The following is a 72,089-nucleotide window of genomic DNA, read 5'->3' on the forward strand; positions in this document are numbered from 1 at the left end:
TGGAGTTCCCAATTTTTACAAGCTGCAATTGCAAGGAATGTCTGAACTGTGGTCATTTTCGCAACTGGAGAAAACATTTCACCATAATCAATACCTTCCTGTTGATGATTCCCAAAAACAACTAAAAGAGACTTGAGGCGTTCTATATCACCATTAGACAAAAACTTCGTCTTGTACACCCATTGACTCCCAAGAGCCTTTTTACCTGGTGGAAGATGCGCAAGAGTCCAAGTTCCATTGTCTTCTAGAGCTTGTATTTCCTCCTTCATAGAACGACGCCATCCCTCAGATTTCATGGCTTCCCGGAACAACTTTGGATCATTACCACTTACAATTGCTGCAAGCAACTTACAATAATTCACAGAAAAATTGTCACAATTTATATAATATGCTAGAGGATAAGGAGTACCCGAAGGAAGAGTGGAAGACGGAGGAGAAGGCGACGGATTTTTAGCAAACACGAAATGAGTCACATAATCTCGAAATATAACTGACGGAAACTTCTCACGATGAACACGGCCTAACAATGTCGTGGTTTGCTGCTGGGCAGCCTCGGTGATGCCGCTGTCTTGCGGCAAACGAAGCTGCTGCTCGCTCGCCGAGCTTATTGCCGCATCAGCGTGAGTGGCTTCCCCAGCGTTCGCTGGATTTCCAGCGGGTTGAAAGTAGCTGGGGGCTGCTGATGCGTGGCCTCCCCAGCGCCCGCTGGATTTCCAGCAGGGTTAACAGTGGTTGTGGGCTACTGATCTTCTTGGTGAGCGCTGCTGGGAGAATTGGCAGCCTCGTTCCCTTACCTGTTGCCCCCCATTACCACCCAAATAATCTGCATACTCATCCCACGGTTCATACTCAATGAAAGCATCATGAACCTCCCACTGTGACTCATAATCTTGGGAAACAAGATTAACATCTTCCGGGGAACTAAACGGAAAGATATCCTCAACAAACTTAACATCATGAGAAGCAACTAACACCTTTGACTCAAGATCATATAATCTCCAACCCTTCTTCCCAAAAGGATACCCAACAAAAATACATTTTCGACTCCTACTTGCAAATTTATCACCATTAATTTTCTGATTATGAGCAAAGCACAAATACCCAAACATCCTAATTGCATCAAATATAGGAGGTTTATTGAAAAGAATCTCGAATGGAGTTTTGTTTTGGAGTAAAGGAGTAGGAGTTCGATTGATTAAGTAAACCGCGACAAGAATGCACTCACCCCAAAAATAAATGGGCAATTTGGCTTGAAATCTCAAAGCTCTACTCACACTCAAAATGTGTTTATGTTTTCTCTCAACCCTCCCGTTTTGTTGAGGAGTGCCCACACACAAGGTTTTAAAAATAATACCGGTTGTAGAGAAAAAATCATTTAAGCAATTAAACTAGTACCATTGTCACTTTGCACAATCTTAATATTTTGGGAAAATTGTCTTTCTACCATAGCAACAAACGATAAAAACATACGAAACACCTCAGTTCTATCAATCAACAAATAAACCCAAACAACTCTAGAATAATCATCAACAATTGTCAAAAATTAACGAGCCCCACACGACGAAACATGATGATATGGACCCCATAAATCACAATGAACTTTCTCAAATATTCTAGATGCTTTATTATCACTCAAAGGAAAGCTATCTCTAGTATGTTTAGCACGCATACATACTTCATACCCCTTATCAAGACTCTCTTTACTACTAACAGTAGGAAGCAACTTAGCTACTTTATTGGAAGGATAACCCATATGACGATGCCAAAGCTCCAAATTAGACCTTGCATCAATAGCACCCACGTGATGCACGAAATCCGATTTGCTAAAATAGTACAATCCGTCCTTCCTAGCTCCCGTTCCAATCAACTCCTTCGTTTGATCCTGTATAGCACACATATAAGAGTTAAATTGGACAATACAATTAAGCTCATCATTTGCTAAAATAGTACAATCCGTCCCTCCTAGCTCCCGTTCCAATCAACTCCTTCGTTTGATCCTGTATAGCACATATATAAGAGTTAAATTGGAAAATACAATTAAGCTCATCATTAAGCTGTGAAACAGAAAGTAAATTACAACTCAAATTAGGAACATAGAGCACCCCATTTAAAGTAATTTTGTCCGACAAACGAACAAAACCAATGAGAGAAGTCAACACTGTTTCACCGTTTGGTAACCCTACGGGATATTCAAAACTCTTTGTGTCAAAAAGCCAAGATTTTTCTCCTGTAACATGATGTGTGGCTCCTATATCAATAATCCAAGAGGTATCGTCAAACTTATTATTCAAACGATTTTCAAATATTTTGGTATTACCCATCAAACTTGTGATTGTCTGCCATTGTGAACTTGGAAACAAGTGCTCGTTGTCTTGTGATGGTGGATTACTGTCGTCCACCATGGTTGACCGAAACAAATTTTTTTTTTTAATTTTTTTTTTGAAAAGATTAATTAATTAACCTAGGCTTCGATACCATGCTAAACTTTGTAAATACTCAGCTCAATTCTCATTAATTATGGAACCTCAATATATTTTGTACAAGCAAACCTAGAATTAGCTTATCTTTGGTAACCTAGAAACTAGGAAACAATAACAAAGATAAACATAATTACTATAAATAAACTCTATCAAATATACTCTAATATCTCGGAAAATATATCCGCAATAATATTACAAAGTATACAAGAAGACAACTTGTTTTCAATGGGTGCTCGATCTCACTTTTGATTTCATGGGGTATAGTACTTGATTCACGCCTTTACGGTGTGTTTGGATTGAAGGAAATGGTGGGAAAGGAAGGGAAGGGATATGGAGAGATGAGGTATCTTTTGTTGGATAATAAATGAGGAAGGAAGGGAATTAAAGGGGAGAGAAATGGAGGAATTAAATTGTAAGAAAATAACTCCCTTCAACAAGAGATTTGAAAGGAAAACTCACCATTCTTCCCTCCCCCTCCTCTTCTTTTCCTTCCCCTTTCTATATCCTAATATACTATTAGAGTTATTCCAGCCAACTAGTACTTGATCAATTTCAGAATTGATTTTACTACTCCACAAGTGCGAAATGGGTCCAAATACGTAGGAATTAGGATTGAAATTAAAGTTTGAAACTAATATTGGGTCCAAATGCGAAATGAGTGCATCTCAGCGCATAGCTCTTATATGTTTACAAAATATATAGGAGGGCAAAATTGTAAATTTGATAAGATTTTGGAAAAAGTTGACTCTACAGTAGTACATTATAATGTACTATTATGTACCATTATGCATATATAATGTATTATTAAAATATAAGTTGTCTGAATAATACTTTTTGTGTACTATATGCATGTAGTGGTACTTTTTACCATTCTATACGTTGAATATTTTCTCCCAAAACATTTACCACCTATTACCTATTATACATGTAATGGTACATTTTTCGTCCTATATATTTGCTAAACTAATAGGAGCTATGCGCTAAGGGTTAATCAATATGAGCCAAGTTCAAATTTTGGGATAATGATAATCCAACAAAACTGATTTAGGTTAATTTAGGATTAAATCAAATGTGACAACTTTTTTGCATATTTTATACGAGTAGCTCATCTGTATATGACTTGTCATTTATCCCCGTTATTTTTAAATACTTGCTTCAATTCTACTTTTTGCACTATTTAATTATGGGCAAATACAAGTTTATCTGCCAAATAAACGAATTTTTGTTAATCTGGTGACATTTCTGTAAATATATTGAAAAATGTGGTAATTTATTTAGTACTTTTGGTGAGCTGTCCAATTACTGTTTGCAACTTGCATTTACTGTTTGATGAGGATATTACACATGTAGTACCCTCAACTAGTACATGAAAAGACGCATGTATCCTTCCACTGATACTTAATTGAAAAGACAATTATATCCCCAGATAAACAAATTTGGTTTATATGGGGAATTAACTGGGCACATCACTTTAGTTATCATACTTTGACTAATGTTTATGATTTAAACATAAGTAAAAAAAAATAGTCTTATTGAAATCTTCTCAATAAATAGATTATTAATTTTCAATTGTTATACTTATTACAGCAATAATTAAAGATATTATTGATAAAAGATTAGCATTAATATATATATCCAAGAGAAATAAAACAAGTATTTAGAAACGGATAGAGTACGAGTAAATTGTAATTCCGGAGACAATAATAGAGTTGTTGGGGAAGATTTCTTGATTAGTCAGAAATACGCGGCGTCTAGAGCTAGTATTTGTAACTAGTACCAACTCAACTTATTTTTGTTGTCTATTGTGGGGCCAAGATGTTTCCTATTTGATTATTTTTTTTTGAATAATTCCCTATTTGATTCTCCATGCTCAAACAATAAATTACGCCAATCTCTAATCTCCATCCTCCACGTGTTAAGAGGGCATTTTAGTAATTAACTAAACTCAATTATTGTGAAAGTTTGTCCAAATTACTTCTGATATTTCCACATGGCTATGAAAGCTATTGAACCATTAGTCTAGTGATGGGCAGATTTTCGTGAATTTAAGTTCACATGATTGAGAGGAGAAAAATAAAGAAAACTAGAAATAATTTTTCCAAAATGCTCGTATATTACAAATAATTTATCATGCTTAAACAATTCTTAAAGTGCACATGTTAAAAAAATTAACTATTTCAAAAAACACAAATATTTAAAAACATCCGGTTTACACTAATTAGTGTAAATCAGGCTGAAACACTCACCGTCAAACCACCACTCCCTTAGCTTCTCCCAAGAATCCGGCGTCCCCCTCCGATTTCGACCTTGCTGACCACCCCAATTCCAGCGCTTCTGACCTCCTCCCATCCCCCGATTTGTCGAGTTTGAAGTCCGGGATTACAACAACTCCGAATGCCTCGACCCCAATTGCATATACAGTATACCTTATTGTGGGTATCTATCATTTCACCTCATCTACTTTGATGGTGGCAAACATGGCAGCGGCGGAGGTGGTGATGACTATGGCGGCAGAGGTGACGATGACGACAACTATGAAGGGAAAAATATGAGGACTTGCAGTTAGTAACGGAGAGGGAGAAGGGGGTTGAGGTTTTGATGGAGGAGAGAGAATTTGAAGGTTTGTTAATGGTGGAAATGTTTAGTTTTGAGGAGAGATAAAGATACGGGATGAAAGTAGAGCCATTGGGTTAACTTTTGCATTTTGTGTTTATTTTTTTTATTTTAATACTCTGTTTTTGTAAAAAAAAAAGGGTCACTTTTGTGTAAAAAAAGGGGTCACTTTTGTGTAAAAAAAGGGTCACTTTTGTGTAAAAAAAGGGTAACTTTTGTAAAAAAAAAGGTCACTTTTGTAAAAAAAAATGTCACTTTTGTGAAAATAGGGGTCACTTTTGTAAAGAAAAAGGGTCACTTTTATAAAGAAAAAGGGTCACTTTTATAAAGAAAAAGGGTCACTTTTCGCAAAAATGTTCGATGTACAATAAAATTATTGTAAACCGGGGGCATGCAAAAGGAGTTGTTCAAAAAATAAATAGTTGCAAATCTTATCACATTTTTTTAAGATAACTTGCATATGTTTAGATTTAAATGTGTCCAATCGTCCATGTTTAATGTGGAATTGTGTCATATAGATTTAATAAAAGGTTGTCTTAGTTACAAATACTAGTATAATTAATACGGAGTACTTAAGGATTTAAGATTCTTGATTCCCTATACAAGATTGTTACTTAAGTAACATTGTGTATTTTCATAATACTAATTGACTTTTATTATATATATGATTTTTATCAATGCATAATTGTAGATATTAATAGTAAAATGTAACTTCAGTGTTAAATGTATAACGATTATAGCTTTAGTCTTACTAAACTCATAATGTAGAAGTAGTAGAAGAAGAAGAAGTAGATTAATAAGTTAAACTACACTTGATGATTGCCAAACATAATTTTAGACAATTGCTCCCCTTAGCTCCTAAGTCCTCCCACCTCATTTCTGTTCGGTTACAACCTACCCCAATATCATTGCAAATACCATCACAACATCTGCATTTTGTAGGATATTTGTAATGACCTAATGATATGACACTTTATGTCATAATCTTAATTTTAGAAATGTGACATTCACGTATCAGCAACATTAATTTGGATATTGTCCCTATTTGATAATGAGACGATAAAGTTTCTCTAAAACAAGTAAATTACATTGTTATCAAATTAATTTTTAAAATTAGGCCTGTTCATTTCAGTTAATAGTTCAAACTAGGAGATCAGGGATCGAAGTTTAATCTTCTTTATTACTTCGACTGGCAAGAAAAAGATAACACTTGCAATAAAGTCATCAAAGACTCATGTGAGTAGTCTTGCATTATTGAGTTTGAATAATCAAAACCCATGTCAAGACTTTGCATGGAGAACAAATGCAGCAATATTTGATTCGAGTCCATTCAAAACTTGCCACCTCACTAACCAAAGTGATGGCAATTCAATCCCAATGGCTTGTTTGCATGTAATTGGATTGATAATATTTATGATAATTTTTTACAAAATAATAAAAGATATTTTACAGAAAAATAAATTTATTTTGAAAACGACAAGTGAGTTTAGAGTGAGTCTTGGGATAATGTGTGAATTTGGAGAAAGTCTTGTTTGAATTTGTATCATAAAAAAATATTTAAAAGTTAGTGAAAAGCTGATGTGACAGAGTCTGAAAAACAATTCTGGGTCTGAGGATAAACTCACCAATTTCTTTTTTTCTTGCCCCCCTTAGCACTTGAGTTTTGAGATGCAGTTAGGTTACTACGAGTATTTAGTAATTACATTGAGGTTTATTAATAGCTTAGATTTTTGTTTAAGTATTCATAATAAAAATAAATTGGTGGGCGTTATTGTTTCTGTATATAAAAATAAAAAATCTCTATCTCCTATATTTTCTTTTCCAAAATTGGTCCATTATTTTTGTATGCCATTCATATTTGCAGAAAACAACACCAAAAAAAAAAATAAAAATAAAAATAAAAACAGTTCATGAAAAAATAGGAATATGTTTTGACATACTTCACATACACAAAAGTGGATGTATGTGAATAAATGTGATGCACGGTTTAGCCAACTTATGGTGAAGATTGAAGAATCAATGTATGTCGACATCCATAACGTAGCTTTCATGAACATAGAAGTGGCATACAATGCATGAAAATATCGCTATTTTGCGAATATGAAGTTATGAGCAACGAAATATTGAAATGAGAAGAGTATGAACCCAATATGAAGACATCTAAAGAATTAACAAGGTGACCACCTTTCAAAATTCTTATAAATTTTAATGTTGTACTCCTTATAAGTTGTTGGCATAATAATTACAGTCAATTTTTTGATTTGGTTTTGAGTTTTCATTTCATAAGTATTATTTATTTTTTGGTGTTAAGAAAGGCATAGAAGATTGCATCGGACAGTGATATATAGAAGGGATTTGATCTCAAGTTTTAGGTATCACCCTAAGATTATTACCAACTAAACTAATTGACATATATTAGAAATTGTTCAATTAGCTTAACATTAGTCATAGCTCATAATTAGTACTCATAGTTAAAGCCCAAAATTCTTTTAGTCATTGGTATTAATTTGAAGGTAGCCATAAGTCATGGTAGATATATTCCCTTCAAAAAAAAAAGTTATGGTAGATAAATATTTAAAAAAAAAAAATTGATTAAGTTATACTTCCTCCGTTTTCATTTAGTTGACATGTTCATATCAAGGAGAGGAGAGAGAATGATAAAACAAGTGGGGTAAACTAATACATGTGAAGTATAAATCTTTATCCAATAAAGAATTGTGTTAACTAAAAATAAACTTTCTAAAATGGAATATGTGTCAACTAAAAATAAACAAAGGTAAGTATCTGTCATGACTACCATATTTAGCAATACTATAACTATGATAAATCGTTAGGAATAACTATTAAATTTTGGTTATGGGGTTTAGGGATCTAATTCCATAGCCCACGCCTTGTTGCCTCATTAGGTTATGCTGGATCATGCCAAATTTATTGTGTATTGAGTTCGCCTACCTGCTAGTATGGTACATTTCATCGTCATCCCTAATAAATCATGTTGGCTCGAAAACTTTGAAAAATAATATTGGGTAGAAATCTGGAAGGCCAAAAGTGAGGCATTTCTTATGGAGGTGCTGCACAAACACTCTTCCTACTCGTAGCTTATTTCATTACAGGCACCCAATTGAAGATCCCAGATGCCCTTGTTGTGGTTTCAGCTGCAAAACCACTGCCCATGTCCTTATTTCTTGCCCTTCCATTCGTTCCTTGTGGGAAAGGTTTGGCTGTAATGCTTCTCTAGATATTGGGGGTGCTACTTCCTTTGGTGAGATTATTCTGCTGTATGAGCACACTTTCCAGAAGGCATTATTTTTAGTCTGGCAGCTTTGGAGCAGGCGCAACAAGTGGGTCTTTGAGTACATTTGGGAAGCTGAGGAAATATTTCTTCATCATCACAGCAGGTGGGTGGTTGATTTCAACCTTTATAATGAGAAGATATATGGTGTCTCAAAGCTAGCTCAACCTTCCAACAGGTGGATGTGATTAAAATTAATGTGGATGCTTCGACCAAGGATGAGGGGTCGATTGGTTTGAGTGTGGTGGCTCGTAACAGCTTGGGGCATGTCCTTTTTGCTGCTGTAAGACGAGTCAAGGCCAGGTGGGATCCTTTTGTGGCCGAATGTAAAGCAGCAGCCTTTGGATTAAGGAAGGCAAGAAAGCATGGCTTCACAGACTTGATCATGGAATCAGATTCACAACTTATGGTTTCGAAGCTCGAGAAGAACTCCTTCAACATGTCCTCGGTGGACAGCATTCTAGAAGACATAATTGTTTCTAGCTCTAGTTTGGTCTCATGTTAAGAGGCATGGTATGGTAATTATGTAGCTCACCATCTTGCGAGATTAGTTCCGGTTGGTTTTGAGCAATGTTGGGTAAATCATGTCCCTACGGAGATTTCCCCGTACGTTCTTGTTGACACTCTTTCAATTAATTAATAATATGCTCTAACCGGTTTTCAAAAAATAGTCATGGTTGTGCATTACCCTACGCATGCTATATTCATAATTTATATTTCGGTCTCCCTTATATTAGTTGGTTTAAAGAGGGTGAGCCACGAATGACTTCGCTTGTTGTAAACGAAATTTGATTTTGTTTCTACAAAAGAATTCCGGGACCTGAGTTGTGGGGTAGTCTGATGGTCAACTCAGTCAACTGTGTTTAGAGAGAAAGTTTGTAGAGAGAGAGTGGAGAAAATTAATTACCAGTCGGCTAATCTGTGTAGATTAGTATTTATAAGAGAAGATTAACTAACTTGATTAGGGTTAGGAATAGGGTTTCTGGCCATGGTGGGCCGAATTAGGCGCTGCTGGCCAGATTAGGGTTTCTCGGGATGCGTATTGTGCACAATTATGGAATATTCATGTTCTAGGGTTTTAATAAGGGCATCTTGGTAATTTCTGTATTTAACGAATGTGGGCCCACAGGGGGTGCAAACAGATTCTAAATCTTCAACATAATACAATCAATCAACTTACATGGTGAATTAGTATAAACGCTTTTATTTGCTAGTTGCTCAAAAACTACAATTACTATGTGTTGAATTAGACATCAAACTTCAAAAAGTTAATTCAATTCAAAGTAAGATTATATACAGAAACTTTAATTAATTTTTTATTTAAGAGCAAAGGCAATTTATTAAACTAATCTATGTATATCTTGATCTTGATCCGACGTTGATTGAGTCATTCAATCATATATACCTACTAGTACAAATCTTTAGTAAGACGATAAGGTGGAAAATCATTGCATAACATAAATGGATCCACAAAGTTAGTGTTATGATAATCGGACAGACTATAATTCTCATATTTTCCTTGGACATATACGATATACTTCATACTAGTAAATCGAAAAAATAATTTAATGTTGACGTCAAAATAAGGTATGCTCTTATCTTGCCACGCCAGACTCAAGTAACCAGTGAATTTGATTAGCTTTATCTTCATTGTCATTATCTGACTTATTAATAATGAATGTTATGCTACACTTACATATGGCTACATGCATCCAACAATTGTCACCGGTGGATTAAGAAACACTATATATACTAGCCATATAAAATGATCATTTTCACTACTAAATTTTTTTATCTAATGCAACCCTTAAATCCACTGCCTTAGATATCGAAAACCGTGTTGTGTTAGGCCTTATATTGTCGCGAATAGCATTCGCTGGCGTTGTATTAGGCCTAATGCAACGGTGAAATAAGCTTATAGCCGTTGTATTAGCCATATTTAGCTTATGTGATGGCCATATCTAACTGACACCACGATCAAATTGTTAATAATGTTAAAGGACCAACTCAACCAAAAGTTTAACTTAATGGGTAAAACTCAGAATTGGTTCATAACTTTATATATTGTATCACGCCGCCTCACAGGAGAGCCCTTTAGGCTTGAATGAAATGTAGATGTAACATGGACCCTCTGCATACCATGCGTGAAATATTCCACTTAGAAAGAGGGGTGAATGAGATTTGTTTCCATGATTATTGTTAAAGGACCAACTGAACTAAAGCTTAAACTAATGGTTGAAATCTAGAATTGATTTAAATACTCTATCAAATACTTCACTTGTCCTTTTATTGCCGTAATATTTGTGTTTTGACTTTATTTGCATAATATCCTTATGGTAGCTTTAGCTTATATACGGTTGAATTCCATGTATGGTTTATACAATCTATCAGTCGATTTTACGTAAAAAATAATAGTCACTTGAATCTCATCGAATATGTTTAGATGTATACTTTCAGATGCCAATTTTTTATAATCTTTACCCATAAATAATTGAACACATTAATGATTAAAGTAGTGTGTTGGTTACTACAATTATTACTATGATAAAGTATGATGGACAAAAAATAAATGATGCCAAAATAGTCACAATGAATTCTAAAAGGATAAAGATGAAGAAAAACCAGGATTATTCTTCGAAAACAGGAGGAAGTAATGTCATTTTCATGTAGTTGCCAAGCTTGGAGGAAATGAAAATTCAGTGGGCAAGGTTTGGTTTCTCGTCGTATAATATTTAGGTATTGCCTAAACAAACGACAAAAAGGTAGGGTATTACATCTCTAGTACTCCGTATTAGGAACATAATTAAGATGTTGATTGTACTAGAGAAACTATTATCCAAAGTTGATGATAATTTTAGGATTAATTAACATAAAGTATATAAAATACATAATTAATTATTTAATTATGATTATATGCTATATGCCTATGTCACTACGGGTTATATGTTTAATTTATGCTAATGAGGACAAATTAAAGGAAAAACAAAGTAGTAACAAATTAGTGGCTAACTCACTCCTACTACGTTCTAATTCATGATTTGATTCTATTATTTTTAATTCTAGTATATATTGTATAAAGCCACATCATAAAGAAGGTCAAGTGAAATGTATGACACGACTAATACTTTTGAGAGAAATAGTTTTCTAAGCTCCCTTAGTAATGATTGCACGAAAGATTAAGCGTGCATGTTTATAAACAAAGCAAAACATAAGTTAAGTTTCATTGTTGAGAGAAGATAGATTATTGTCCGAATTTAAAGTATTTTTAATTTTCAAAACAGTAGATGTATTTAAGGAAGATATTTGGCCGTTATGAAATTAATTTATCCTTATTCCTTTCACTTTATAAACTCATTTCGATGAAAGAGATGTCTAAGTTAAAAAGAAAGATGATGAAACATTAAAAAAAACATTAATCATAAATATCTTCTTGCATATATGTTGGTCAAGCTCCAGCACTAAATCAGATCACTCACAAGGTAAAACACCTACTAAAGACAAAAAACATGTAATACGAAGTTTTATACGCTGATAAACAAACTTCAAATACAATGATAGTATTTTTAAAAAAATTCATAGATCATTTGATGAAATTGCCTTCAAAGTAATATTGTAAAAAGAAGTGTTAATAAAATACAAGCACACTCATTGAAATGTTGACAAAACTCAGATGACATAAAAAAAAAAATATGCACCAGCCGGGAATCGAACCCGGGTCTGTACCGTGGCAGGGTACTATTCTACCACTAGACCACTGGTGCCGTATGGTGACTACTTGGCACTGAATAGCATTTTCTAGAAGTTGTTAAATGGTACAACATCATCATTCTTGGACTTTAATTATTCATCCACTTTATTAAATGCCATGAAAACAATAAAATGTACTCGAACTCCTTATGGAAGTTACGATCGCTTTCATTTTTGTAGTAGACTTTTTTTTTTATATACATATCTATATTCAGTATCATCCACCACGTACTTGACTACTCCATAATCAATTTTGTCAATGTCATAATTTTCACAAATCATTATCAATCTATCTATCTATTAACCTATACTAAAAGCAAATCCTTTCAGGACACTTGTCATTATATTGAGAAAAAATTTCCCGCTTTTTCGGTTTTCCTTTTCTTTTAAAATCTGATCTTTAAGTAAACTATTTATACCTTAAACATTTTCTTTTCAGTTTGACAATCATATTCCATATATATCCAGGCCAAATGAAATATTTCTAAGTATCTTTTATATAATTTGTATTTTGTAATATTATTGTCAAAAATATTTAACAACCGTGCATTGCACGGGATTTTAACCTATTTACATTATTACATTATACTAAAGGTGAAACTTAGTGAACACTTGGCAAAATATTATAAAAAGTTTTCCCTTCAAAATCACTTACTAAAAAAAACTTATTGTAATTAAATTATGACTTTTAGCTTGTATAAAATCTAAAATAAATGTCCTTAAATATCAAATTGCCCATTATAACTATATATTAATCAATTTCTTTCACAATATTTCATACTTTTCACTACTAAGTCTATTTATAATATTTATATCCATTATTTTTGGTAAAATTTATTGTCATTAAAATTATTTAACAATCGTGCATTGCACGGGGTTTAATCTAGTTAAATACTAGAGGCTATATACATACTACGCAGTATTTCAAATTAATTGACTACTATCTGGGTAAGCAAACATTATTACAAATAATGAACAAATATTAGGAGCATACAACATTCGCATTACTTTTAAATTTTCATAAGTTGATTAATGTACGTAGATACATTTGTTCCATCTTTATTACTTATACTATATAATCTTACAAAATCATTTCTATAAATTAAGGAAAAAAAATATAAACTAATAATCAATTTTTTCTTACCAAAATGAAAAAATGAAAATATCACCTTACATCATTACCTTTGAGATTCTTTAAATTAGCTCTAAATTGTCGATTTTTGAACTTTTGAATTTTGATCTGCAGTCTCTCTTAAAAATACAAGTACGTAGTATAAAAAGCAGAAACTCTTTGTGAAGCAAAACACCTACACAAATATTGTACTACCTCCATTAATGGTTTATCTGCAATTTTGGGGCATTAATTGCAGAGTTTATTTTTTTCAACTTTTACCCACACAACACTCTAAATTGCAAACTACCAATACCCAAAATCTATGCAATTATTTTTACTAGTGTGTTAACGCACGGTATATACGTAATATGTGCATTTAGCAAGAAAAACAATAGGAGATGTGGAAGTTATTATATTGGAGGTTATAGTAGCAGCAACAAAAACAACAACAAAAAAAAAAATACAAAATAAAAAAATAAAAATAAAAATAAAAATAAAAAAATAAAAAAATCAATGCATGAGATTTGAGAATTTGGCTTTTGGAAGATTGTAATTAACTTACTCTACAATTATATTATTTTTATTTTATTTTTTAAAAATCCATAACTTCCTAGGGTACATTCTTTTTTAAAAAAATTCCAAGGGTACATTCTAGTAAAAGGAATATTGCTCCAAAATATCAATACTTCAATAGCAAAATGAATATTGCAATCTGGTTTCAAAAAAAAAAAATGAATATTGCAATCTTGATTGGGTACGGCCCACAGTTAGGACACCATTACAACAAAAAAGCATCCTCAAAGAAGCATCCTTTGGGCCTGACCGTGGTAGAAAATCAAAGACCATAATAAATTTAATATGGACCATTCTATTAGGCCGGCTCAATATTGAGTTCATCTTGAAGTTGAACAACAACAAATTTGTTGGAAAACTATAGTTTTATTATTTTTATTTATTTATTTATTTATTTTTTGGAAACCTATAGTTTTTTCAAATTAGTAAAATAACCACAAAATACTTGTATGTTGCAAACTACAGAATATCGTTACCTACAGGATAATATCTCATGTGGACAAACTAATCAAATTAACTATAATGGCATGACTAATTTTTTATAGCAAAGAGGCCATATACTCAACGTAAACTACCTCCTTTGTATAAGCCGTGATTTATGATCTATCATCTATCAACTACCTTTCCTTTTAAAGCAAACGACCTTTAGTAACTTATTTTCTATGGCTTTTTGAGTACCAAGCTTTTGTTAATCTAATAATATACTTATGTAGATCGAGATAAGTAGGTGACACCGTGACATATGTGAATTTCTAAATAGTTGTTGTACATGCATGTCATAAAATTGATGAAGTCTTGGCCATATGTACTGTCTTTAGGGTTCTTTCAATTCGCGTTAAAACTAATAATCAAACATGTTATATGTATGGAATTAGGACGATAAGATTGAAGGTGATAAAACTTGGAGTAATAAGATTGTGAATTAGAAGGCAACGAGATTAATTTAAGTCACAAATAATTTGTTTTGAAAATCTTAAAGGTTATAATCAACACACAAACTACTTGATTCGCATCACAAAAATATAGTAATACACGGAGTATTATACAATGGATATAATTCATTATGTTTATTGTGGAATGTAGAGAGTGTTTGTGTAGATATCAATTAGATTAGTTGATTAACTAGTATAGCACCCGTGTGATGCACGGCTTACAAATCTTGATACTCATATTTATTTCACAAAATTTTAAAATAAAATGATTTAATGAGTAATAATGAATTTACTTATAAATATGTCTTAATCATATATTTTTAACCCTCAAAATAATGATATAAAAAGTACAACTTGAAAACAACCTCTCTTTTTTTTATTCTTAAATTGTATGGATAGATTTGAAAAATAATTCAAGTCAATGAACTAACAATCAATACCACCCACATTAAGTCATATTTTTTTCCCTCATTTCTACTTGCGCCATTGGCCACCTCATTTTTAAATGGGGGGATTTTTCTGTGTGACTGGTCACATCATGTGGTCGGGTTACTCGAGTTACACGATCAGGGGTTACTTGAGTTACTTCTGACTGAGTAACCCCTGACTGAGTAACTCGTAACCCTTGACCGAGTAAGGCCCTGTTCACTTCACCTTTAAAAAATAATATTCAATAAAATTAAGTTCAGTTCAGTAAAAATAAGTTTAGTTCAGTAAAATTCAGTTTTCTTAAAGAAGAATTATATAATAAAAAATCAGTAAAAATAATTTCAGTTCAGCAAAAATAATTTCAGTTTAGTAAAATTAAATTAAGTTCAGTAAAAATAATTTAAATTTAGCAAAAATAGTTTTGTTTCAGTAAAAATAATTTCAGTTCAGCAAAAATAAGGTGAAGTGAACGGGGCCTAACTCGAGTAATCCCTTATCGAATAACCCCTGACCGAGTAACCCATCTCCGAGTAACCCCTAACCGAACACCTCAAGTAATCCATGACCGAGTAACCCCTAACCGAACTCCTCAAGTAACCCCTAAATTAAATCCTGACAGAGTAACTCGAGTAACCCATGATCGAGTAACCCTTGACCGAATAACCCCTCGAGTAAAACCTGATCGAGTAACCCCTTAAGTAACCCATGACCGAGTTATTAACCCTTGACCGAACCCCTCGAGTAACCCCTGACCGAACCCCTCAAGTAAACCCTGACCAAGTAACTCGAGTAACTCATGACCGAGTAACCCCTGACCGAGTAACCTCTTAATTAACCCATGATCGAGTATTTAACTAACCCCTGACCGAACCCCTCAAGTAACTTCTAACCGAACCCCTTAAGTAACTCTTGACCAAGTAACTCGAGTAACCCTTGCCACACGATGTGGCCAGTCACATATAAAAATTTGTCTTTAATTGGCTATCTCTGTCCTTTAACTTAATACGAAGTATATTTTTGGAAAAGTTTACCATTATAATAACAATATTGTCATTATATATTGTACTTTATATCACAAATAATTTCATATTCTTTTTCTCCTCAATGGCCTCTGAAAACACTTAAAGTTTAACATGAAATTTTTATAAATAGGATTTTTGATCCTATCACTTACTACCTTAATTTTATTATATGATGAATTTACCTGATCATCACCACACACCTATTGGACCTTCGACAACCAAAAATCTACAAAGCCTCTAAGTTAAAGCTTAATACGGAGGTTTTTTTTTCTAAAATTTTATCCTCGGAATGATGTTTAGGCTTGTCAATTGTTTGATTATCTGTCTTTTTTTTTTTAATTATATGTAATCATTTAATATTTTATTGCATATATATAATAGTAAATAAAAAAAAATATACAAGCATATAAGAGAAGGAAAAAAAATTGAATATCATTCTTACATATCACCAGTGACGACGTATACAAAATCTACAACATATTTTCTGTGCGACTGGTCACCCTGTTTGACTGCTTGTAAAAAATGGGAGTATTTAACCCCCCATGACACTCACAAACTAATCCCTAGCTATTATATTGACATAGTAATTTTTAAGCCTTGTTCACTTCATCTTATTTGCTAACTAAAATTATTTTTGCTGGTCTTAAATTATTTTTTTCGAATTGAAATTATTTTTGTTGAAATTATTTTTTTTTATTGTTTTTGTATTATATTTCTTCTTTAAAATAATTGCTTTTTACTGAATTGAAATTAAATATACCAAATTGAACTTATTTATACTAAACTGAAATTATTTTTACCAAATATTATATCTTTAAGGTGTAGTGAACATAGTCTTATTATACCTATTTAGTAACCCTTAAATAACAAAGTACAACACTGACAAAGTAACAACTATAACACTAAATGGGTAACCCCTATAACACTAACTGAGTAACCCCTATAACACTAACTGAGTAACCCTATGATAGTTGACTACACACATATAAAATTAGTACCAGAATCTATATTAAAAATGAAAATTATAGTTTTTCTTATAGGGTGGTACATATACACTTACATGCCTCATATTTATTATTTTTTTTATATGTATTTGTTTATTTCTATTATGGAAATTTATATATGATAGATAAATAAAATCATTCTTATGCACACTTGGTACTAATATAATTTATAAAATTTTCTAACTTCATAAAATGATCAAGAATGCTTATAATTTGTGGCTATTCATAATCTATTACTCGTATTAACTATCATTGTAGGAAAAAATATCACTTCTATAAATTATATGTATCACTCCATATCTTTTATGAGAGACATCTTAATTTTGGCTTGAATTTTGTCACCCTATAATATGAAATCAATACACTTAAGTATATACTCCGTAGAAGTTACAAAAAGGAAGTTGTTGATGCTAATAAGATAAAATCAATATAAAACTTACCACATGAATTTACCTTTTCATCAACCAAAACTAACTCAATTGATTTAGTTATGTTTGGCTTGTAGTTTTCGGGTTTATGCCATAGTCTCACAATCCTAACCTTAATTTTCCAACTCTCTTTTAGTGGGGTAATATCTCTTATCATAGTAAATCCAATTGTTAATATTAGATATTAAACACAAATATTACGTATTATAAATTATGTGCAATGGTATTTGTACATTAATTATGTTAAACGTCATACATGATAATTTTTTTAATTATATCTTCAGAAAATATACTTACAAGATATATATGTATTCTTAGTTTATTAGTAAGAGAAAGTTAAAATATAAGATAATTATATTTTGTATTTATGTATATGGCTTAGTTTGTTAAGTAAATATTCTTGTGCATAATTGTAGCTAATAAGTTTGTTAAAGAGCATAGAAAGAAGAAAGAGGTGGGGAAGAAGATAGGCAGATTGTTAGGGATTTTAGGATCTAAAATAAAATAATACCATAAAAGAGTTTGAATCCTTGCCTTCTCATTAGGAACGTATGGATTATATACAAATTACAAGAGCATAATTACCCTAAACTTTAGGAAATTTATTAGCTAAAATTATGCACAAGAATATTTATTTAACAAAACTAAGCGATATGGTATACATAAATACGAAATATAATTATCTTATATTCTAACAGAGAAAATATATTTTCAAATTTCTATATATTGAGAGACAAAAAAAAAAAAAAAAAAAAAAAGGACACGTGACAGCCATGGAACTAGTGACCCTGTTTTAATATAATATATAAATAGATATAGAAGTCTTAGTAGGTACCTAATAACACCCAAATCATGATATCGAATCACTTCTACGTCATTGTCCTTGCCAAATATTAATTATAGACTAATATTGAGAAACAAATTAAAATGTGATAAACTTTATTGAGTTGAGCACAAAGCCCGCGTTGAAGGAGAGTCTCCGCAAGCAAGTTTTTAATAAACCATAACACTAATTTAACCACCATTTCTCAAAATAATGACCACTAATATATCTTGTTTGATTCTTCGATTTCTACGATGTACGATATCCCAGAGAAATGAAAATGAAACTACCTTATATACTTCAAAGACTCAAACATCCTAAGTGGAACAATCAAAACCTAATAAGATGTTCGTGGTACCACCAAGGCTAACCAAATGTGGAAATAAGGTAGGAAATTATTTAATTTGTATCTTATGCAAATGGTATAACTTGTTGTACTGTATAATTTGTCCAAATTGAGGTATTCGAAACTCTATTATATATAATCCTAAATACCCAAAATAAATAACTTTGTAAACCCAACTCACAATGTGGAATAATCAGAATAAGTACACATTTCAACCATTGAAAAAAAAAAATGCCTACTTTATTTATATATTAGATTATATTTATTTTATTATTTTTCATTTTTCTTTTCAAAATACATGTTAATAATTTCCTTTTACAATCAAAATTAATAATGCCCTACCCCTTATCAATATGTATTTATTCAAAATACCTATAGTAACTTCTATTATCACATAATAGTAAACATGGTATTTAAATGCATTATGATGATTTCAATAATTAGTTTCAATAATTATTTCAAAAATCCAAAATTTCCCACACATTTACCAACAAAAATAATGTGAGGAAATTTTTGAATTGTTAAACAATTTTTGAAACTAATTATATCAAAATAATAACGCATTTAAATACCCTATTTACTATTATGTGGTACTCCCTCCGTATTTTAATAAGTGTTACAGTTTGACCAAACACGCATGCCTAAACATGACTTTGACCATTAATTTATTTAATCATGCCAAGATTGAATTAGAGTCGGCCAGATGAAACTGTCTCTGCCGTTGAATCATGTATTCGATCATGTGCATGGCTAAATCTAATTACCTAAGGGGGGTTGGGATTCCCCAATCTCAAAATGGAACAAGCTGTGTTAATGGTTAAAGTTTAACTTGACTTAATTTCGCTCCGATCGATCTTATCTGTAATACGCCATATTTGTAATGTATTTTATAAATTATTTAATTTTTATAAAATATAATTTTGGGTCAAATTATTTTTATTATGGGATTTAAATAATACAAGGTTTAATTTTTGGGTTAATAAGTATTTAATCCAAATGTAGTTCATCTTCATAATAAACACAATTATCCTATTTTTATATTTGGGCCATCTATTTTATTATTCAACTCCATAATTTTATAAAGCCCAAACCTACCCTAAACAACCCTACACTATAAATACTCATTCAATCTCCAAAATTTTGCCACCCAAAAGGTCAAATGGTCAAAGTAAACAATTTTCCCAATTTCTTTTTCTTTTTCCCTTTCTTTTTCTTTTTTTCCTTTTCTTTTTCTTTTTCCCTTTCTTTTCCTTTTCTTCTTTGTTCCACGCAGGAACAATGGCTGTGCGTGGGCTCGCTGCCACCTCAGCACCGCCGCTGCCACCACCCCACTGCTGCCGCTGCTCCACCGCAGCCGTCCACCGGCGCTGCTGCAGTCTGCCAGCCACCCCCCCTTGGCTTGGTTCCTTCTTTCCTCTTCATCTTCTTATTTTTATTTATTAGTTGTTTTTTATTTTTATTGGTTTCAAAATGATTAATTTAGTATCAAATCATGTTTTAATTGATTTAAAGATATAATTTCAGATTATTAATTTGGTTTATTATTTTCAGATTTTGATATGATTAAAGTTAGGGCTTCTAATTTTGATTTTTAGGGTTCTTGTATAAATTAGTGTAGGGCTTTTATATACTCAATGTTTTTATGAATAATTTAAGTATATAAATGTATTTTGATGAAGTTTTAATGAGTTTTTGATTGAACTATATTGCTGGAATTTTATTTAAAGTAGTAGAATTGTGATTTTAATAAAAGGGTTTAATTACCCAATAAAGAAGAGTTTAATTAGAGGTTTTTAAATAATTTTCAGATTATTATAAGTTATTTAAAGTGAGATTAAGTTGCTGGAAATTGTATATACAAGGGTAATTAATATAGTATTATTGTCCCTTTATGTAAGAGACTTGGTTCGAGAGGTGTTGTAGTGTATTTGGCCACTTTAAGGGCTTAATTGAGGTACGTACACGTGCTCAGAAATTTATTAAGCGTGTAGAAACATGCTAGGATTTACTTAATTGATTCCAAGTTAGTGTCATGCTAGGAATTGGTTGGAATGGTTGAATTGAAATGAGATTGGTGATTTGAATTGGATTGATCAAATTGAGATTGGTTTTGGTGAATTATTTGTGAAGCATGATTGGTTGAAATAAATTATTTATTGGAATTGGTGATATTGGAATATTGTCATTGAACCATATTTTTATTATTGGCACGTTTCAAGGTTTATTTAATTAAACTAAATGTTTAATTTGGTTTGGAATATTGAAAAGGAATTTTATTATGGTTCATATAATTTTTATTGATGTTTTAAGCATAAGAAAGGAGCTATTTAAGTGTCTTTGTACACGAGGAATAAATTATATTTTGGTGCCTTAGTGCACTTAAGGTATTTTCAACACCGAGGGATAGGATTTGTGGCGCATTATGCGTTTAAGGTGTCTTTGACACCGAGGTAGATTAAAAGGGGTTCAACATTAAATTTTATGTGGTCACTAATTAATTATTCAAGAATTAAATTGGCATGTTTGATTGTTGAATAATTATAATGATTGATTGTGTTATAGTTTGAGAGTCATCACCAAATCTAATAATATGTAAAACAACGTAGAGTGAAAGAGATTACGCACCAAAACTCTTGGAACGTATATACCTTGAGTATGAACATATGGGGGTAGTTATGTGACTTTATATTTGACCATAACTTCTATTGGGGGTATAGGACGTTGTACTTTCCATTTTTATTATGCACAGGTTTTCCGCTACTTACGAGTGGTTCTTTTATACTGGCACGGTTAGCTCCCGTATTAGTGCCCCTATATTGGGGCAAGTTAGGGGGAAACCCGTTCAATGCGTAATCAAGCTAAATAAATTATTTAGTTATTTAGTTATGGAGTCATGATGTGTGTTGTATGCTTGTAAACAGGTGCAATAAGGTAAGTTGTGTGATGGTAGGATGAAAGCATGTTAGTGTGTTATATTTAAGCTTATGTACTCAGCTTTGCTGATTGTGTGTTTGTATGTTTGTTTGACCTTATCTTTACTTTGGCCCTACGACGACCCATTTCTAATGGCGAGTAGTAGGGACAAGTAGAGAGGAGCTTTTCAGGTGATGAAGCATATTCATGATGGGGCATGAGCGAAGAGCGAATCATGCTTAGTTTCCATAAGATTACGATGTGATTTATTACTTTAGTTATTTTATATTATGCTTGTGAGACTAACACAAAGGTTTTAAAATTTGTTTGGTTTTAATAAAGGCCTACAATGGTTTCAAGTTGTAGGTTGACTTCGTTTGACTTTAGTTTGACTTTACTTTCGTTTTGGTTGACTTTACAGTTGACTTGTTTTGAATGTTTTTAAAGATAGTCTTCCGCTGTGTGTCTTTGATAATTGCCTTAGCCGTTTTCACGCTGTCGGTAATGTCTTAGATTTTCCTATTTTTAGTTTTTAAAAGAGCAAAACAGGTATTTTAAAGGAAAGGAATTTCTAGGGTATTACATTATCCCTCCAAGTCTATAAAGTTTTTTTTTTTTTTTTTTTTTTTAAATTTTTTTATTATTATTATTATTATTATTTTTTTTGACAATAGCAAATGAAAACCAAAAAGAACTATAAATACTTAGATATAGTAAGCCGACATTTTCTTGTAATGTCGTTTTCCCTTTGTACCTGATCCCTTGGGACTTTTAGAATTGCACATATTTAGAATGAAGCGTCCACTGCCCTGATTTCCTTCAACATCGAAGAAATAGAAACATCCTTACCAAGCTCATCTTGAAGGTTGGTAATAAGGGATATATATTGAGTCCGAGAGGAGGAGGGTCCCTGTCCGCCCTTTTGCTCGGGCCCACTTCATAGCTTCAAGGCAAGCCCAAGCCTCGCAATGGATAGCCGACCCAGCTGCTCCATATCTTCCCCCACCCCCCATCTGTAGTGTTTCCTTGATCGTTCATCATAAATGCCCGTCCAATCCTAGCCCTTGAAGTATTCTTATCCCATGAGCCATCTGCTTCCACTATGAAGCTCTCAAGATAATCCCTTTCTTTTCCTAGATGCACGTAGTAACACTACAAGAAATTAGCTATTTTGCGACAGCCAAAATTTGTCGCAAAAATAGCAAAAGTTGTCGTAAAAAATAGTTGCGGCAGTCAACTGTCGTAAATTGTTTGTCGCAGTCAGCATTGTCGTAAAAAAAAAATTTGCGACAGTTTGACTGTCGTAAAGAATTATTATGAAGGTTTTACTAATTTCAAGGACGGTTTTTATTTTGTCGCTGTAATTATCTTACGACGGTCGTAAGTTGCGACAAAAAACAAAACTGTCGAAAAAATAGTTTTAGCGACGGCTAGCCGTTGTAAATAGCCTTCGCAAAAAAAAAAAAAAAAAAAAACGCCCATCCCCTGCCCCCCTTACCCAAGCCTCCCTTCCCCTGTCCCCACAACAACCTTTCGCACCACCACCTTACACAAAGAAACATTAAGATCTTATCTAAAAATTAAACCCCAACAAATAAAACTCAAACAAAATAAACCCAACATATAATAAGCACACATAAATGAAAATATAAAATAAAAACACATAAAACAAACAAACACATCAAACAAGATATACAAATATACATCCAATAATAAAAAAAACCCACAATATATAAATCGAACAAAAAAAATAGAAATTATCCAAACAGTACAAAATTTAAACAAACAAGCCACAATAAATCCAAAGAAAATAAATGAATTATAACAAATTGAACTGAAAATCAACACGAAAATAGACGAAAAATAAAAAAAAATCACTGAAAAATAAACGAACGACAAAAAAAACAGCAGTACAAGCACAAAATAATGAAATTAGACCAAAAAATATCAGAATATAAACAAAAACCACAATAACAAACACGAAAAATACAAAAAATTAAACATACCGTTAAAAATTTTCTTTTTTTGGTTGTTGATTGTCAAATTCGATCATAAAAGATCCAGATGTGGAGTTTTTATGGTCGAATTTGACAAATAAAACCCCAATGTCACGAAATTGAACCTCAATTCGCAATTTTTTAGAACACAAGAAAGAACGGAAAGGAGGATGAGAAAGAGAGGAAAGAAGGAGGATGAGAAACAAAGAGTAGACCGAAAAAGAGAGGAGGAGAAGAGGGGAGATGATCCGAGAAAGAGAGAGGAGAGAGAACTTAAAGAGAAGAGAGGAACTGAGAAGGCGGAGAAGAGGAGAGAGAAAATGTGAGGGAAAATAAAGAGGAAAAACGGCGGATGAGGATTTAGGGTTTGGTGTGGGCTTGTTGAACGGGGTATTTAAATACCATTATTTTTTTTAAAAAAAAAATCAACTCTAGGACAGCTTTAATCTGTTGCAAATTGCAACAATTTTTAAAATCGTCGTAAGTTGCGACAATTTGAAGCTGTCGTAAATATTAATTTTTTTTAATAATTATTTTTAGTGTCTATTACGACAGTTTATTGGCTAAAAACTGTCGTAACTCAACGACGGTTTGAAAAACCATCGTAATATTACGACAGTTACAAAACCGTCGTAAAATTAAAATATTACGATGTTTTTTAGCAACTGCTGTTATTTGCCCGGATTCTAGTAGTGTAAAACCCTAGCGGGATAGTCGGCCCATCCCTAGTGGCAGTCATACTATTAGTAAAATTGGTGCTATCTTGTGTGAAGACCTCATGGCCATATTTATGAATTCCATAACTAAGCTTGCCGCCCCATTGCTCCCATTGAAGCACCTTATGCATTCATGGTTTTCCACAACCCTCATAGTGTAGCAATAAACTGAACACTACGGGTCTCATGTTTGCCATCCTCGCTATAGAAAAGCAGGATATAGTTCTGGATCCACGACCTCAGAGAGTCGGAACCAACAGAGGTCTGTAAAGTTTGTTATGCATTTAATTTTCTTTAAAATAAAAATAAGACCTATCGTACAATGTATTTATGAGTATCTTCAAGACGTTAATTGAGCAAATACATTTTTTTTTTAGTAATTAACTCCGTTAAAGGCATCTGGTCAACACCATGTCAAATTGAGGCAAATCAAACAGCGGATTGGATATCAAATGTTGGTCATTTGCTATTCAACATTTAGTTAGTTAGTTATAGTATGGATATTGTTCCTTATAGTAGTTTTTTTTATTCTTTTTATTTTGCATTCTTTCTTCCGACGCATTAGGAATTTCCCTCGTGAGAAGGGTGTCCTAATGTTTTCTTTTTTCTTATCATTATAAAAAAAAAGAACGAATACAATTTATGTTGGATAAGATATACGAAGTAAATTTAATATATTTTGATCTTTTTTATTTGAGTGAATAATTTAAGACTAATGGATAAGTATTTGTTGCGTTTTCATTTTTATCATGAAATATTGAAATTAGTAAATAAAAACATTTTAATCGATTCGTATGATACTATATTGCTATAGATCAACTCCGTTAATATCGTTAAAAAAAAAAAAAAAAAAAACCTCGGTTAACAATTAACAAATACTAACAAAGTATGGTACTCAACCAGAGTATGTTGAAGCTATGGCCGTGTTATATGCGTTGAGACTTGCTAGAAGGCTAGGATATAAGAAGGTGTGGGTGGAATGTGATTCCTTGAATGTTGTCAAGAAGGTGAATGATGGTGCCGAAGGTCTCTCTCCCCTATTTGTGATCTATGATGATATTAAGTCCGATAGAGCTTGGTTTGATAGTTGTATTTTTTCACATGTTAAGCGTTCTTGTAACACCCCCGCTCATCTAGTTGCTCGATGGGAGGTTGGTGATTTTCAGGAGGTTGTTAAACTTGATTCCTTTCCCCAAAGTATTCTAACTTTGGTGGACTTGGATAATGCTTAATAAAATTGCTCTATCGGTTTTAAAAAAAAATTAACAAATACTAACAAGTAACAACTGCCGTCGTACGAAAGTAAAACCAAAGATTTGTCACAATGTGGATGCACCATTATTTTCAACAATGAACAGAAATTGAAATCAGTCTTTAGCTTGCAAATGGGAACAAATATATATTGTCTAATAAAGTCAATAACAAACATGATAATTAACACTTCTCTAGTTTTCTATTGTTTTTCTCTTTAATTTAATTAACTTTTGGGATTAATGGAATCCTAATCATGTTATTAAGGGTCCTAAACCAAATGGACAAAGGCAACTGGAACAATCCTGGAATTCACATGCCATACCTCACCACGTTTATCTTTTTTAATTTTTTTCACACATGCTTGTAATTATTGATTTATTTTATTTTTATGGTAACTATATCCTAGTTATAAATTTTAATTTTTGGTGTTACATAATTTTTTTTATTATTATTATTTTTAAAATATTTTATACTATATTAATATAAATATAATAAATACTCTCCAAAAATAATTTGTACCGTGAGCTGTAAGCTGTGTGATCTTCATCTTCTTCTCCTCTCAGATTTGTATCTTCGAAATCCATCCAAATTTGTTTTTGTTATCTTATAAACCCTAAAATAACCCAGACACAAGATATAAATTTCAAATCCCCTATTTTTATCTTTTACCAAAAAGAATAAAATTTCAATCATATGATTAAATTAGACAACATCTCGTGATTGATTGGTCAATTGGAGTACAAAATTTCTCTCTCCTGGTTGTTTTTTCAAGTGGGTTCTTACTCAATTTCAACTCACATTCATTGATCCAAAATACCCACTTCGATTTTTTTGCTAGTTTAATAAAAGATTCAGGAAATCGATTGTTTCTAAATTGGGTTGTGCCGAAAAATTGAGTGAGATCTCAAATTTGCATTAAAGTTTGGAACTTTGGACTAAAATTTGAGGTGGGTTTGATTGATTGTTGAATTTTGTGGGGTTTTTTTGGATTGATTTAAGTAAATTTGGGGGTGGGTTTTTGATTTTTAGAGAGAGAAAGAGGAGAGAAATAAGGGCAATGAGAAGTGAGCCTGAATATTGGAAGAAGAAGACACAATGAGTGCAGGCTCATTGGGTCTGGGTTTGCGTTCCGCAAGTTATGGATCATTGCAACAATTACACAATAATTTGATACCAAATCAATCTCCTTCGCCTTCGCCGCCGCCGCCTCCGTCTTTCCTGCCCCGTAAACCAGTGAAGATGATGAAGGAAAAGGAGAGGATGTTACATTGGCTTTACAAAACTGTTGGCCGGAAAAAGGTTGGCATGCTCTTTCTTTGTGTGGTTTCTGCGGCGGTTTTTGTTTGGGTTCTATATGTCGGCAAAGGTTTGATTTTCTCACCTTGGTATTTTATTTGAATGTGTTTTTCTTGATCCTGCATTGTGTAGAATTGTTGGTTTTTTGCTGATTGATTAATTGATTTGACTTTGTTTGATTATGTTTGAAGTTTGTGTGTAATTTTGTATGTGAGATTGGATTATAAATTTGATTGGAAGTGGATTGACTTTGCTTAATGAATGGTGATGATCATGCATTGATTGATCCTTTAGGACTTGTATATCAAGTAGTTAATGATGTGAAATCGGGGTATTCGAAGGCGATGATGTTACGATCCTTGATGATTTTTGATTTTGGTGGTGATTATTGATGCCGGATCATGATGCATCAGATACATGTGCAATTGTGCAGTGCTAAAGTTAACAGCCTTATGAATCAGCTTTGGGATTCCTATCATGATTATTAGATTTTATTTAGAGTTACATCATACATATTGTGTATGGCTGACACCATGTAAAATTCCTATCAGGATCTTATAATTTCTTGATCTTATGGATGATTTGTGATGGGAATGTAGTTCTTGGTTGGTTATCAGCCGTATTGGGATTCTAACTTCTTAACCTGTTTTTTGTTCCTGATAATGGCAAGATCAAAGTATTTCTGTTTAGGCTACCACTTACTGACATTGGAGTTTGAGTGGCACTTATTAAATAGTGATATATAAAATCAACTAATGTACTGGACATGGTGGTTTTCCAGGCGAAGATTCCAGAGGAAATGAAGGTCCTGCTAGTATTACATTTAATAACAGAACGTCTGCAAATCGTGCACGACAAGCATACACTCTTCCAAGTAACAGCACATCAGCAAGTATTGAACCCTCGCTAGCTACTGCGGTGCGAGCTATGCGATATTTCACAGGATATACTCTTCCTCCCGGGAATCCTTGTGAACATTTTGCATTGCCACCTCCACCATCTGATAAGAAAAGAACTGGGCCCCGGCGTAAGTTTGATTTCCTTGGGATATTTCTGTGTCATTGTCATTCCTTCCGACTATGTAGTCTTGGTATTGTTGTGGAAACCAAACTGCTAGATTTGTAAGTAGTTCTATTTTTCTATCTCAGCTTGTCCAGTTTGCTACCTTGATCAGAAGCAAGCCATAGAATTAATGCCGGATGCACCATCATTTTCCCCAGTCCACAATTTAACATATGTGTATGAAGAGAAATCATATAAAACTGAGTTTGGAGGCTCTGAGTTTGGTGGCTATCCTTCTCTGAAGCAAAGAAATGATTCTTATGATATAAGGGAATCTATGCATGTGCACTGCGGGTACATTTTTTTCTTTCCATTCTGGTTTACTTAACTGCCCAAATATTTCTGTAAGCCTCTTCGCATAGTTATAATCTACACTTGAGTAATTCTTGTGCATCATATATCTGTAGTTTTATTAAAGGACAAAAACCAGGCCGAGGGACTGGATTTGACATTGATGATGCTGATCTTGCTGATATGGAACAGTGCAATGGGATAGTTGTCGCCTCAGCAATATTTGGTACTGCTGTGTTTTGTAGGCTTTCAGTTGCCTGTTTCCTATATTAGGTCTTGCTGTTTAAGTAAATCTATTTTGTCAGGGAACTATGATATACTACAGCAGCCCAAAAATACCAGTGAAGATGCCAAAAGAAATGTTTGTTTCTTCATGTTTTTGGATGAGGAAACTGAAGCAGCTATGAAGAATGCTAGTGTTCTTGATGGAAGCAAGAGGGTTGGATTATGGAGAATAGTTGTTGTTCATAATCTTCCATACACAGATCCAAGGCGTAATGGGAAGGTAATTAATCTTTAGGTTCATACTTGTTCTTTAACTAGTCGTGTGTTGCTAAGCTTCAAATGTGCATATTATTTGAAATTCCTCACCATTGATGCAGAAATTGCAAACCGGTTTCGAATCTCTTACTAGCTCACACTGGCTGTAACACTGTGTGTATGACATTGACATTTGTGTAATTATTGTCATGTCTTACAAAATGATTGATCACCAATACAATGCAATGCTTTAGAGAATTTAGGTTAACCTTAGATTTAGACTCTCTTGGTAGTATGTAGATGATTGACATTTGGTCCCATCTTATAAGCGACTGGATTTACGTAGAGTAGGCTGAATCAGATGCCAAGAAGGAATCTCTATGATTCGGAAATGAAATTCTGTACTTGGTCAACCTTTTGTTTCTGTAAGGAAGATTTAACTGATAAATCAAGGGCAGTAGCAACAATAACAATGACAAATTGACAATGCAGTATTAGTGTTGCCTATGGTGGGGGTATGCCATATGGCGTATGGGTATATCTAGCTGTTGCAAGGTTATCTCTAAAAGTTGTATATACTTGGGTTCTATCTATTTTATAGAAGTCTCAATTACAAACTATCTATACTTATGTATTAAAAAGCGTTCCTAAAAACATTTATGTGCCACTTGGCACCCTCACCATGTCATCTTTCAACTATAAACATATTCTAATAAAAATATCTTCTATGAGATTCGAACTCACAACCACAAAAATATGCATTAGATGTCTTACCATCTCATCCATATATTAATTATGTTTTTATACTTGACTCATAAATATACAAGTATATGGATTGGATGGAGGTCTGAACATTTAATAAGTGCAATTCTATTAAAAAAAAATCGATCCTATTATTTGCTAATTATGATAATACATAAAAGCAAGAAAAATTAACTATTGTTATAAATTTGATTTATATAATAGTTATGTCTTTATTTTCATTATATTATAAATTATATACAAAGGACATGTCTATATAATTTTTTTACAAGAAGAACATGTTTATATAATTATTCAATAGTTGTTTAATAAATAATTTATTCAAAGGTTTAATGAGAAACTATTATAAATTATAAACAAATAATGAATAAATAAATAATAAAAAATGAACCTATCTATTCAATTACAAGTGTTAAAAAAAATAACCCGGAGCATCGCCCGGGCCACACACTAGTTTAATATTATAAGACGAATTGTTGTTTTTTCCCCAGTGCATAACACTGGGCCTGTAATCCTGTATGCTGATGTTCCAGTATTCTAGCTCAACTTAGAAGATTGTTGTGCTTGTTATTTTGTCTGTTATGGAGCAACTTTTTGATACTATCCTTACTTATCAGTGACAAGTGGGATTATGTTTCTGACATCATTCTCTTTCTTGATAGATTCCAAAGCTTCTGCTGCACAGAATGTTTCCTAATGTTCGGTATTCTATATGGGTGGATGGAAAACTTGAACTTGTAGAGGATCCGTATCGAATTCTTGAAAGGTGAGTGCTTTATTTTCAGATGACAGTATACATCCAATCTATTATAACTATTCAATTTTAGATGATCTGGTTGTGTTACAGTGTTACACAAGTGAGTTATACTGATGAATTGTTTTCATCAAATTGCATGTTTGCTGCATCTTTTGTGAACTTTAGTTCAGTTCTGTTCTTTTTAATATCTTTTTCTCACTACCCCCCTCCCCACCCCCAACTCCCCCTTTTTTTTTATGATTTGAATGGCAAGGACAGTTAGGATTAGTTGAAAACACCTACTTGGTACACTTCAGCATTCTTTGATATTCATTCTCCTGTGGTCAGATTCCAGTACAGAGTATTTGTTTTTTTTTTGAAATTCAAGCTTTCATCTACACTTGTTATTCTGATCTTGTTAACTCTCTCTTAATTTAAAACCAGGTAGTTATTCGGAGAATGATCTATTTACTGTTTTTGTCTTTTGTAATGGTTCGTGTTCTTGGTCACCTGATCCTATTGACTTCGCATGGATTTATCCTTGATGATGAAAACATATTTTGTAATACATTGTGGTTAAATACCATCTGGTGGATAATTTGACTCATTGAGTACATGTCTGTGGAAGTCTCCACAATGGTATGGAAGATTGGTTGTGACAAGCTAAGCTTGCTGTTGGTGATGAGTGAATCAATTAGAGACTTTGAAAAATAAAAAGGAAATATATTTATGTCCAAACTAGGGGTGTTAATGAGCTTTGTTGGCTGTTTGAGTTTTCCTTTTGAGGCAGAGCACAATTAAGCTTGACTGGAAAAGCTCGTTAGCAAGCTCAAATTATTATTAACAATTGTATTTAAGATATTATAATATAAGAAGTAGGAACGAAAGTTGATAGTAATGATATGTACATTATCGTTGAAAAACTCAAAAGCAATAATAACAAAAACTTAGTTACTCCCTCCATCCCTAAATAAGTAGTTCTATTTGCTTTTTTCACAAATTTTTAGAAGGTGAACAAAATAATAAGATAATGGGGTTTAATAGATTAAAGGTGAATATATTCCATGTAAAAAACTAGATAATGGGGTCCAGTTGATCAAATTTGAATAAAAAAAAAATATATTAAAGGTGAATGTAATTAATGTAAAAAACTAGATAATGGGGTTCAGTTGATAAAATTTGAATTTAAGAAAGAAGAAGATAAATGGTTTGGTTTGATAATTAGATAAAGGTTAAATGAGACTTTTATTTAGGGATTAGAGTTTGGTGTGAAATGAGACTATATGTGAGGATGGAGGGCATATATAAAATATAAAAGCATTACAGATTTGAACTCAAGTTGAGTTTTATGGTAAGAAAATTTCAGGATTTGAGAATCTGGAAGCTCAAAATTGGGCTCGTGTTCAAATCAAAGAGTTGCAAGCCGAGCTGGAGTCTGCTTGGCTTGTTAGCACCCCTAGTCCAAACAGATACCAAAACTAGGTTATTAATTTTTTAGCCGTTATATCTTCACCTTCCATACTTACTCCATACATCTTTTGCAATCAGCGCAAAGTCTTTTGATATATTAGGATACAAAAGGAACCTTAATATTGGCAGGTTAAAAAAAAAACCCTCAATTACAAGGGAGATGGAGGCTGAGGAGAGGACAATTTGCATATTTGATATGGGTTGCACTACTTGCAAGCAAGAGCTAGTAATTTTTGGGTTTAAATCGTATGAAAAGGCTTAATTTAAGTTCTTTATGGAGATATTAAACTCAAGGTCTCAATAAAAAGAAAAAGACCCTTTATAGTATCTTTATTGTTGGAGTTATGTTGCTTGGAAAGAACTCTGGTGAGTTTTTGAGATAATTTAGAAAGTGGAAAATGATATGGATCATGGTTTTGTTTTTTGGGTGGTAAGTTGGATCATGGTTTTGAAACAAATAGTATCTCTCTTCGTCCCTATTCATTTTAAGGCAATGATTGGAAATGTCACTATATAGTGCAACTTTATGGGTTGATCTAGCTGAAGTTGGTCCAAGTCTTTTTTTAATTCATTGAAGGTCTGAACCATCTAGGAGATGTAAAGATCTGAAACATTTAAGATATAAAACTCAACGAGGAATTCGAAAATTTATAATATGATTACCTGGTGTAAGACTGTGTGAGCAGGGTTAATCCAATGTTCTTTCATAATTGCTGCTTTAGTGTATTGACTACCAACTTTTGATTTTGAATTAGCTGATACTATAATTTTGAATATAATATGTCTTAATTTCATTGTAGGTTTTTGTGGAGACAGAATGCCTCTTTTGCAATATCCAGACATTATAAACGGTTCGATGTATTTGAGGAAGCTGAAGCGAACAAAGCTGCTGCGAAGTATGACAATGCCTCCATTGATTTCCAGATTAATTTTTACAAAAATGAAGGATTGACACCCTATACTTTGGCTAAGCTTCCCATAACCAGTGGTAAGACTAAGAGTGGTGTCCTCTTTTACGTTTTATTTATTATTATAATTGTTATTGTTATTGTTCTGAACTCCCTGATACATAGCAGTTTGAAATGTATAGATGCTACTTATATTTTGGATTTTAATTAATGGAAACTGTTAAGATTATCAAAATGACATTGAGGTGTTTTTGAAAATTCGTTTTCACTTATGGATATCTGTGAGTTGATGTACCTAGGATGTCTCAAATTACTGTCCATACTTCTTCACAATAATTAAATGAACAATCTTCCTCTTCTTATATCCTCTGTAAGAATATGTCTCATCCCTTTTTCTTCCTCATTCTAGAAATTGAATGAAATTTAGTTCCTATTTCTGTATGATTTCATACTACCTCCATTCCTTTGAGTTTGTTATGGTTGCTATTTGCGCAATGGCCGGAGAGGGTAGGAGAGAGTGTATCAAGTGGGACATGTCTAAGAAAAATAGGAAAGATTGTGTAAATGGGGTTTATGTAATAAAAATTGGAGTGTTATAACTTATACATGGGTTTATGTAAAAAGTAGGAAAGGAAGTGTTGCATATGGGGCCCAGACTTGGTAGTGGTAATAGTGTAAGAATTAGTACGAAAATTGGATGAGAGAAAGTATGACCAACTCAATGTTATAAATGAAAATGGAACCTAGGAACGGAGGTAATATATGATCGATTGTTTATGTAAGGAATATTTACATGGTACCCCTTTTTTAAAAATTACATACGATACCAAAATACACCTTTTTCCTTTTCTTTATGTGTAAGTTAGAACGAGAACCATTTACTTCATTTGACAATATAGAATGAACAAGTAGTTTTTTGTTGACAAATACTTGTAAATTGTCTTATAGCCTCCACCACTCATGTATATGGGATGTCTCCTATTGACAAGGATGTGTTAATATATAGAAGTTATGATAATTTTTATATTAAACGTAAATATGCTCAGTGACATTTTAGATTAATTTAGCAAGACTGATAGTAGGTTTTTTTTTTAGGGTTCACAAAAATTTAGGGTAATTTGAAGTTTCTGTTATCCTCAGACTGATAGTACTTGGACGCTGATGCATTTTCAATCATTGTATATGTTTCCCAGATGTCCCTGAAGGATGTGTTATATTACGGGAGCATGTCCCAATATCCGATCTTTTCAGTTGTCTATGGTTCAATGAGGTTGATCGATTTACTTCCAGAGACCAAATTAGTTTCTCAACCGTTAGAGATAAAATTAGGAAGAAGGTGGATTGGACCGTCAGCATGTTCTTGGACTGTGAAAGGCGCAATTTTGTTGTTCAGGTAAGCTCTTCTTTCCAGCTTCAACCTCAATTTTGCCTGGAAGTTTTTGTGCTACTGTTATGCTACCATATCTGATTGGACTGTATAATTCATAATTTCAATGAATATTCCTTTTTGATTATAATTTGCTTAACATGAGGATTACTATGACATCGATTGATTAGCATCTAATTAACTACAATGTACTACCCACTAGCTTTTAAAAGGTGAAAAAAATCCCTTGTTTTCAATTGCCACTAATTATTTGGAAGATAATTTTGTCTAAAATATCAATGAATTTCAGCAAGATACTTCCCACTACCATCCGATGGGGCTAATATTTCAACAAATCTCCTTGTTTGATTATAAGTTGCTTAAAATGAGGGTGACTAAAACATTGATTAACATCTAATTAACTACAAAGTACCACTCACTAACACTAAATATATTTTTTTAGATGAAAGTATCCTGTGTTTTCAAAATTTCACTAATCAATTCTGAATATCAATTTGTTTTTCAAAGAAACTTTGAATATTAAGGAATGAAGTATGGTTAAATTTCAGTGCGATGCAATTAAAACACACGGGTGGTGCAATGAAAAACAGACATATTTAGAGAATTTGTGTATACAAGGAACCACTATTATCCTGTTTTTTGCTTTTAAAAGTGGTTCATTGTTCTACTTGTATTTATGGATAGCTCCCTCTAAATTTAGTTGGATTTATCAGGGTTACCATATGGACGTGTTAAAGCAAAAGCAAGCAGCAGCATTAGGTGCTCGACGTCATATTCCAGCTGCTATCCCCCCTCCTCTTCCCTTGCTGCCTCCTCCACCTCCTTTGCTGCCTCCCCCACCTCCAGCAACTCGAACCGAAAGTTCTTCTAGTCGACGGAGAGGAAGAGGTCGAAGACGGAATCGCAAGGTTGATGTTGGAGCTACTGAAGTAAGCAAAGTCAAAGGCACAGATTGAGGTCAAAATTTTGTTTAGGCAAACAAAGTATACAGATAGTATGGTTTCGCCTTCCCTGCATTAGAGGAGAAAACGCTCCGTTGCGCAGGGCTTGGTCCAATTCAAGAAAAGTGTTGTACTTTATCATCTTCATTTACACAGCTATCACTGTTATTTTTTCTCCCAAAGAAAAAGAGAGAGCTAAGAAACAAAAGGGAATTGTTATTCAATTTTTTTGTATATATAAGATACCACATTTTTTTTAAATAAATTTGTCATTTAAGTTTCCACACTTACCTATACCTATATATGATCTTATACTCCCTCTATTTTCGTCTGCTGATGGCGAAAAGCATGAAATTGATCATCTGACCATATTTACAGGGGAATTCTTCAGTATGCTCGTGTTTGTATTGATACAAGTTAGACTAATTATTTGGCCTTCGTGTTATGAACCCAATCTGTATTTGCACTGAATTAAAAATAAAACGCGGCAAAGTCACTCCATCAATGTCAGTATATTTTTTTTTTTTTGAACGGGAAGTAAAATTTCATTAAATAATAGCCATACGACATCTACAATTATTTTCAGTTCAGCTCAGCTTAACTCAGCTCTAATAAGTTTATGTCTAATGATATTGCTAATGATTTAAAGCCAAATTTCATACTTTTAAGCTTATATTACAACAACGACAATAATAACAATAATAATAATAATAATAATAATAATAATTATTATTATTATTATTATTATTATTATTATTATTATTATTATTATTATTATTATTATTATTATTATTATTATTACTAGTGTTATTATTATTATTATTATTAGAAAAAACCTACAAAGTCAATCAATTTACAAGAAATTGGTGGGGAGCCGAGATACAATCTGGGCCCCCACCCCTCTAGCTATAGCAAACCCGATCCTGCTGAAGATGTGAGCAGCTGCACGAGCACCAATATCCTGAGTCTTAGCGAACGCCTGAACCCGCTTTAGCAACGCAACAACATCCTTCTCTAATTCCCCCAACGAAGAAAAGGAGAAAGGAAGAAAACCATAGCCAATAGCCCTGCAACGCGCCCCATACTTGTCCCGCTCCCGCTGAGCCGCCGCAGACACAACACGACTGGGAACGAAGTCAGACAACCCCGATTGTGTCAAAGGTGAAGACCCCGTCAAGTCAACACATGCATCAAGGCCTCTATCCCAAGAATAAAGCAACACATCTGTTGGACGAAGAGCCCCGTCGTTCCCTCCAGTCAACCCAACGTTAACCTCCTTTCGAGCAGAAATCCCAGACCGAAAACAAATATCAACAAGGGTGTCACGAACAACGTTGTGCCGATGTTTAATACCCACCATCCCAGCACAAGACACTGCATGATCCCCATAAATATCCCCATCAAAAACCCTTGAGCAAGTAGAACATGGTGTTGAAATGGAGAACAAAGGAACACCCAACCTGTAGCAAAGAACACTACGATACTATTACTATTATTATTATTATTATTATTATTATTATTATTATTATTATTATTATTATTATTATATAGTACTTCCTCCATTTTTATTTAGTTGACCCCTTTCTCTTTTCACGCTTGCCAACGCACTATTTTGATGATTAATATCTCTAATTCTCGACATTGTAAAATTATAAAAAGTGGATATTAATAAAATATACATTGAGACGATTTAAACAAGATCCCACTTGACTATGTTTTGTCGTAGCTATAAATCACAAATGCTAGTCAAAGTGTAGTTTGTGAATAGTGTAAAAGTCAAACGGTGTCAACTAAAAAAAATGGAGGCAGTACATGTTTTTAAAATGTTTTGGGGTTCCATGTTTTTAATATATTTTTCATAAATATTTTAATCATATAATATATTTTTCATAAATATTTTAATATGTATATTTGTATATACACATATATATAATAATAAATAATCAAAGATCATTAATTCGTAGTTAAAAATCACTAATCAATAAGTTAAGTTAAGTTCAGTTCACTTCAGTTCAGCTCAGCTCATTTTAGTCAATGAGTTTAGGCCCTAATTTGCATATTTGGCATAGCTCATACTCCACCGCTTCAAGCTTGACGCGAGCAATGATTTTCGATGTCTTTGCATCTTTCCAAGTTGAGACATTCGCAATCTGCGCTGATCTTTTGATCGACCGGTTGATTACAAATCCCAAATCCATAGGAATCCAAATCACCTTCCCGATTATTATAAGAATCCTAAAAATAAAATTCTCATCCATGGATGAGAATCAAAATCCCATAAAAATTGCAAAAAACCCAGAAAATTGGGATAGACTCTCACAGATGGAGAGAACAAAACAAAACAAACAAACCAAAATGAAAAACTAAATTGAATTAATGAAAAAGGGTGGGAAATAGTTTAATTTCCGAAAAAATTAGACTATTTCCGGCCTAAAAGGCCAAGAAAACTAAAACCCTAGAAGAGAGAGGAGAGAGAAGAGAAAAAAAGAAAAAGGGGCGGCCATATTCTTATGATAAATAGTTACCTTCTCCATCAATGTCAATATATAAGGGTTTCAATTCGGGTAAATAGTTCGGGTTTGGGTTGGTTTTATCAGTTTCGGGTTATAACGGGTCGGTTTATAACTGGTTGAAATAGTTAACGGGTCGGTTTGGGTCGGTTTTGAAAATTATCGGGTCAGTTCGGTTTGTTTTTTTAATTGCAGTTTCTATTCGGATCGGGTTCTTATCGGGTTGGGTTCTAGTCGGTTCGGGTTATAAATCAATTTGGGTTGAATCGGGTCGGTTTGAAAATGGGTTTAGCTCGTTTAAAGTGGGTTTCGGTTAAAAGCAGTTTGGGTCTTAATCAAGACAGGTCGTAATTGGTTCGGGTCATAATCAGCTTGGGTTAAGCTAGGTCGGTTTGAAAATGGGTTTCGGTTCAAAATAGATCAGGTGAAATCGGGTCCAATCATTATCGTTTCAGGTTATAATCGGTTTGGATTGAACTTGGTTGGTTTGAAAACGTGTTTACCCAATTTGAAGCGGGTTTCAGTTCAAATCATATCGGGTTAAAATTAAGTCGGACGATTATCGAGTCGAGTTAGTCAGATAAAAGGTAGGAACGGGTCATGTTATAATCAAGTCAAATCATAAATAAGTTGGGTTTATCAAGTAGTGGGTTGAAACGGATCATATCATAAACATATTGGGTTACAGGTTGTAAATGACTCGGTCATAACGGGTTATGGGTTTTAAACGGTTTGGTCTCAACGGGTTACGGATCGTAAACGGTTTGGTCACAACGGGTTACGGATTATAAATGGTTCGGTCACAACGGGTTACGGGTAGGAATGATTTAGGGGTTATCGGATTTTTGCCGGGTTTAAACGGTTTTCGGTTTAAAATGGGTCAGGTTACTATCGGATTTAGACGTAATCGGTTTGGGTTGCTTTCGATTTCGGGTTGTAAAGGTTTGGCTTGATAACGGGTCAGGTTAGTAACGGTGCGCACAAATTCGGTTCAATTCAGTTTCGGGTTGGAAAAAATTGGGTTGGGTCAGTTCTTTTTCGGATCGGTTCGAAACAGTCGAATTTAACAGTTCGGGTCAAAAATTGACAACTCTATCAATATAACGTCAACTAAAATAGTTTAATGTACTACTTAATCATTTAGCATCTTCATTCAGTCATAACGTTATGAAATAAATGTTGAGGACTTCGATCAGTTAAGCAATGTAATTAATCATACCACGTTAAAATGTATTGTTAATTAATATCTCACTGCACTATTGTCAATGTCAAAGACGTACAATCAAATAGCTGATTTTTTTTTTTGCTTAAAAACATTACAAAAGGCCCAACTTAGCAACTTACGTACAATCAAATAGCCTGTAAAATAATATTAATGTACTTATTGATTCAAGTAGCCATGACCTGGCGCAGCCAACTTGTCATTGGATCTGATTATGTACTAATATATTATATATTCAATAAAAGGTTGTAAGGAATTAATACAATTGTACTAGTATGTGCAATTGTGCATTGCTTCATGTTTACACTGTTACGAGTAGTACATTCTTGCATTTCACATTTTCACATTGCTTTTAAGTTTTAACTATTGAGTTTAAAATATTAGAAAACTCAATTTTTTTTCATTCATGTTTACAAAGATTGGAAACCATATCAGCAGGCTGTTTAGACGGTATAATGACGGTTAGACTAAGTATTAGTTACACATAAAACATTACTCTAAGTTAAGTAATATATTGTGAAGTTGATATGGACTGATGGACAATTATCTAAACTGTACTAGTGAGACGTCTAAACACTCAAATTACTTATAACGGCCAATGTCTAGTCTTTTTTTTTTTTTTTTTTTTTTTTTTTTTTTTTTTGGATATCCGGCCAATGTCTAGTCTAATGTCTATTATTAGTAGAAATAATTACTCCAAGTTATAAGGTAGGTAGCACAAGAAAAATGAGGATATAACCTAGCGCATGTTATCTACTACCTTTGTTTTTTTCAATTGAAGTGTACAGAGTATTTCTTTCTGGAAAGTTCTTTTTTAGTTGTCGCGTATTTTATTTGGGAAGTTTGTTTTTAGTTAATCCCACTATACGCACTTGCTTTAACATTCTCTTTCTTTTCTTAAAACATGTGCTTAAATTAAATGTATAATCTAAAAAAAAACGAAGAAACTAATTATTAACAAAAAGCTTGATTGCTCGACATTGCATAACATGCATGCCTATAGACACTATGGGCATGCATGAGCGCCTTTTTTAAAATATCATTTTTAGCACCAGTAGGCATACTTATTTTTAAACACACCAATAAAAAAAAAAAATAAAAAAAAAATAAGAAGATTTTCTAAAATTCTTAAAGGGCCTAAGAGCATAACAAACCTGACCTGTCACGTGGGCAATTGACATGAAAATCAATGGGCCTTACCAAGGCCCATACCCATTGGCTAGTCCACACAATCTGTGGAAACACGACCAACCCATGCATGCCCAACTGGCCAACTTCACATGTATAACCGAGTCTTCTTCTTCTGCTTAAACGCCTTTATCCCATTAGTAGGGTCGGCTACATGAACCAACATAAGGACTTTTCAGGAAGTCACTCATCTTATATATTATTCTTTTCATTACTATAAGGTGGAAACTACCCCCAAGATTTCAATACAGAACTACATATGCAGCTTCGCAATAAAGAAGATGCACTAAACTTGGCTTTGGGTCAACAATAATTCGTAGGTTCGGAAACAATTAACCTTTTCATTTTAAAGACAATTTACGTTGAACCGGCTCCTGTGCCACACACAGTACATTGCAATAATATGTATTACTCCCTCTATATCTAAACAGGTAGTGCATTTTTATGGCCGGCATATGTCCCATGCACAACTTTGACTATTATGAAAATTGTCTTTAAAATGAAAAGATTAATTGTCTTTAAAACAAACTCACTAATTATAGTGGATTGTATCTGTGAAGATGTCATGGGTAAGGGCCCGTAAAGGAGGAAGCAATAGAATTGTGCAGTGGTGGTTGTCATGGCCAATGGAGTTTTAAATGAAAGCAGGGTGGGGATGCATAAACATTATTTTGGCAATTTACTTTGGTTTGATTAACAAAATCATTAAAAATGAAGAGGTGGATCAATGAAGATTAGCTCATCTTATTTTAAGACCTTATCACATATTTTCGATCAAATCAGAAAAAAATAAGTTCGAATTAGCATAGATTAGATAAGAAAAATAATTTATGAACATGATTTATTGTTTTATGTGTGATTTTGTATAACTAAATATAGTAATTATTACGTAATGAATAAAAACTACATATTAATGAACTACACATTAATACAAGTCTAATAAGACCCAATTTGATAATTCATTTTTCTTAAAAATTAGCGTAATATGAGATTATAATTTAGTCAAATCAGATAATCAAGTTAAATCAGAAAAAATAAATTCATACTTACTCCGTTCTTTTTTACTTGACCTGCTTTGACTTTTACACTATTCACTATCCCTCTTTGACTGTCTTTTGTGAATAATATGTAAGGAAAAACATATTCATGTTGGATCTTTTATAATTCGTCTAAATAAGTATTATCATAATTTATAACTTTTATATTTTTTTACTTATGGAGAATTAAAGTTTTACATTGACAAGCGTAATAAAAGAAATAGGTCGAGTAAAAAAGAACAGAGGAAGTATTAGATAAAAAAAAGTTACAATAAGGTGAAGAAAAGTAGAAAACTTATGGTTTAGAGGAGTGGTACAAACTAATGAGACGACATATTTGGCCCCCGGACTATGTACGCAAATATGAAGTGTTGTTTACTCGTTTTGCTGATGTTTATTGTTTTACATCATGCATGCATGAAAACAACTTAATTAATTGATAAAGTCCACAAATAGTACATGCATAAGATAAATAAACGATTGACATGATGGAAAATCTGAAATCTGCAATTATCTATCTTGATAACGAAGGCCAAATATTTAACACCACAAAAATTTTGTGAGTAGTCCCCCTTTCAGGCCTTCAATAATTTAAACGTTTATTCAAATAAAAAAATACAATGGTCATATCAAAGTCGTGAACTTGTGACACACAAAATATTTAAATTTAAATTTTAAAGTTTCTAAACGTTTATCAAGCACATACAATTACACATTTTTTTTTTTTTAAAAAAATGTCAAATACAGTTGTACAATTTTGATTATTCCATCCAAAATTTATCAACAAACATAATACGGAGTATAATAGAAAGACTATTCAAATGCTACAATAAAATTGAAGGATAAATCTTGTTCATTTATTTGTTTGATTATAAACAATTTATGTAAAAATAAAGTTAATTGTTTTATTTTAAAAATAATTGTTGGTTTTTTCTCAAAAAAGGCCTTGTTTGTATCGCCAAATGAAGCAGTTTCATCAACATGGTTAACTTTGATCAATCCAGCAATTCTCGCAATATCAATTAATTGTACAGCAGAAAATCAACATGGTTATCTGCAACTTTGGAATTTTTTATGTCTCACAAATAATACCCCAAGTTTGCAGATAACCATTAACAGAGGTAGTATTAGATACTTTATCCTCCACAATTAATTACTCTATATCTTCTTTCCTGAAAAGTTAACAAAATATCACCCAACACCAATGTTATACAAAGAACAAAATGCATCATACTAAAGTCAATATTCGGAATCAAACATATCAATGAAAGAAAGGATTGGGGAAAATAATTAAGGCTTTTCTTAAAAGTAATTGATCTATTATTATCACTCATTTTATTCAAGAAAAAAAAAAACTATAGTAATTTTAATTTATTTTAATATAAAAAAAATAAAAATAAGTCAACTCTATGAAGGGTTAAGATTTAATATCAAATTTAGGATAAATTAAGAAAAAAAAAAACAGAAAGTGGACAAGTGTCCTTCCAACTTCCCGATTTAAAATATTAGTATTGATTCCAAAGGTTGAGATTGAAATATTACAATGACTACAATATCATTGTAGCCATTGTAAAATTTTCCTAATATAATAATGTTGTACAATGTGTCAAAGTCCTATATTATCTTTTTTTTTTTTTTTTTAAGAAGTTCTTAGAGGATATTAATTTTCATTAAATTAAGTCATACATCATCTACAATTGACAATTAATGAAAATGAAAACAAGCTTAACAAAATCAAACAAGAATTAATCGGAGAAGGACTAAGAATCAAAAGACATAGATATAACATTTCGGTACATTCTCGATTCGTTGTCTCATACAACTTTTTGAGTAAATCCGTCGCCGCCGCTTCATAATTTAGTGAGAAAGAAAATTCTTGTGCTGATTTTGTAATCGAATTCGAGCCATAATCAATCGTAGTCCCGCACAATTACAGACCCTTTTAAGCATAAATAAAACCTTGCCTTTCGAAGGAGATAAACCCTTTTTTTTCGAAGGAGATATTATTATAACCTAAAAAACAAAATAAATGTATAAGAAATAACCCGAATTTGAGCCATAATCAATCGTAGCCCCGCAAAAAATAAATAAACGATTGACATTATTATATTATCTTTCATTTGCCTACGTTACAATCCATCTTTTTTTTTTTACCAAAACTAAAAAAAAGTTATCCAAAATTTCCATGTTTGTTTAATGTAAAATGATTTTTACATTTTTATTTATTTTCATTATTAGAATTTACACCTTATTGATAATCAAATATATTATTGATTTAATATCTATATCGATACTTATGCATAAAAGAAACGAAACACTCATTAAAAAAAGAAACGAACCCCCTCCCTTCCCCCAACGCCGAAACCGTGCAGGGGTGCTGTTTTAAGGGTTTAGTTGGGGGGGGGGGGTTTAACGGGAGGGTTTTGGGTTTTTGGGAGGTTTTCGAGGGTGGGGAAAGGAAATGGGGGGATTTCGACCGGGGGGGCCTGGCCGGCATCATTCCGGCACGGGGGAGGGAGTTTCGGGGGTGGGGGAAGTTTTCCGGCGAGGGATGGGGTGTTTTCTGGGGGGTGGGGGATGGGGTGGTGGGCTGCTGGATATTTTTTATTTATTTTTTTTTATTTTTCTGATTTTTTTTAATTTTTTTTGACAAATAGAATGTTGACACGTGGATTATTACCTGTATTAGCAGGTTTGGTAACCTGTTGGGACCTTTAAAAGTAAATGGGTATGAAAGTTGAGATTTTTCTAATATAACGCGAAGTTGGGACTTTTAAAAATAAATCGCCCAAAGTTGGGATTTATAAATCTAATTTTTCTTTTTTTTTTAAAAAAAAAGAATAAATGTAAAAATTAAAATAAAATATTTCAACCAATTACAATGCGACACATGTCCTTTCTTAACCTAAGAAATAGGTAACCGATCATTTATCCTATTTATGGAAGATCAGTGTCATGTCGTTTTATTAGGGAATAATCAAAAGGTCGTTTTATTTTTGGAAGATCGGGCAAAGGTCATAATATTCCTCACAATTTTTCCAAATATTTTTTCAAAGCTTTCTTGACAAGCTTTTCATACATAATAAAATACAAAGATTTTTTTTTTTAAAAAAATCCTTGTTTTATTAATGGTAAAGTAGTACGTAACACTATCTGTCACAAATTATGTTTAGAATTTGAATTTTTTTAATTTTTACTAAGTATATGCATCAATATATATTGTGAAAAGATACATTAAATCTTTTCTAATATTTTATTTATGACATTTGTTTCCCAAAAAAATATTTTTGCAAAAAAATAAATTAAGAGACACACCAGAAATAACACGTACTATTTTTGATTTGCCAGTATATAGCTATGGTTTTTCCCTTATAAATATTATTAAGTGAACAATTCTTGAATGTAAGGTATGCATGCAAAGAGCTGCGAAAACATGAGAGCAATAACTTTTAATATCCCAATTTTATTTACCTCAACGAAAGTTGATAATCAAGCAAAAATACATGGTAAAATTTGAGCGAACTACCAATGGTGAACTATTTTTGAGCTCAAGATTATTTGGCAATTGTTCTAAGACAAGGCTAAATATAAAGATGAGAAGACGAACACTGAATGCAAGTGCTGCTCTGGTGTTTGATAACGACGATGAGGGTGCCGTGACAACTAAAGTGGCTGCGTTTCCGACTATTGTAGAAGTAACTGTAAGGAAGAGTAAGATGGATCATTTGAGCGAGGTTGGGTTAAGTTGGATGAATGCTCTGGTATATGATAAACGATCCACGAAAGTTGACGGGGGTGTCACTCTCCAGCTAGTCAGTACGGAAACTGAATCAGGTAAATAAAACCACCTAGTTTGTTTTAGCGATAGAGTATTGATAGAGTATATAACATATCTTTGGGCCTCAATTGTCAGCAATAAACTTTAGAAGCTTTTGAAAACCAACTAAAAGTTAAGATAGTAATTGAGGCCCAGAAATATTATGTTATGTATTCTATCAAGTAAAATTAAACCAATTAGAAGCTTGAATTAATCATTTAATTTTTCTGTTGAATTGGTTACCTGACATGATATCAAGAGCGAGTGTGACAAGAAGCTAAGGTAGGTCATGGGCTCAAATCTATAAATTTGTTTTACATTTCCTTGCTAAACTATCTTCATACCACCCTTCATTTGCAGAAAACATAATGGAAGCAAAAGTAAGCAAGGAAACTGTGTTACAATGGCAAGATTCAAGTATACGTAGTGATAGAAATAAATTGACATATAAAATTAAATTGTTGTTGGATGCTAATTTTGGTGTTCCTGGAGCAATTTTAGTCAGCAACAACTACGAAAAAGAGTTCTTCTTGGAAAGCATTAGGTTTGAAGGAATTGTTCTATTTAAATGCAATTCTTGGATTCAACCTCAGAAGATATACCCAAAAAGACGCATTTTCTTCTCTGATAAGGTATGGAGCATTCTAAATTAACTTTTATACTTCGTATGTATTTGTTGGGTCTGGCACATGTGATGCACAATTTGGCATGTCATTATTTGTGGAAAAGATGTTCACTGAACACACTAGTCAGTAGTCATGGCGCATCCGTGCTAGAGATTTAGTATAGTATTTATTTGGTCTTAATATATGCTTTCGGGTCTAGTGTATGTAGTATATGGTCATAATATATGCATTGGACTAGAGTCTAATTTATGAGGGATGCCCAGTTAATCTCCTTAATTGCTTTCGTTTGTCAAGCTATTTCGCCAACTCAGGATTTGGAGTTAGATCGTGATGAGTCAGCTGCGCATATAATAGACAAGTAGGCAAGCGATTTATAAACGCCGCTTATTTAATCCATTGAAGCTCCATTGAAGCAACCACCGACACTTATTTCCTCCATTGAAGCTACCACCGACACCACTTCAATTCATCATGTCCACCGACACTACTATCTACCTCCGTTAAACTGTCCACCGATACCACCACCTTCGGCGGCTTTGCCGTCAAATTAAACGAAAACTCTAAGAATAAAAGGTGAAATTAAGGGCTTGATTAACCCCAAAGGATGGGGGTGACCAAAAATATGGTGTTGGTGAACGGTGGGTGGAGACTGGTGGATAGAGAAAGGTGGAGGTGGTGTTTCTATGTAGTTGCCATTGATGAATGAAGGTAGGAAGCTTTGAGGAGAGAGAATGAAGAAGGTAAAGTGAGTTAATGGAAGGTATTGGCGTTAACTCCGTTGTCTTACGTGTTCAGCTTAGTCATCGTCAACGTGGGCTTATGAACATGTCATCACATAGGTAAAATGATCGACGAATCTCCAATTTAAATGATAGATGGAAATACCAAGAGTACCTCTAGATTGACGTTTTAAAGCAATTATAGAGATAAACAGGAAATTGCCACTAATTTAAGAAATGTACCAAGATTATAGGGGAAATAGCTGTAAACTAGTAACTTTAAACTCTATAAACTTGGTTGAACAGGTATTTTTACCAAATAAGACACCAAGAGGACTTCAATTACTGCGAGAAAAAGAACTAATGGAACTAAGAGGAGACGGAAACGGAACGAGAAGAGTATCAGATAGAGTTTACGACTATGATACTTACAATGATTTAGGGGATCCAGACAAAGGAATGGAACATGCTAGGCCTACCCTCGGTGGAGAAAACAACCCACATCCTAGAAGGTGCCGAACCGGCCGCCCTCCAACCAAGATTGGTATGCTACATATTCATAACTATCAATATTCAGTATTATTCATTCTACGTTTGAAAAATTTATAGTGGTTGTTTGAAATATAACTATACGTTACATTACCTAACAACTTGACATAGTGCTTTTTTTTCCCTAGTAGATTTAAATGCAGAGAGTCCCGTGAGTGCTCGTGTTCCAATGTACGTACCAAGAGATGAACAATTTGGCGAGTCTAAGAAAATGGCTCTAGAGATGCGCCAGAATAAGGGGAGAGTGCGCAATGTAATTCCACAATTGCTTTGTATGATATCTGAAGAAAGAGAAAATGGGGATGCTTTCGAAGGGTCGTACTTGGATATTAACTCTTTGTACAAACAACACTTGAAAACTCAGGGAAACCCATCATTGCCACTTTTCAAGATCAAAGCGTTTAAGATCTCTAAAGAGCTCTTAGATGATAACTTCAAATTCGATCCTCCAAAGGCTATTCCGAGTAAGTGTAATTGAATTAAACATCTCAAATAGGAGGTATTTTAATACATTTCCTAATCCGATTACAATACATAGATTGATATGTAAGTGAAATTAGTAAGTGTGACAAAATAAAAAAATAAAAATCAGATAAAATTCCGTTAAGATAGATTTAGTTTTGACTCATTAACATCAATTCTTTTGCGTGATATATTATTATGATTGTCTTCATAACCTCGATTCATTCTTTGGTTCTTTATAGGGGACAGTTTCGTCTTGAGGGATGATGAATTTGGGCGTCAACCAATTGCAGGCATGAATTCACTCAATATAGAAAAGCTTACGGTAAATTGGTAGTATTATGAGCATAGTTTTGGTATCCACTAAAAGTGCTACTGCCTCCATTATATATTAAATTAGTTGCAACTTTGAGGTATTATTTGTAAGACATAAAATATTTTAAAGATGCAACTAAAAAGTAACAGAGGTAGTACATGAAAACTATCATATTTATGTGTGTGTATTTTATTTTATTTTTTTCATTTCAGGTATATCCGCCGATAAGCAAACTTGACCCATCCATATATGGGCCTCTAGAATCAGCACTCACAGAAGAACATATCATAAGCAATCTCAATGGACTTCCTGTGCAAAAGGTACTGTAAACTAAAAACAATTCACAGCGTTGCTATTATTAAGTTGCACAATATGTCACGTACCCTTATATAATGTAACACGTCACTCCTCAACCTTGTAACAAGTACATTTTCAAAAGCAACACAAGTTAAGTGTTTACGTTAAAATATTATGTTAGGACATGTTTTTATTAGTTATGTTACATAGCATATAAAGCTCATAGGTATATTCATTGGAATTTTAGTTTAAACCCTAGCCATAAAAATCAAATCTGGCCTGTAATTGTAAGATCGAAGTTGCTAGTAACAAGAAAGGTACTGATGACTATATATATATACATATTTACAGGCAATAGATGAGAACAAATTGTTCATACTTGACTATCATGATACATACCTCCCCTTTCTTGATGAGATCAATAGCCAAAGTGGGAGAAAAGCACATGCAACTCGTACCGTCTTCTTTCTAACAGAGATGGGGACATTGAAGCCTATTGCTATCGAGTTAAGTCGAACACATGGTGTTGCAACGACGAAGCAGATTCTTACTCCTCCTGTTGATGCCACCACCAATTGGCTTTGGCAGCTTGCAAAAGCCCATGTTTGTGCTAATGATGCGGGTGTTCATCAACTAGTCAACCATTGGTATGTAATAAATTTGCTACTTACACCACCAATGGTACAGTCAGTTTGGTACCTAGGCAATTACTACCTCTATTTTATATTTTTTGCAACTTTAAAGTATTATTTGTGAGATATAAAATAATTCAAAGTTGCAAAATATAAGAAACAGATGTAGTATAAAAATAAATCATGAACATGGTAACGAATTTTGATAATTAAAGATCATGTAAGTCCATTACATTGGTAGTGGAATTTCATTTGTCCCAAGAGTGTTAATCTTCTTAAATTTCTGTACCACTCACCACTTTTGAAAGGACAAAATGGATGAGACTGAAAATGTATGAAAAAAATTGAGGTATATAGGGAATACATATTGAAATTTGATGCTTATGAAAAAAAATTAAATATAAATTTATTACCTATCTATGCCACCATTTATTACCACCGGCCAATAAATGGACCTTGTTATTTAACACATCTATATATATATATATATTAAAACTCAATGAGAAGACATGAGCTCGCCTCGTGTCATTATAACTAGGCAGATGATGTGACGTCAAGTCATTTCTTAAGTAATTCTTATAACCCTAATTTAAGACAATGTTTAAGGTGATTAATCACTACCATTATTCCCTTGATTAATAACTCACATAACCCCCTAATTGAGCACCTTGGCTGCACTAGAAATTCGTTTTCAAGTCAATGATTTGTATCACGATACACTGATAATGTTTCATTGTTTGTGAGATTATCTTTTTGATCTTACTTAAATAATTTTATATTGTTTATACTAGACTACTCCTTTATTTACAACAAATGTAACTAATTTAATCTATATTTAATTTGTATTTTATCACATAATTTTAATTATAAAATCTCATTTATAATATACATATAATGACCCGGAGCATTGCCCAGGCCAAAAACTAGTTTTCAATCTAGATCATAATTAAAAAATAATAACGAAACCTGACAACTTGCAGAATTAATTAATTATATTCATTTGGTCGTTTGATAAAATTTGGTTCATGTCACCGATCCCACTTATGAGATTAAGGCTTTGATTTATTGATGGTTGTTTGATAAAATATGTAGGTTGAGAACCCATGCATGCATAGAACCATTTATCATAGCAGCTCATCGACAGTTGAGTGTGATGCATCCAATTTACAAGCTTCTTGATCCACACATGAAATATACTCTCCAAGTCAATGCAATGGCTCGTGAGACGCTTATTAATGCTGGAGGGATCATTGAGAATGATTTCACTACCGGAAAATATTCGATGTTGTTGCCCTGTGCTGCGTACCACGATTGGTGGCGCTTTGATTTAGAAGCTCTTCCCTCCGATCTTATTCGAAGGTGAGTTATTTAACCACTATGTACGGTCGTACGTACTATATTCAAATTTGTTGTTATACCATATATTTTTCTTTACATTTTAGAAAAGTTCTTAGATTTTACTGATCGATCAATTTTATACATCCACTTATTAGCCTCAGAGGAATAACATAACTACGGTGGGTTATACGTCCACACATCCATTTATTACTAATCGACCAATTTTATAAAGGAACAATACGTGTTGTATTTGTATGTGGTTAGACTTTCCTCCAATAAAGTAATTTATTTAGCATACTAAACATTTTTCAAAAACTAACTTCAAAATCGTACATTTATAATAAGGCTATTTTGTTTTTTACCACCTCACAAAAACACGAAAATCTCTTTTACCACCTCCCAAAAAAAGTATTTTACTTTACCACCTCATAAAAAACACGAATATAGGTTTTACCACCACTTAACTGATTCCGTTTAAGAATTCGTTAAGTGGGCCCATAAAGCCACGTGTCGTGCTATTATTGGCCAAAAAAAGAAAAAAATAAAAAAAAAAGAAAAAAAAATTAAAAAACTCTAAAGCTACCCAGCCACCGCCACAGCGCCACCACCACGCCACCACCTAACCCACAACTACCCCCCGAACCTACCACTGGCGGCGCAACTCCACCCCCTCCCTCTTCCAACCCACCTGAACGCCCCCTTCCATCTCCCGCAACCGCAATCGACCCAAAAACCACCAACCCACAACCCTCAATGACCACGAATCCCCCCAAAATAGCCACGATTTCGGCCACAAATGGCCGAAATCGGCCGGTTAAGGCCACTCAGCCTTAAAACCGGCCGATTTCGGCCATTTGTGGCCGAAATCGTGACCGTATTAGGGAAGGAGGGTTTTGGGTTTGGTGGTTTTTGGGGGTGTTACGGTTGCGGGAAAGGGAGGGGGAGGGTTTAGGTGGGTTGGGGCTGGTGGTGCGACGCAGGTGGTGGTTTCGGGGAGTGCTGTGGTGAGTTGGGGGGGAAGGCGGCGGTGGCGCGGGGGTGGTGCCGCGGTGGTGGCCGGAGTAGTTTTAGGTTTTTTTTTGTTTTTTTTTTTAATTTCTCTTTTTTTTTTAACAAATAAAATGCTGACACGTGTTACTGTGGGCCACACTTAACGGAATTTTTGGATGGAAACCGTTAAGTGGTGGTAAAACCTATATTCGTGTTTTTTATGAGGTGGTAAAGTAAAATACTTTTTTTGGGAGGTGGTAAAAGAGATTTTCGTGTTTTTGTGAGGTGGTAAAAAACAAAATTTCCTTATAATAATTAGCGCTTCAAAATTCTCCTTTAAAGATGCTCAAATAATTTATGTTCCGTTGCTCTACTTATAAGTTATAACTAACTTTTTCATATTTCAATGGTTTTAGGGGAGTAGCGATATCGGATCCAATTCAACCCCACGGGCTAAGATTACTAATCGAAGACTACCCATATGCAAATGACGGACTTCTAATATGGTCCGCAATCGAAGAACTAGTCAAAACATACGTCAACTACTACTATACTGATTCACAACAAATCCAATTAGACATTGAACTCCAGAGTTGGTACAATGAATCAATCAACGTTGGACACGAAGATCTTCGACATGCTAATTGGTGGCCGAAGCTCAATACACTAGACGATCTATCCTCAATTCTTACCATACTCATTTGGGTAGCCTCCGCGCAACATGCTGCCCTTAACTTCGGGCAATATCCATATGGCGGGTACATTCCTACGCGTCCACCCTTAATGAGGCGACTAGTACCACATCAATGTTATGATCCAGTAGAGTATAAGAAATTTATGGCTAATCCACAAGCGTACTTCTTTGCATCATTGCCGAGTTTAGCCCAAGCGACTAGATTTATAGCCGTAGTTGATATACTCTCCGCACATTCACCTGACGAGGAGTACTTAGGTGAACGAGACCTATCAGCTTGGTCAGGTGATCCTGAGATTGTTGAAGCATTCTATAAATTTTCTATGGAGATGAAGAGAATCGAACGAGTAATCGAGGAGAGGAATGGTGATGTGAATTTGAGGAATAGATGTGGAGCTGGTGTTACACCATATGAGTTATTTGTGCCAAGCTCAGGACCAGGAGTTACCTCTCAAGGGGTTCCTAATAGTATAACATTGTGACTTAATTGTGATTACTATTAACTGATTATATGTTAATAATTTTGTTAAATATTAGCTTGTAATTGTTTAGTGTATCCTGAATTAGATACTTACTTTATGCTTATGTATATGTTTAACAATTAATTGTTGTTGAACGAGTGATCATTTTCTATGAGTTGTACCCAGTTAATTGTAATGGTTGTTGTTTAACAATTAACTTTTGTTTATCTGTGAGTATAATCATCGTTTCAAGTATCAGTGGAGGGGTGCATGCGTCTTTTCATATATGTACTAATTGAGGGGTACATGTGTAATTTCCTAAATGCAAGTTGCAAACAGTAATTGGACAGCTTACCAAAAGTACTTGATAAATGACCACGCTTTTTCAATATATTTATAAAAATGTCACCGGATTAACAAAAATTCGTTTATCTGACAGATAAACTCGTATTTACCCATTTTCTATAATTAATTTCTAAAGTTCTAATGTATTACGTACACACACACAGAGACATATATATGTATATATATATATATATATATATATATATATATATATATATATATATTAGCTTCAAATAAATGAGAGTGAGGGTTAGTTTAAGTGGTTAGAGCTTTCAATCCGGTTACATAGATTTTGGGATCGATCCTCATCATCTGTCTTTGTGGCTCTCTAAACACCAAAAAAAATATGTTAGCTTCAAATAATTATCAATAATACAGAGTAGTTGATGAACTATAATATTTTATAGGAAAATTTGCAAATTGCAGCCATTTAAAGTTACATTTTGCAAATTGCAGCCATTTAAAAAAAAATTGTAAATTGCAGCCCAAAAGTTCTTATAAATTGTAAATTGCAGCCCGATTCAACTTTTTATCAGTTTACGTGTCGAAAAATATTCGTTTAAGATTTTAGGGGTCATTTTAGCTTTAAAGGGTTCAAATTGAGCTCGGAATTAGTAAAAGAATAACATAAGTGCCTCGTTTTTACAGCAAAAAATAGTTGCCCACAAATCGATACATCTTTGTTACGCAAAATGAGACACTTACATTATTTTTTTTGCTAATTCCGTGCTCAATTCGGATGCTTAAGAACTAAAGTGGCCCTTAAAACCTTAACCAAATATTTTTTGACACGTAAACCTATGAAAAAGTTGAGTCGGGTTGTAATTTACAATTTATAAGAATTTTTGAGCTGTAATTTGCAAACTTTTTTTTTAAATTGGTTGTAATTTACAAAATACAAACTTTAAATGATTGGAATTGAAGAATTTTCCTATTTTATAATTAGAGTTCATCAACTGCTTCTAGCATGGTTGATTGATCACCCTAGTGTGCTACGAACGGGTGTAACAAATATGTTACGTGACCTGTTGTTGATCCTAAACTTTTTTCTTTTTCCAACTGCCCTATCGAAACAGGTGTTGATGAGTACAGTTTTATGCTAATTATAACAATTGAATTGAAGAGGGTATTTTTTCAACTTTAATACGTAGTTTAAAACTTTAAACCATGGTCCAACCATTTGATCCACGAACAACTAACTTTCAAAACTAGGCCACATTCCAACAACATATACACATACCATGGCCCAATGAATCAAGGTTTTATGATATATACGAACGCAAATTTTTCCCTGGTCTCGAGATCAGCTATAGAAAGCTGGTCCCGCACTATAAAAATGAACATTTGCTAGAAACAAAATGAACATTAAATAGAAAAATGAACATTTAGTAATTGAACATTGCAATTATAAAAATGAACATTCATAATATGGAGCCCACTCTTATTTGGCTGATCCTTCCTCTAAACGATGTTGCTTTCTTTTTCAGCTAATATCTCCAATTTTATTTTCTACCTATATTTGTTTCCTTTGTTGAGTATATAAAGTATTTGTTTCATTTAATTCAAACTTTCTCTCTCTTTTGGATTTTACAATATTTTCTCTCTCATTGTTCATATTCTTTTTTTTTTTTTTTTTTTGGATTCTGGTGTTGAATTGTTCTACATATTCAAGGTATTCAAAATTTTTGATTTTTTTGTTTATGAATAACAATGGAGCTTGCTACTGATTGTTCATCTGCAATTCTTCCTTCATTATTGGATGAATGTAAGTTTATTTATTGCTTTTTTGATTCAATGTAGTTTTTTTTTATTGAATAATTTTGTGTGTTTTTTTATCCCTTCTTTATGGTTGATTGTGAGTATATTCCTTGTTTAAGTTTATTTACTAGAAAAAAAAAATGAACATTTACTAGAAAACGAATGAACATTTATTACGTAAAAAATGAACATTTAGTAATTGAACATTGCGATATATAAAAATGAACATTTATAATATAAGAATAAAATAAAGAGACTATGAAACTGAAAAAAAAAAGGTTGTACATCTAATGTTATATAACCGAACATTTCAGTTGTAAAATAAACATATCATTTCATAGTCTCTTTAATGTTATTATTTAACATCTATGCAATAAAAAGTGCACATGTTATTTTGTACACTTTCGTGTAAGTAAATGTTCATTTAGTAATTGAACATTGCAACATATAAAAATAAACATTTACAGTATAATATAAGATAAAATAAAGAGACTATGACACTAAAAAAAAAATATATATATATATATATATATATATACATCTAATATTATATTAATGAACATTTATTTATTAAGAATGAACATCATGCTGCATGAAAATGAACATTTAATTATTGAGAAATAAAAATTTATTGTAAAATATGTTCAGTTAGAAAATGTTCATTTTTGTTATAGTAAATGTTCATTTCTGAACGAGGGACCATAAATATTTACCTGGTTTCAAGACCAGCATTCAACTACTGATATACCAATGAGGAACATCCAAGCCCACCACTGGACATAGCCAATAGGCTTGCAAACCTTGCCCCAACCTCTTAGTATCTAAAAACACCCTGGTACATTTTATTTTATTTTTTAAAATTTTTTTTTTTATTTTTTTATTTTTTGTTGTGGGAGAGCCAAAAGGACGAGTGGTGAGAATCTATCCCAAGATTACATTAAATAGGGAGGGAATCTCTATTCACTTAAGCTATCCTTTACTCTCTACAAACTTTTATTGTTACAATAAAAGTATACAGCTATATATATGATGAAAGAGTTCTGCTGTGATCAGAAGATAATAATATACTCCGTACTTTATATACATTCTTTTAGTAGCAAGATTTTGATTTTTACACTTATTAATACATGGTTTTAAATATTATGTAAAAATGTAAGTTGTAATTTAACAAGTTCCTACGTGATAATATTTTATTTAACATACCGTAGTATAAAACAACAAAGGTGGTCAAATGAAATAATGTAAATATTGCAAATTTTTAAAGGTTTTAATTGAAAGAGGATAGAGGAAACATACAATTTCTTTGCTTTGTAATAAGTGTAACATGTTCCCATGACACACATTTTAAGAAAGTCATTTGAAGACGTAAATGAACAAATCATCTACTAGTATAATTTGAACAAGAGGAGGCATGTTCGTATGTGTTTGTTATTGGTGTTTAACTTATTTTAGCTAATGTACTCGTTGACATTATTTAAATTACTTTGCTTTGCCATTGTTTTTGTTTTGTTTTTTTTTTTTTAAAAAAAAAAACAAAATAAAGATGTTACACTTTAAATTCATGCAACAGTTGAGCCAAAAACTCGATGTGGATGCCTTAGCTTTTGGCTGTCAATCAATTGCAACTTTTCTATATGCAATTATCACGTAAACTTTGTGAAGAACCCCCGCAAATGAACTATCTAGAGACTAGAGGTAGACCAAATGGATAAGTATCACTAGGATTGAGGCATGTATACTTTGGTTCAAATTCATGCAGCTATATCCTTACTTCCGTTTTTGCATTAATTTACTGTAGTCATTTTGAATAATCTTGTTTGACATAGATAAGCCCATACTAATAAGCAAAAATATACAAGAACTCATACTTAAATTTCTATATGCGATTGGTCACAATATGTGGTCGAGGTTACTTATTTAGGAGTTATTTACCCAACGTGTAGTTACTCAGTTGGTTAGGGGTTATTCACCCTGAAAACATGCTAATCGGTTGAGTAACCCCTAAATAAGTAACCTCTGAATAAATAACCCCGGTAAAAACGCAATAACCGACTAAATAACCCCAGAATAAGTAATCTTTGACCGACTGAGTAACCTCTAATAAGTAACCCCGACCACACGGTGTGGCCAACCACACAAAACAAGCACCGGTTTTACACAAATTTGGGTGGCTTACTAACCCTTAACGGACTCCTGCATACCCAAATAGGTAAAATATATATTGTATTTTTTCAAAATGCATGCGTACAAGTAGGAATGTAACCTAAGCTAGCTTGAGAAGTGTACACCTGCATTTTGAAAATTTCAATTCAACACAGCATAAAACATAACACCTTTGAGAGTCGGACCTAGCTAGACCCAAAGCATTCAAATTAGACACCAAAAACGACGCATAGGCCATAACCATCTAAATGTACAGGGTACAACAACATGCCAATATAGTAGTTGTACTGTATTACTTGTGTTGGAGAATATCCCTATTCCATAATGTGAAGTGGCCTCAAGTAAGGGGCCCACATATCAAGCAACTTCCAAATTCAATGTCAAGTAAATCTTTGTTAGTGCGCCCACTACGTATTAAAAATTGCTGTTAAGCTAATGGAGTTCGCAGTCATAATAGTGACTCCACTAATACCGACGGACCAACCCCTAATGTATTGTAACCAACCCTAGTAATTAATTAGTTAATTAATTTATTAGTGTTGAAAGCAAAGGGTTTGCTATCATAGGAAGTGCCTTTTTCCTCATCATATTCTGTCTAGTGTCAATGGCGGCCTTAAATATTCTTTTCTTTATTCTTCATTAATTAAAAATAGACTGAATTTCACATATACCATGCAATTGCATGACAAAGCTAATATCCAAAGGGATCCAAACTATTGATCGAATATCATTTACAATATTACCATATTATTCATTTTCCAATACAGTCTCTTGCTTAGAATGAATATATTCTTATAAATGATAACGAGCATTTGTAAAATAAAAGGACAATCTATATAAACTTTTTTAAAGAAAACCATTTGATCAATAAAAGAGAGGCTTAGAGTCTGTTCTGATGAACTGAACTAAATAGAGCTGAAATGAATTGTTTATGAGAGATGGAAATTAAAAGTTGAATTGAACTGAAATTAAACTGAAAAGATCAGGCCCTTAATCAGTAGCTATTTTGACACTTTTGTCCGTTTATATTGCTTTAGAAAAATAAAAATAAATATGAAGTATTTATTAAGTAGGATATGTATGAGGCGAAAAGTAATGTACTTTCATCTAATTAGTGATGTCTACCCTTTTAAATTTCTCTAAGATATTAGAAACAGCATAAGACAATCAATAAGAGTCACTTGATCAGTTGCTTCAACGTTAGTTGCCATGACGGCCATATATATAAATCATAATCTACGTAAATTTTATATAGTTAATTACGTATTAGTTGGTTCCATTCATGCTATGCAAGAAGACATTTCGCCTTTCTTAATTCTTAACAAGTTGATTTAAAAAAAAAAAATTGATGTATAATTCTTATTAACAAATAACAATAATATATAAGGTGCACCCTTTTTTTATGGCGATGTTCATATTTATATGCTAAGAGACTATATAATGTGTGCTTGAATGGGATGACGACCTACACTCTTATTGTGGACTCGGAGTGTTACAGGTTGAGACTAAATTGTACTAGTATATAAATTTTTTGAGCCATTTATGAGGTTGAAGGTTCAAAACTTAGTAAGTTGTATATATCTTATATCCAAGATCCGTCAATTGGTATAAATCAATGCGCAATAAATATCTTGTATAGCTTATAAAATTGAATTGATATAAAACTAAAGCAACCAATGTTCATCCCTCATGAATAGCCAGTGTTTACAATGTGATGATAATATATGGTGCCCTAATTGTATTGTACGGTGCACTTCTAAATCCAAAACTGATTTGGTTTGGAACATAAACAATTTCCCTTAAACAAACCACGACAAATAACCAATATTTTAAGTAGAGAATATAATTGTTTCAAAAAGACAAATGAAAGTTGGGGTATGATCACATTAAACCTATTACTTTTTCTTTTAATTACTGGATGTAATATAAAGAAAAGGGGTCGTGGATTTGCTCAAATCTACAAAGTTTTCTTTTTTTTTTATATAAATAAAGATAAAGAAAGAAATCGATCATTGTGCAAGCAAAGTGGTCCAATTATTTTGGGTGTCTCTCTGCGTACATTTTAATTAAGCTACTTCTAATTCGTTGAGAACATGGGGTAGGACCTTTCATGGTGCATATTAATAACTTTAAGGAAACATACTTATATTATTGGTTTTTTTTTTTATCAAATAGTCATGCACGTTATACTTCATCCGTTCTTTAAATATTGTAACGTTTTTATTTTAAAAAAACTTTATATACTACGTATGATTTGGGTATTTTATACCCCGTCAAGTGGCCCAATGAGAGCGCAACACGTGTCATTAAAAGAGGTTTTCAAATGGACTTCCCAGATTATGACTCGTGTCACGCATATATGGCCCCTGGGAATGGCAGCCTTTAAGGCCCAAATCCCAAGGAGAGCCGCAAAACGGCGCTGCCCTAAATCCTAGGATAGGGCACACCTTTCTAGGACCCTATAAATAGAGAGATTCCCCCCATTTATTAGGGCACGTCTTAATCATTACTTCATTGATTGCTCTCGAAAACGGAGAACACATGATTTCGGAATGTGAGAAGATACTTACTTTCCGCACGTTTTACTCCAAATCCGTACTAACTTAATCTTCGGAGGCGGACCTCTGAACATCCGGAGCTCCGTTCATTTGCAGGTACAGGCGGCTTCGTTGGATCCAGTGTTCGAGTTGTAACTCTCCCAAGGGACACAAAAATACCCGAAATAACGTATATTTATTGCAATGTATAATTTTTTTTTTTTTTTTTTTTTTGGTGTTTAGAGAGTCACAAGGGCGGGGGTGAGAATTGATCCCAGTATCTCCTGTAAGTGGGAGGGAAGCTCTAACTACTTGTGCTATTTCTCACTCTCATGCATACTCCTTTTGTGCATACCTTCTTTCTATCTAATTTTAATCATCACATTAGTATCTCTTTTATTTTTCTTTGTATATCTATCTCATTACAAAATATCGTTCATCCCTTACACGTTACAATTACATTAATGTCGTTGAAGATGGGTATAAAATGTAACATTGATGTGATACACTGATACCCAGTTGTTAAGGCTATTATATTCTCCATACATATATAGATCATTTCGTCAAAACTTAATTAATTAGTCACGTATGTAGTTTGTTCTTAATTAATTAATATACTATATATATTATATTACAATACTCAAATGCATGTTTTTCCCTCTAGGTTTGGCTGTCAAATTAATTAAGATGTGATGGTTAGGTCGTTCTAGTTATGGTCATACTCCGTACTGAATTTGGTTTATGTTTGCTAGGTCAATATATGTGTCAACGTTGATCGATAAGATTTAGGTTTGAATCACTTAAAAATACCAGTTTTAATGGCTCAGCTCCCTTTATACAACCAAAAAGTGCACATATTTTTAAATTAATGAAAAAAACAGAACCATTAACTACAGTTGTATGAAGATTTTTATTTGGATATTTGTCGTTTTCATTAGCAAATTAAATTAAAAGTTACTTTGGAAGTTTATATGATGCAACTCATGCAAGTGCCTTTTCAAACAAGATTAATGTCCATAATTTCATATATATGATGTTAATTATATTATGGTGACTCTTCAAGCAATTGCAAAGCTAAAAATAGGCAGATAATCACGAGATTATAAGAGATTATATAAGATGTTATAATACAAACCATGTTTTTCTTAGCATACAGTACAATGATATCAGCCAATAAAGTTTTTAGATTGTATAATGGACGTACTTGTAAAGCTGTAAATTTACTAAATTTTTTTTTTTGGTATAAAAAACTTAAAGCTTTAAATGTAGTACAGTTCTTCCCTGTTAGTAGAGGCTTTACCTCTTCGTAATGGCCTTTTGTTTATTTGTTACCTATTGAGCATATAGTCATATGTATATTTAACATAATTTTATTGAAATAATTTTCTCAAGATTTATACATATTATATGTTCATTTTCTATGCGCGTGGAAGATTAATATGCATATAGAGTTATAGAAGGTAAAAGTTCATTATTTTGTCTTTTCGATCTCTTTACACAACTCTCAGCTCGCCATTGAGCAGTAACATACGGAACACTAATTATTAGGTAATCAACTTATCTTGGTCATTGGTCACCATATCCAAACTTGTCAAAATGATCATTTTTTTCTTAGATAGTAAATTTTATTTTATTAACTTGGTGTTCTCCATAAGCTAGGTTATGATATTGAAGGAAAAATTCGTAACTTCTTATACATCTATGCGGCTTCTCTAAAGAAAAAAAGAAAAAAAAAAACATTAAAAAAACATATTTAAGAATTAAACTTGGTTGTAATGAAACATGTAGACATTCCTCATTGGACGATCAGCATAAAATCCCTTTTTGTGAGTTTGACCTAGTTAGTGTTGAGAATATTCTGTGTCACTTAATGATATGCTTCTTTGCACTTTGTGTTTGTAGTACAATGTTAATCAAAATATATGTATGTGGCACTTTCGGTGACGTGCAATTGCCAAAGAAAATAATTGATGAGATTTAATTTCAATATGACGATGAGATAGTCACTCCAAATTGAGATTAAAGATGTAATTTAAGTTTGGTAGATAATTAAACTTTTATGACATCGAAATTAAAAATCTAATTTAAGTTTGGTAGATAAACTTTTATGACATGAAAGCTATAGTACTAATCACTAAGGGTATGTTCTGATTGATTGAATTAAGCTGAATTGAACTGAACTTGTTGGAGTTGAGTTGAGCTGAACTGAGCTGAACTAAACTGAACTGAATATTTTATAAGAGAAAGAAATTAAGATAAGAACTGAACTGAACTTATTGGAGATGAACTGAAAATAAGCTGAAGAAACAGTGCCTTCTCATACAGTTATATTTTGTATTTTTTTTTCCCCATAGTTATGCTCTCTAATGTTGAATATATAAACAATTCAATTAAATAAATTATGACTCTACCTATTTAATATAAATACTTTATTACTTTGACACATAAATTCTTGTTAGATTTGTCTCAAAATATATACAAGTAGTTTTTATTTTTTTAATTATCAATTATTTGTAATTATCTTATTAAATTTAAATGCAATAATGCTCAAAGTTTTCTATCAATAAGCATAAAAATACGAGTATATAGTCAAGTCATGTATTGTATGTGGATTAAAAGGAATAGAGAATCAGATCGAGTACAGGTACTAGGAAATAAGATTCTCATTTTCCGACAAACAATCTCTAAGAGAGGGCGACAACTATATATAACACTCGAACGCAGGTTGATGTGACGCAACATATGTCATGACACATCTTAATAGGAAAACAACGAGCACAAGGCAATTCGATCAATTACATGTACGTACAATATAATGTTATGTGTCGCATTGTTGTGCATGTTAAATTAGGTCGTGGCTAGGCTACACTACTATTGGATATAAACAATAAGTAATTAAACAACACAACAAAACCTAAAGCAACAACTTTCCACCGGTTATGGCTGTGCAAACTAAGTTATAAAGTTGGCTTAAAGACGTAAACATGGCAAAAAAAAAATTACAATGGATTAATTATTGTTTCAAGCCATGCATGTTCCACCTTTTTTGAAAATTTAAGCACATCACGAATTATACATACATAGGCACATAGCTATGGTATGCTCACTTCAGCTCCTAATTTCCTTCTCTTATAAAATATCCCTTTCATCTCTATTCAGTTCAATTCATTCAATTTAGTTCAATAAATGTGAACAAGCCCCTAATATAGATGAAGCCTAACTGACCTAAAAAATAAAAAAATACGGTCAAAATTACTACAATTCATAGTCGATCGAATGGTGTAATTATTTTCTAAACGAAAAATTGCAAATGGATGGGACAAGGAGAGAGGTCCATATACACGAAGTAGATTGGAGCAAATCAGCAACTTGAAATAATGAAATCCAATAATGCACAAGAATCTCTTATTGTGTTTTTCCTTTGTTAATTGATAAAGAGTACATTTGTCAAAATGGTAGGAACATGAAAGCTAAGATTACCATTGTTTTAACACGACATCACACAATGGAAAAGGCAAAATGGAGGGTCAATAAGTCAATGTCTATAGTGGTAATAATACTATTTATTTCTAATTAAAAACAAAAATTTATATTTAAAATGCATTTTCTTAGAAACCATCACTAGCCCAAAGAACATCAAACAATTAAAAGTAAAAAGAAAGATATGAACTTTATTTCTTTTTCAAGTGGCTACATGATGGCCTATGCACCAAATATGGGATACATGTGCTCAAATATAAACTATGACCCGCAAATGAAAACTCCATAATTTCCTTTTTTTTTTTACAAAAACATCAATAAGGATTAAGGAATTTAGAGGTTTACCTTCCGTTTCCTTTTTTAAGCTAGCTCAAGCAAAATTGTACGGATGAGTAAAGTTATTATATCAAGGAGTATGAGAGTGTAGAATAGTTCAAGTGATTAGAGCTCCCCTTCCGATTTCAGATGTCTTGAGATCGATTCTCATCACTTGCCTTTATAGCTCTATAGTTCAAGTGATTAGAGCTCTCCTTCCGATTTCAGATGTCTTGAGATCGATTCTCATCACTTGCCTTTATAGCTCTTTAAACGCCATATATATATATATATATATATATATATATATATATATATATATATATATATATATATATAAAAGGAGTCTATATTGTTATTATCTCCTTTGATTAAGAATAATTGTAAGATTTGTAATAAATTAGAGGTGATCAAGATGGACTCGACCCGTTGGCGGGATTGACTCGTTGGCCAACCCGACCTAACCCAATTTTGGACGGGATTTGGATGGGATTTCAACCTAGCCCAAAATTTTAATTTTTTCCAGGGCCTTGTGCATAAATTTTGAGGATTTTAGTTAATTTGTTTTGGTCCAGCCTAAAAAGTTTAACAAGCCCGGTCTAATTTTGCGGATTTTGGGCAAGTTTTGGCCCAAATTGAGGCATGACCCGCTCTTGATCACCTCTACAATAATTACACTTTACTAATATTTCAATATTTAATGTTATATTATTATTGTACTCCCTCTGTTTTATAATTAGAAGCTTATTTTCCATTTTTCACATAAATTAAAGAAGTTGATTGGAAGTACAATATACATGTGGGATTAGATAGAGATAGAAAAAAAAAGTCATTGAGAATTATTGAAGAGATGGAGAGATAAAGTGTTGGGAATTCACGTCAAAAGTACAAAAAAGAAAATAAAAAAGGATGACAAATCATCAAAAAGAGGGTATAATTGTCAAAAAGTCTTATTTATAAATAGAGATAGGTTTCTAATTTTGAACACCCAAAAAGGAACATAGACTTCTAATTATGAAACGGAGGGAGTAGTTTTTTTTACGAGAATATTACCGTATAAAATATTGCTAAATAAATTAATATTAATGAATTTATTTGTATGCACAAATTGTAATTGATTGTCAAATTTTTATGTTATTCTGAATTAAAAAGAAAAGTGATGCAAATATATGCCAACTTAGCAAAGTAATATAAATGCCAACTAATAACTTAGCTTTGATGAAAGATAAGTTTATAAACTTGTGACTTCATATATATTCCCAACTAGAGGCGGGGTTATAAATGTTAAATGGTTCGGTACAATTTTGTTAAATTGGGCCCTAAAATCATTTCTTTAAGGAAAAATATTTTACTAAATTATTAATTTTATGATAAAATTTGAACAATAAATTATTAATTAACAAGTTTCTCTTTATTTTGTATAAGTAAATTTCATATATTAAGTCCCTTTTATAATAATTTCACTTAGAAACCCCGTGTGATCGACTACCCTACATATTTTCAGAAGCACCCCTGTTCCCAAATCCCAATTGAGTTGGTGTATTTAATGATTTTGTGTGCACGCCACTAACCATGAGAAAGTAAGGTTCATGGGAATGATCATGTCCCACTATATTTCAAACCAAAATCAATCCTAACACAAAACTCAATTGGTTCACAATAACAGCCGAATAAAAAAAATGAGTGAATAAAACTAAATTAAAATGAATCTTTTTTTTTTCTATTACCCATTCTCACCTTCCTAAATCCAAAACCCTCATCTACAAGTAATCAAGTATAGTATGCCAAATAAATATTCATAATTGAAGCGAGGATGAATTGAATAAAACCACTCCAAAACCCTCATAATTAGGGAAAAATGTATTGAGTGACAAACAATTTAGCTCAACTATAATTTAGTTTCAGTAAAAATAATTTTACTTCAGTAAAAATAAGGTAAAGTGAGCGGAACCTTATATTTATTCTTTATAGTTATTGATTTTTAATGAACTGAAATTATTTTTACTGAACTGAACTTACTTTTATTGAAATGAAATTATTTTTACTGAATATTATTTTTGTAAGGTGAAGTAAACAGGGCCTTACTAGCACCTTTACAAAGTTCGTGTAACTATCGTGCTACTTGCCTTAAAAAGTTCACCAATTTAAATTGCTACACTAAAACATTAAATTAAATTTGCGGCATTTTTTTTAATATATATATATTATATTATGTTTCACCCAATTCACCTTTTTAACTTATCTAAATTTTGAGGATCAGTTATAATTGTTTAGGTTTCAATCTTCTTCCAATTGTTGGTGACATAATTATATACTCGTAATTTTCTAAAGTTTGTGTAATCGAGGACCTGGTCTCTTCAGCTTATTTTCAGTTCAGTTCAGTTCCAATCAGATCAATTTAGTTCCTAATTTCCTTCTCTTATAAAATATTCAATTCAGTTCAGTTCAAATCTACTCCAATCAGTTCAGTAAATCAGAATAGGCCCGAGTGTAATTTTTTTTTTCTTCCGAATAATAGCAATAGATACTCCCTCCGTGTGTTTAATAAGTGTTACACTTACCAAATTCGGCCGTGTTTTAATAAGTGTTACACTTTCCTTTTTGCCAAAAAACTGCATTTAAATATAATACCTCTCTCTTCTCGTGGTCCCCACCTAAACCCACTACTACTTTTTTATTACTAGTATATCTTTCCTCTCATATTTATTACTTTTTAATAAACTATTAACCCACTTGATAATTTTTTAATACTCCAACTACTTCACTTACCTCATATTTTATTTAAATCAATTAAATTGCCTAAAACTATCTGCCGGTCAAATTGTAACCCTTATTAAAAGGGAGTAAATAAGATAATGATTGGCGACGATTGACCCTTTATGACAGGGAGATCCAGTTGGTACGAGTATATACTTTGTGAGTTTCCCACTCCTCGTACTATTTATCATCCATTTCTAAATACTTGGGAGTTCATACTACACTGTATTACCAAGCAATACAGAGGAGAGAAAATTCTGCAAATTGTGAGATGTTGAATTATGAAAACATGATGGGTGATTTTTGGGGAGGAGCCGCTGATGGTCCTCTCTAAACTACCCTGCTTCTCTTGCTTTCTTTCTTCCTCTTTTTTGCCCAGAAGATTATTTTTAAGGAAAAAGGAAAAAGTGGAAGATTGTGAGGGAAATTTATGAGCACACAGACAAATCATCATCTGGATTTCAATCATTTATTCAGCTTTTTCTGTTAAGAAATTTCTGGGATTTTTTTAGCATCAATTTGTCACTTTTTTTGGGGGTTTTTTCATGAAAGTTAAAACAGGTAACTTTCTGTATTTCTTGAAGAAAGCTCAATTCTTTATTTTTAATTTTCCTTCTGTTGTTTGGATTTATTGATATTATGATGTGGGTATGTTTGTTTGGATTCATTGTTCTGATTTTTTCACTTTTTCTTCAGTTTATATAGTTTGAATTTCTGAGGTTTTTATGAAAGTTTCTTGTTTTGATGCCAAATAGCCAAAGATTAAGGTTTTGTAATTTTTGGTGTGTATATGGCAGCCACAAGAAGTGATGTAGACAGAATTTGATCCCGAGCCTTGGCTTTTGGGTTCCTACTTTAACCAACTAAGCTAGTCCAAATTAAGGGTTGATCCAAATGGTCCTTGAATATGTGCTTCAGATAGTGGGATATTAGCAGGCTTTTAGGAAATTTGTATAATTGAGGCCTAACTTTTATTGCAAAATAAAATTCTAGAAATCAAGCTACTTTAATTCTAGTAACTTTTAGTTCTGAATCTGCTTTTAACTTGTTTTCAATCACTTCAAAGCCTAAAAATGCATAATTCTTACCTGTTTTTACACTTGTTGTCAATTATAATTGTGAATCTGCCTTTAGACAACAAATTGATTATGATGAACACTTTTTTGTATGTTTGGTCGAGTTTATCAATTTAAATTTCAAGCTGCATATTTCTTGTTAATATTGGTATTGGAATTTGAAAATTGATGTGTAAATTGCATTTGAATCTTTGTTTAATTTTCTATAGAACAATGATAGATAAATATGTATGTGCAAATAAGCAACTTTTGTTTACATTTCTAAACATGTAAGAGACTGATGTGATTATATGCTACTTTTGTCTTTTTGAGTTTATCTCTAGCTAGCAGCTAAATTTGATAGATTCTAAAGATAAACACTAAGAATTATATTTTGACAGGTAGAACGGAATTTCTGAACTGGTTGTTGTGGCTGTTTTGTTAAGGGCTAAAGTGTTAAATGCTCAACTGCTCAAGTGTCAGCATATTATTCTGCAGGGAAAAGTCGCAGTTGTTATTCAGGTGTCTTATCAGTCGAGGCAAGTGGCAGTGAGCGGATCTTCTCTAACAGTGCAGTATCTGCGGATGTATTGACTCCCTTTGGGGGCAAATCTCCTTTGGCAATATAGTTCTGGTTGAAAACTAGAACATCAGTATCTATTCATCAGCTACATAGCTAGCTATCCCGGATAAATCTCCTTTGGCAATATAATCTGTGCTTTGAAAAGCATAGATTTAAACAAAAATATACAAAATAAACTTAGCTCATTAGGGCAAATCTCCTTTGGCAAAAATTCAGTTAAGTAACTCTTTGCAGTGTAATATCTCTAAGAGAGGTCTTCATCTGCTGGCTTGTGGTTACTACTCCTATCTGTTTTCCTATATCCTATCCCAGCAATAGGGCATATTTCTTTTGACATTTTCATTCCCTTTCCTTCTTATTAGTTAGAAAATATAGTGTTGGAAATATCGTAGTCGTAGTTTCTCTTAGTTGTTGAGTAGACTTATCCTTCCTCCCAAAAAAAAAAAAAAATCTATAAAAAAAAATTGTCCATTCCTTAGGAAAATCTCCTTTGGAAATATTCAGTCCATTTTATTGGGCAAATCTCCTTTGGCAACATTAAGTCCAATTTGTTGGGCAAATCTCCTTTGGCAACTTTAGTCCCATTTTTTGGGTAAATCTCCTTTGGCTGTAGGAGTCAAAAACCGACTCTTATTATCCTTGGGGGCAAATCTCCTTTGGCAAACTATCTCCTGTTGAGATACCTATCTCTTGCTCTCCACTAAGGAAGCACAATTATCCGGTCACTTTAAGAAATAAATTCTCTTCGCAGCACCAATTTACTGAATATTTGCTCAAGCAGATCAATTCCTACTGAATCTAAAGGTATGTATCTCACGTGTATCTTCTACGGTTTATTAAGCCTATGTGAAAATTGGAAACTTCGTTTGAGATTGTAGTGATTGCAGTAATATTCACCTTTTGACCTAAATTTATATGCCATCATTTTTTTTTTTTGAATGGTTGGAGTGAAAAACCTGTCATCTAATGTTTCCAGCTCATATATTAATGTGTTATGATTTTATATGGTGCTCATACAGCAACAAGGATCATGGCAATGGAACTGTTTGGTGATTCTGATGTTGAGAGTTTCAGTGAGACCAGCAGTGATGATCAAGATGATATATTTTCCATCTACAGCGGACACGCTCAGAGTATCTTGTCCAATCTTGAAGACAGCATTGAGAAAATAGATGATTTCCTCTCTTTTGAGAGAGGGTTCACTCATGGGGATATTGTACGCTCCACAGGAAATCCATCTGGACAAATGGGTAAAATAGTGAATATCAAAATGTTTGTTGATTTGGAAAATGTTTTTGGTGAAATCATAAAAGATGTCAATTCCGAAAAACTGTCAAGGATGCGGTCCATTTTGGTTGGAGATTATGTAATTCATGGTCCATGGCTTGGAAGAGTGGAGAAAGTGGTTGACAATGTTGGTGTTGTATTTGATGATGGAACTAAGTGTAAAATCATGGCAACTGACCAAGCACAGTTGTTGCCACTTTCTCCCAATTTACTCGATGATTCACTCTATCCCTTTCATCCTGGACAAAGAGTGTGTTTTAGTCACCCTACTGGCTCAAAATCTACTGGATGGTTATGTGGGAGGTCAAAAAAGAATCAACACGAGGGGACTGTTTATTCTGTTGAAGTTGGACTTGCTTACATTGACTGGATATCCTCTGCTATGGTTGGTGTTTGCATGACCTTACCTCCTCCAACCCGTTTGCAAGATCCCAAAAACTTGACCATGTTATCATACATCTCATATGCTAACTGGCAACTTGGTGACTGGTGTGTCTTTCCATTAGAAACTGGATTGCAGAAAAGTGACTCGTATTCGCATTTTGATGAGATTTTTTCAATTGTTAAGAAAAAAATCAAAGTAGATGTCATGTGGCAAGATGGTAATTGCTCATTGGGGTTAGATTCACACACTCTCTTCCCCGTATGTGTTCTAAATGCTCATGATTTTTTTCCTGAACAATTTGTTTTGGAGAAGACTAGTTCTGATGAGTTAGTTGCGCCAGTAAGTCAAAGATGGGGGGTTGTTAAATGTGTGGATGCAAATGAGAGGACTGTTAAGGTAAAATGGGAAACCACTGGCAGTGTTCCTAAAGATGTCGATGAATGGAAAATGGAAGAGACTGTGAGCGCTTATGAATTGGTTGAGCACCCTGATTTCTCCTTTAACCTTGGTGACATTGTGTTCATGTCAGATAAGAACCATTATGCTGATCATTTGAACAAGATGAGCAGGGAAAACTGGACTACATTGGGAAATGACAACCGTAATGTTGAATTGAGTGATGAATCCGAGAGGAATTATTTCCTATCCTTTATCGGCTGTGTTGTTGGCTTCGACAATGGATATATTAAGGTTGAATGGGCAAGTGAAGTCACAGCAAAGGTATGCATTTCTTTGATCTGCTTGTTTGAATTAATCGATTTCTACTTGTAATCGTATTGACTGATGGGTTTATAGCTGGTTACTTTGAACTCTAAAAATTTGAGATTTGGAAGTCTGCTGCATGCATTGAGTTTTGAGTTAAAAATTATTGAAATTATGACAATGGTGTTTATAATTAACATGTAGTATATATGCTAGATTTCAAGCCTCTGAGGGGATTCTAAGCTAACTAAATAGGAGAACCCTTTCATGCTTTCTCTAACAGATGATTGAAATGTGCAATCTTTTTTGTAAAATTCTCCCGTTATAGGTGTCTGCATTATATGACTTTGTAACTGAAACTGCTCCAGTGGGTTTGATATATAGGGTGATACTACTCTGTGATTTAAGAAGATAATGTTGCAGATGCCCTTAAAATCTCCATTTTAAAAAAGGGAATGTTCTTCGCCATCAATTTAATGTACATGGCACCTTGCTGTTTTGTTTTTAGGTTGCTCCTTATAAGATACTTCGCATGGAAAAGGATGATGGATCAGTTGCAACTCATAATTCCCCAGAAGGAAATGGTGCTGAATTCAGTGATGAGATGGCTGACTATGAGAAACAATCTGTGAACAATCAGGTGAATACTTCTCTTATCTCCCTAAACCCTACAATTGCTTAGATGTACTTTCGTGTCTTCGTTGTGCTCTGGTTATATTCGTACATCAACATGGCTTCAACACAATAACTCTGAACAGGCTATAACATAGGTGGGTAGGGTAGGTCGTATATGCGCAATCTTATCCCTATGATGCCAGAAAAGCTAATAAGGTCAACCCCATAATTAGAAACTAAAGAGCATAAACCCCATGATTGGACAGCTCTTCCACTCTATGATTTTAATTGCTGCTAACCTCTCAAGATAGCCTTACTTTTTGTTGGGAATGAATCAATGAAGCTCCCCTCTTTCATACTTAGGTCCTGTTCACTTAACCTTATAAAAATACTATTTATTAAAATTAATTTTAGTTTAATTAAAATAAGTTCAATTCAGTAAAAATAATTTTAGTTGAGTAAAAATCGGTAACTTTGAAGAAGAAATATAATAGAGAATCAGTAAATATAATTTCAGTTAAGAACAAATAATTTCAATTTAGTAAAACTAATTTTAGTTTAGTAAAAATAATTTAACTTCTACATAATTAATTTCAGTTCAATAAAAATAATTTTGTTTAGCAAAAATAAGGTGAAGTGAACACAGCCTTACTCTGAACTATTTGTAAGATATATGAAGGCCATTCATTGTAGTGCATATCCATTTCACGTTTTTTTTAATCTTAAATGATGAGTTATTGAGTTGATTTTGGTCTTTATCAGCTAATATTCTGTTACCCATTTTGTTGTACTTGTACCTGAAAAAACGAAAGTTTATAATCTGCACTAAAGCTATGTTTAATGATTTGAAGCCTGTCCATTTTCAGGATTCATCAGAAAATTCTGGTATTGATGCTGTAATTTGTCAAACCGACCATAGGAGTTCCCGCTTCTTCAGCCTTTCTCAAGCTGCAATGGGGCTCTTTACTAGTATTGCTGAAAATTTCTTCAGATCACATGGTTCAACATCCCTACCACAACACCTGTCATGTTCCCATGCAATTGGTGAAAGTAATATTGGAATTTTTGACGAGGAAGACATCATCGAGTCTTGTGACATGGGCCCAGATAACCACACCATGGAATTCAGTGACTTTGATACTTATGGGAGCATAGATCTGAAACAGAAAGTTGAAAATAATTCAGAGAATATGGAACTACTGTCTGTAGCTAAATCTAAAAATGTAAGACAGTTTAAACAGTTCGACATTGTAGGTGATTGCTCTGACCATCACTTTGCTGATGCAGATGGCAAGGGAGCAGCATCTCAGGCAAGTATATATAGCTTTTTCTAAGAGCTTAAGTAGTTTGATGTATCACCTTGAAAGGAAGGGTTGATTTGCGTAACTAAGTGATCATGTCTTTCAATTGCTTTCTGCAGAAGAAAAAAGGTTGGCTGAAGAAGGTTCAGCAGGAATGGAGCATTCTAGAGAAAGACCTTCCAGGTAAAACCAGTTTTTTTATTTTTTTTTAAAAATTATTGCTTCTTTTGTATTGCATAATGTTTGTACAATCTTCTTTTCCTGCTCTTGTACTGATAAGAATACTTTTACCAAAGCAGAAACAATCTATGTTCGGATTTATGAGGAAAGAATGGATTTGATACGTGCAGCCATTGTTGGTGCTCCTGGAACTCCCTACCATGATGGCCTTTTCTTCTTTGATATAATGCTTCCTGCTGATTATCCTTTAGTACCTCCTGTAAGTGTTTTCACTCTAGTAATCCTTATTTTAAAAAACGCAAAGAATGCCGTATCCAGTAGTTTGCTCACAAATTTAAGTGACGCATAAAGTTCTGGGTGGTGGGTGTGACCGTGGCAGCGTGCACGCCTGCAATCAAACATAATTAGTATATTTATCATTAAGGCCTTGTTCTACTCATTTTTGTAAAGAAAATACTATTTTTCACCTCAATAAGTTATGAATAGGTCCCTTCTACAACCAATAGTAAGGAATAGGATCAATAAGCTCAGAAGTATTAGTGAAAATACTATGGTCTAATTCTCACAAAATCAGATTTGTGTTGGAAAGCAAAGGGTAAATTAGAAAATTTTGATTGCTTATGTAATGAACAATAATGAACAATTTCATAAATATCGTAAGGAGAATCTGATACAGTTTTACATTGTGTAATGACACAGATGGTGCGTTACCACTCTGGTGGCTTGCGTCTCAATCCAAACCTTTACGAATC

At 32.9% G+C, this 72,089-nt stretch overlaps 4 protein-coding genes and 1 non-coding gene across 6 annotated transcripts in view; 4 read left to right on the forward strand and 1 right to left on the reverse strand.

The window, feature by feature from the left end:
- Positions 1-7,837: 7,837 nt before the first annotated feature.
- Positions 7,838-8,890, forward strand: LOC145578222 (uncharacterized). Its single transcript, XM_081635580.1, has 3 exons — positions 7,838-7,869; positions 8,249-8,491; positions 8,548-8,890. The coding sequence occupies exons 1-3, from the start codon at positions 7,838-7,840 to the stop codon at positions 8,888-8,890; spliced, it is 618 nt and encodes a 205-aa protein (XP_081491706.1).
- Positions 8,891-12,075: 3,185 nt separating this feature from the next.
- Positions 12,076-12,146, reverse strand: TRNAG-GCC (transfer RNA glycine (anticodon GCC)). Its single transcript has one exon. It is a non-coding gene; the product is annotated as a tRNA-Gly (tRNA).
- Positions 12,147-26,191: 14,045 nt separating this feature from the next.
- On the forward strand, positions 26,192-35,300 carry LOC145579408 (putative hexosyltransferase MUCI70). The gene is made up of 9 exons (XM_081636656.1): positions 26,192-27,049; positions 27,761-28,006; positions 28,128-28,335; positions 28,449-28,558; positions 28,638-28,837; positions 30,237-30,340; positions 32,581-32,768; positions 33,882-34,081; positions 34,789-35,300. Exons 1-9 carry the CDS (start codon positions 26,779-26,781, stop codon positions 35,029-35,031), a joined length of 1,770 nt encoding a protein of 589 aa, XP_081492782.1. The 5' UTR covers positions 26,192-26,778; the 3' UTR covers positions 35,032-35,300.
- A 9,176-nt stretch (positions 35,301-44,476) lies between these two features.
- On the forward strand, positions 44,477-51,895 carry LOC145578223 (linoleate 13S-lipoxygenase 3-1, chloroplastic-like). Its single transcript, XM_081635581.1, has 9 exons — positions 44,477-44,807; positions 45,166-45,422; positions 46,442-46,727; positions 46,816-47,148; positions 47,389-47,471; positions 47,675-47,782; positions 48,111-48,406; positions 49,484-49,750; positions 51,136-51,895. The coding sequence occupies exons 1-9, from the start codon at positions 44,477-44,479 to the stop codon at positions 51,893-51,895; spliced, it is 2,721 nt and encodes a 906-aa protein (XP_081491707.1).
- A 13,508-nt stretch (positions 51,896-65,403) lies between these two features.
- Positions 65,404-72,089, forward strand: part of LOC145577398 (putative ubiquitin-conjugating enzyme E2 24) — a 7,672-nt gene continuing 986 nt past the window's right edge. The window contains exons 1-8 of one of the 2 annotated variants that reach the window (XM_081634816.1): positions 65,404-65,790; positions 66,686-67,671; positions 67,887-69,259; positions 69,750-69,881; positions 70,723-71,166; positions 71,277-71,340; positions 71,457-71,596; positions 72,037-72,089. The exon at positions 72,037-72,089 is cut by the window's right edge and continues 259 nt beyond it. In XM_081634816.1, coding sequence (XP_081490942.1) covers positions 67,898-69,259; positions 69,750-69,881; positions 70,723-71,166; positions 71,277-71,340; positions 71,457-71,596; positions 72,037-72,089 — 2,195 coding nt within the window. In that variant the 5' untranslated portion in view covers positions 65,404-65,790; positions 66,686-67,671; positions 67,887-67,897. The remainder of the gene's footprint in view (positions 65,791-66,685; positions 67,672-67,886; positions 69,260-69,749; positions 69,882-70,722; positions 71,167-71,276; positions 71,341-71,456; positions 71,597-72,036) is intronic. The other variant, XM_081634817.1, reaches the window with a different exon arrangement.

This window comes from Chenopodium album, chromosome 14 (genome assembly GCF_948465745.1).
Source record: "Chenopodium album chromosome 14, dcCheAlbu1.1, whole genome shotgun sequence".
NCBI lineage: Eukaryota > Viridiplantae > Streptophyta > Magnoliopsida > Caryophyllales > Amaranthaceae > Chenopodium > Chenopodium album.

Coding starts and splice junctions, on each gene's coding strand:
- LOC145578223 (XM_081635581.1), top strand. CDS start 44,477: ATGGTAAAATTTGAGCGAACTACCAATGGTGAACTATTTTTGAGCTCA. Junction 47,783..48,110: donor ATGGACTTCCTGTGCAAAAG/GTACTGTAAACT, acceptor ACATATTTACAG/GCAATAGATGAGAACAAATT. Junction 48,407..49,483: donor CATCAACTAGTCAACCATTG/GTATGTAATAAA, acceptor TAAAATATGTAG/GTTGAGAACCCATGCATGCA.
- LOC145579408 (XM_081636656.1), top strand. CDS start 26,779: ATGAGTGCAGGCTCATTGGGTCTGGGTTTGCGTTCCGCAAGTTATGGA. Junction 28,336..28,448: donor TCTATGCATGTGCACTGCGG/GTACATTTTTTT, acceptor ATATATCTGTAG/TTTTATTAAAGGACAAAAAC. Junction 30,341..32,580: donor CCGTATCGAATTCTTGAAAG/GTGAGTGCTTTA, acceptor ATTTCATTGTAG/GTTTTTGTGGAGACAGAATG.
- LOC145578222 (XM_081635580.1), top strand. CDS start 7,838: ATGGAATATGTGTCAACTAAAAATAAACAAAG. Junction 7,870..8,248: donor TCAACTAAAAATAAACAAAG/GTAAGTATCTGT, acceptor TTGTGGTTTCAG/CTGCAAAACCACTGCCCATG. Junction 8,492..8,547: donor TTTCTTCATCATCACAGCAG/GTGGGTGGTTGA, acceptor TCTCAAAGCTAG/CTCAACCTTCCAACAGGTGG.